The sequence below is a fragment of the Trichomycterus rosablanca genome, unplaced genomic scaffold (assembly GCF_030014385.1).
Source record: "Trichomycterus rosablanca isolate fTriRos1 unplaced genomic scaffold, fTriRos1.hap1 scaffold_139, whole genome shotgun sequence".
Lineage (NCBI taxonomy): Eukaryota > Metazoa > Chordata > Actinopteri > Siluriformes > Trichomycteridae > Trichomycterus > Trichomycterus rosablanca.
In genome coordinates this window covers 8734-80822 of record NW_026946967.1, presented here as the reverse complement: position 1 = coordinate 80822, position 72089 = coordinate 8734, and the positions used below count along the sequence as shown (strand labels likewise).

The following is a 72089-nucleotide window of genomic DNA, read 5'->3' as shown; positions in this document are numbered from 1 at the left end:
AACCTCTAGTTTATGCAAGTGTCATAATTCATTAAGAGTCATAATTAGTGCATCATTTTGTACTTTTTTTAAAGCTTAAATCACTTACTCTCCACCAAAAGCAGGGAAAGAACCATAGTCACAAGCAGGAGCTTCATAATTCTGTAACATATAAAAGGAACAGTGATGTTACTTTCTGCAGACAAAGTTCTTCTGATGTTCCTTATTACTAACTACATGTTTAACATAAAAATAACACAGTTTTCTCAGTACCTATTGCATGACTAATCCAAAAATATATATCTATATATGACAAATAGAGGCATTGTATTTGATTATTCTATCCAAAAAGTGTCCAAGTCCCCAAGCTCTGCACCCTTGTCTACACTAGTCAAAAGCCTGAGAAAATAAATATGTTTTCAGTCTAGACTTAAACATTGAGACTGTGTCCGAATCCCGAACAGAGGCAGGAAGATTATTCCAAAGTTGTGGAGCTTTGTAAGAAAATGCTCTTCCACCAGCCGTGATCTTTTTAATTCTAGGAACTATAAGTAACCCTGCATCTTGTGAGCGAAGTGGGTTGTAGTGATTAATAAGTTCACTCAGATACTGTGGAGCCAGACCATGTAGCGCTTTATAGGTTAGTAAAAGTATTTTGTAATCAATGCGGAATTTAACTGGCAGCCAGTGTAGAGATTATAGAACAGGACTAATATGATCAAATTTTTTAGTTCTAGTTAGCACTGGAGCTGCTGTATTTTGAACTAACTGGAGTTTGTTTATGGATCTACCAGAGCATCCAGTTAGAAGAGCATTACGATAATCCAACCGAGAAGTTATAAACGCATGGATCAGTTTTTCGGTGTCATTAACAGATAGTATATTTCTTATTTTAGAAATATTATGCAAATGATTATTATTATTAAATGATAGAAAGCAACTCTAGTAATATTATTGACGTGTGTATCAAAGGAAAGATCTGAACCTAGTGTGACAGTTTTTTACATCTGGGCTGGGATTAACAGAGAAAGTGTTTAGGTTTAGCACCAGGTTAGACAACTTGTCTCTTGCAGCTTTAGAGCCAACAAGTAAAACCTCTGTTTTATCTGAATTAAGTTATAGAGTGTAAATAATAGCGGTCCCAGTACCGACCCTTGTGGAACACCACACTTTTGTAGTTTCCGAGCATTTATGATTTACATAAACCAATTGAGAGCGGTCAGTCAAATATGATTGAAACCAAGAGAGTGCGAGTCCTTTAACACCTACTGTATTTTCTAGCCTCTCCAGTAAAATGTTATGATCGACCGTATCAAATGCTGCACTAAGATCTAATAGAACAAGAAAAGAGACACATCCATTATCAGAAGACATTAACAACTTGTTAACTACTCTAATTAATGCGGTTTCGGTACTATGCTTGGGTCTAAAACCAGATTGCAATTTTTCATGAATACAATTTTCATTCAAATAAGAACATACAGTAATTGTTTGGAAACGACTTTTTCTAATATCTTAGAGACAAAAGGGAGGTTTGAAATTGGCCTATAATTAGATAAAACATGTGGATCAAGGTTAGGTTTTTTAATCAGAGGTTTAATAACAGCACTTTTAAACAACTTAGGAATGTACCCAAGGCTAAGGGATGCATTGATTAATGTAAGCAGGGGATCTACAATGGCTGGGAGTAAATCTTTAAGTAAACGAGTTGGAACAGGATCGAGTATACACGATGATGACTTTGATGATTTAATCAACGCAGTTAGTTCATTTTGGGAGATTGGATTAAAGTTTCAACATGAACATGAACACTGTTCTACAACTGTTTGACAGTCCAGCCTCTTAGATGCTGTAATTTCTGAACCTGTAGGCCTCTGTATAAATGAAATACTAAACCCCCGAAATATTAACTTGTTGTTATTAGAAAACGAATTGGTTACAGTCTTTAGAGTCAAACAATTTATAAAAATTAGCAGGATTACTGTATTTATTTAAAATGTCATCAAATCATTTTGGTTTGTCCATAATCCTGATGTTGCCTGCAGGTTATACAGAGACCTACAGGTTCAGAAATTACAGCATCTTGGAGGCTGGACTGTCAAACAGTTGTAAAACAGTGTTTATGTTCATGTTGAAACTTTAAGATTCTAGTATAACCCTCTTTGGGTTATAAAGTTAACACTTAAGGTTAACAGAAGCACGTAAGATGGCTGACTCCAGGAACCACCTGTGATTCAACATCAGATGCACACAGAGCAGGATCACATCTAAAAGCCTGCAACTTAAATCTTCTGTCAAGGGTCACCAAGTTAGCAAGATCATTTACTAAAGTGTTTTCAGTTTGAGTGTGTATAGACATAAGATACTTAACAGCAATAATTGATGTTTCAATTTACCAAAGAGCAAAATCTATTTGCACTGCAAACGCATTGTTTTCTTTGACCACCTCCACTAAATAAACAAATGTTGAATCACATCAATCTCTATTTGTAGTAGTACTAAATAATTATGTACTCACGTGTACTGTATATTGTCACAATATATTTACATGTACTGTATATAGATTTACAGTATATTTACTAAATGTGTATGTTCAATTATTGTTTAATTGTGTCTGGTAAAAGGGAACAACCAATATTTCATGGACTGGGAAAGATATGGCCCAGAAGCAAGTTCCCTGTCAGACAAATGTTGAACCAAGATCTGGGGTGCATTTCCCAAAATGTTTGTGATGCTAAGTACTTCGTAACCAGTGTTGCCAACTTAGCGGCTTTATTTAGTGAGTTTTCAGACCCCCCAGCGACTTTTTTTCAAAAAAGTTATTTTTATTGGAGACTTTTTGAGACTTGGACGTGAAAGCACATATCGCTCTGCAGTTACTGTCCTAAACGAGCAGCGGGTGCTCTGTAGATTTATCCTACCCATCGATTTGTCCTACCGAGCATGCGCACACCTGTTTTTGACTCGTTTAGTGGAACGCCTAAGGTTAGTAATGTGTGGTTTTAGTTTTAATTTCTTTAAAAGTTTAAAGTTTAAGTGTATGTAATGCCGTTATTATGTGACTTATTTTGTATTCTCTTTCAGAACTATGCAAGGTGCTCAAATGAGCTATTCTTGATTGAATACAGTTGAATAACTGTTGTTTATCTAATGCTGTGTTAACATTTAATTTAACCACGTTTATACATGCCTTGCATGCATGAAAGAGTTTGTTGCTCTGTGTACTCTACTCCATTCATAAAATAAACTCCTACAGGACCCCAACTTAAAAAGTTATGGACCATTCATATATCTGCAAAACCACAATCATGGTAATGACATGGTAGTGGGTGTTGTCCTGATATGAGTGTAGCAGGTGCCACCGTGCTGTTGGGATCTTTTACCCTGTTAGCACTGTCTGTAGCCACACAATGTTATTTATTTATCAATAGACACTTTCTAATAAGAGAATGCTGTTGGCACTTGTCTTGCCATAGCATTAAGGTCTTTAAAATTCCAACAACACTGCTACATCTAATACACTTATTACAGTACAACACACACTAACATGTTATAACTACAATACCATTTACAAATGATACAATTGTAGAATGGACCAACTGAAGTACGTGCAGATCTTTATTGTACAATTAAACTGTTTTATTTACATTATCAGTATAAAAATGGAATGTTTCTCAGTTTAGAAGTATAATTCAGTATTAGTGATTATTTGTTGCAGAGGTCGGTCTTGCAGCAAACGCTCCCTCTGATAACACATTCAGTCAGAGTGGTGCATTTATTTAAAGCTAGAGAAAGAAAAAGAAAATAATCAGTCATTCTGAATCATAGAACATAATGCTTTAGCATAATGTGAGCTTTTTTAACAGTTACAGTGTATCACGAAGAACAATGTTAAATTAAATTAAATTTGTATGATTTATTATTAAATTTGTATGATTTATTATTTTTGTTTGACTGTGCTGGTGGGCCACAAATAATACAATTTAAGACGCGGACCGTATAAAATCTGACCTGGCCAGACTTAATCCATATACAAGCATGCTTTTAAAGGCCAAAATTTCAGCCAAATAGTTTGGTAGGGTATCAAATAAAAACTCACGTTAAAGCAAAAGTGTCCTCTAAATGTGTTGTGTAGAAGTAAGAAAGTTACTTGATGAAAAGGTACAAGTACTGCGTTAGTTTTTACATTTTGAAGCCAATAGGCTTGAATATGAGCCTGTAGGGGTGTAAGAGTCATAATTAGTTCATCATTATGTACTTTTTTAAAGCTTAAATCACTCACCCTCCACCAAAAGCAGAGAAAGAACCAGAGTCACAAGCAGGAGCTTCATAATTCTGTAACATATAAAAGGAACAGTGATGTTACTTTCTGCAGACAAAGTTCTTCTGATGTTCCTTATTACTAACTACATGTTTAACATAAAAATAACACAGTTTTCTCAGTACCTATTGCATGACTAATCCAAAAATATATATCTATATATGACAAATAGAGGCATTGTATTTGATTATTCTATCCAAAAAGTGTCCAAGTCCCCAAGCTCTGCACCCTTGTCTACACTAGTCAAAAGCCTGAGAAAATAAATATGTTTTCAGTCTAGACTTAAACATTGAGACTGTGTCCGAATCCCGAACAGAGGCAGGAAGATTATTCCAAAGTTGTGGAGCTTTGTAAGAAAATGCTCTTCCACCAGCCGTGATCTTTTTAATTCTAGGAACTATAAGTAACCCTGCATCTTGTGAGCGAAGTGGGTTGTAGTGATTAATAAGTTCACTCAGATACTGTGGAGCCAGACCATGTAGCGCTTTATAGGTTAGTAAAAGTATTTTGTAATCAATGCAGAATTTAACTGGCAGCCAGTGTAGAGATTATAGAACAGGACTAATATGATCAAATTTTTTAGTTCTAGTTAGCACTGGAGCTGCTGTATTTTGAACTAACTGGAGTTTGTTTATGGATCTACCAGAGCATCCAGTTAGAAGAGCATTACGATAATCCAACCGAGAAGTTATAAACGCATGGATCAGTTTTTCGGTGTCATTAACAGATAGTATATTTCTTATTTTAGAAATATTATGCAAATGATTATTATTATTAAATGATAGAAAGCAACTCTAGTAATATTATTGACGTGTGTATCAAAGGAAAGATCTGAACCTAGTGTGACAGTTTTTTACATCTGGGCTGTGATTAACAGAGAAAGTGTTTAGGTTTAGCACCAGGTTAGACAACTTGTCTCTTGCAGCTTTAGAGCCAACAAGTAAAACCTCTGTTTTATCTGAATTAAGTTATAGAGTGTAAATAATAGCGGTCCCAGTACCGACCCTTGTGGAACACCACACTTTTGTAGTTTCTGAGCATTTATGATTTACATAAACCAATTGAGAGCGGTCAGTCAAATATGATTTAAACCAAGAGAGTGCGAGTCCTTTAACACCTACTGTATTTTCTAGCCTCTCCAGTAAAATGTTATGATCGACCGTATCAAATGCTGCACTAAGATCTAATAGAACAAGAAAAGAGACACATCCATTATCAGAAGACATTAACAACTTGTTAACTACTCTAATTAATGCGGTTTCGGTACTATGCTTGGGTCTAAAACCAGATTGCAATTTTTCATGAATACAATTTTCATTCAAATAAGAACATACAGTAATTGTTTGGAAACGACTTTTTCTAATATCTTAGAGACAAAAGGGAGGTTTGAAATTGGCCTATAATTAGATAAAACATGTGGATCAAGGTTAGGTTTTTTAATCAGGGGTTTAATAACAGCACTTTTAAACAACTTAGGTATGTACCCAAGGCTAAGGGATGCATTGATTAATGTAAGCAGGGGATCTACAATGGCTGGGAGTAAATCTTTAAGTAAACGAGTTGGAACAGGATCGAGTATACACGATGATGACTTTGATGATTTAATCAACGCAGTTAGTTCATTTTGGGAGATTGGATTAAAGTTTCAACATGAACATGAACACTGTTCTACAACTGTTTGACAGTCCAGCCTCTTAGATGCTGTAATTTCTGAACCTGTAGGCCTCTGTATAAATGAAATACTAAACCCCCGAAATATTAACTTGTTGTTATTAGAAAACGAATTGGTTACAGTCTTTAGAGTCAAACAATTTATAAAAATTAGCAGGATTACTGTATTTATTTAAAATGTCATCAAATCATTTTGGTTTGTCCATAATCCTGATGTTGCCTGCAGGTTATACAGAGACCTACAGGTTCAGAAATTACAGCATCTTGGAGGCTGGACTGTCAAACAGTTGTGAAACAGTGTTTATGTTCATGTTGAAACTTTAAGATTCTAGTATAACCCTCTTTGGGTTATAAAGTTAACACTTAAGGTTAACAGAAGCACGTAAGATGGCTGACTCCAGGAGCCACCTGTGATTCAACATCAGATGCACACAGAGCAGGATCACATCTAAAAGCCTGCAACTTAAATCTTCTGTCAAGGGTCACCAAGTTAGCAAGATCATTTACTAAAGTGTTTTCAGTTTGAGTGTGTATAGACATAAGATACTTAACAGCAATAATTGATGTTTCAATTTACCAAAGAGCAAAATCTATTTGCACTGCAAACGCATTGTTTTCTTTGACCACCTCCACTAAATAAACAAATGTTGAATCACATCAATCTCTATTTGTAGTAGTACTAAATAATTATGTACTCACGTGTACTGTATATTGTCACAATATATTTACATGTACTGTATATAGATTTACAGTATATTTACTAAATGTGTATGTTCAATTATTGTTTAATTGTGTCTGGTAAAAGGGAACAACCAATATTTCATGGACTGGGAAAGATATGGCCCAGAAGCAAGTTCCCTGTCAGACAAATGTTGAACCAAGATCTGGGGTGCATTTCCCAAAATGTTTGTGATGCTAAGTACTTCGTAACCAGTGTTGCCAACTTAGCGGCTTTATTTAGTGAGTTTTCAGACCCCCCAGCGACTTTTTTTCAAAAAAGTTATTTTTATTGGAGACTTTTTGAGACTTGGACGTGAAAGCACATATCGCTCTGCAGTTACTGTCCTAAACGAGCAGCGGGTGCTCTGTAGATTTATCCTACCCATCGATTTGTCCTACCGAGCATGCGCACACCTGTTTTTGACTCGTTTAGTGGAACGCCTAAGGTTAGTAATGTGTGGTTTTAGTTTTAATTTCTTTAAAAGTTTAAAGTTTAAGTGTATGTAATGCCGTTATTATGTGACTTATTTTGTATTCTCTTTCAGAACTATGCAAGGTGCTCAAATGAGCTATTCTTGATTGAATACAGTTGAATAACTGTTGTTTATCTAATGCTGTGTTAACGTTTAATTTAACCACGTTTATACATGCCTTGCATGCATGAAAGAGTTTGTTGCTCTGTGTACTCTACTCCATTCATAAAATAAACTCCTACAGGACCCCAACTTAAAAAGTTATGGACCATTCATATATCTGCAAAACCACAATCATGGTAATGACATGGTAGTGTGTGTTGTCCTGATATGAGTGTAGCAGGTGCCACCGTGCTGTTGGGATCTTTTACCCTGTTAGCACTGTCTGTAGCCACACAATGTTATTTATTTATCAATAGACACTTTCTAATAAGAGAATGCTGTTGGCACTTGTCTTGCCTTAGCATTAAGGTCTTTAAAATTCCAACAACACTGCTACATCTAATACACTTATTACAGTACAACACACACTAACATGTTATAACTACAATACCATTTACAAATGATACAATTGTAGAATGGACCAACTGAAGTACGTGCAGATCTTTATTGTACAATTAAACTGTTTTATTTACATTATCAGTATAAAAATGGAATGTTTCTCAGTTTAGAAGTATAATTCAGTATTAGTGATTATTTGTTGCAGAGGTCGGTCTTGCAGCAAACGCTCCCTCTGATAACACATTCAGTCAGAGTGGTGCATTTATTTAAAGCTAGAGAAAGAAAAAGAAAATAATCAGTCATTCTGAATCATAGAACATAATGCTTTAGCATAATGTGAGCTTTTTTAACAGTTACAGTGTATCACGAAGAACAATGTTAAATTAAATTAAATTTGTATGATTTATTATTAAATTTGTATGATTTATTATTTTTGTTTGACTGTGCTGGTGGGCCACAAATAATACAATTTAAGACGCGGACCGTATAAAATCTGACCTGGCCAGACTTAATCCATATACAAGCATGCTTTTAAAGGCCAAAATTTCAGCCAAATAGTTTGGTAGGGTATCAAATAAAAACTCACGTTAAAGCAAAAGTGTCCTCTAAATGTGTTGTGTAGAAGTAAGAAAGTTACTTGATGAAAAGGTACAAGTACTGCGTTAGTTTTTACATTTTGAAGCCAATAGGCTTGAATATGAGCCTGTAGGGGTGTAAGAGTCATAATTAGTTCATCATTATGTACTTTTTTAAAGCTTAAATCACTCACCCTCCACCAAAAGCAGAGAAAGAACCAGAGTCACAAGCAGGAGCTTCATAATTCTGTAACATATAAAAGGAACAGTGATGTTACTTTCTGCAGACAAAGTTCTTCTGATGTTCCTTATTACTAACTACATGTTTAACATAAAAATAACACAGTTTTCTCAGTACCTATTGCATGACTAATCCAAAAATATATATCTATATATGACAAATAGAGGCATTGTATTTGATTATTCTATCCAAAAAGTGTCCAAGTCCCCAAGCTCTGCACCCTTGTCTACACTAGTCAAAAGCCTGAGAAAATAAATATGTTTTCAGTCTAGACTTAAACATTGAGACTGTGTCCGAATCCCGAACAGAGGCAGGAAGATTATTCCAAAGTTGTGGAGCTTTGTAAGAAAATGCTCTTCCACCAGCCCTGATCTTTTTAATTCTAGGAACTATAAGTAACCCTGCATCTTGTGAGCGAAGTGGGTTGTAGTGATTAATAAGTTCACTCAGATACTGTGGAGCCAGACCATGTAGCGCTTTATAGGTTAGTAAAAGTATTTTGTAATCAATGCAGAATTTAACTGGCAGCCAGTGTAGAGATTATAGAACAGGACTAATATGATCAAATTTTTTAGTTCTAGTTAGCACTGGAGCTGCTGTATTTTGAACTAACTGGAGTTTGTTTATGGATCTACCAGAGCATCCAGTTAGAAGAGCATTACGATAATCCAACCGAGAAGTTATAAACGCATGGATCAGTTTTTCGGTGTCATTAACAGATAGTATATTTCTTATTTTAGAAATATTATGCAAATGATTATTATTATTAAATGATAGAAAGCAACTCTAGTAATATTATTGACGTGTGTATCAAAGGAAAGATCTGAACCTAGTGTGACAGTTTTTTACATCTGGGCTGTGATTAACAGAGAAAGTGTTTAGGTTTAGCACCAGGTTAGACAACTTGTCTCTTGCAGCTTTAGAGCCAACAAGTAAAACCTCTGTTTTATCTGAATTAAGTTATAGAGTGTAAATAATAGCGGTCCCAGTACCGACCCTTGTGGAACACCACACTTTTGTAGTTTCTGAGCATTTATGATTTACATAAACCAATTGAGAGCGGTCAGTCAAATATGATTTAAACCAAGAGAGTGCGAGTCCTTTAACACCTACTGTATTTTCTAGCCTCTCCAGTAAAATGTTATGATCGACCGTATCAAATGCTGCACTAAGATCTAATAGAACAAGAAAAGAGACACATCCATTATCAGAAGACATTAACAACTTGTTAACTACTCTAATTAATGCGGTTTCGGTACTATGCTTGGGTCTAAAACCAGATTGCAATTTTTCATGAATACAATTTTCATTCAAATAAGAACATACAGTAATTGTTTGGAAACGACTTTTTCTAATATCTTAGAGACAAAAGGGAGGTTTGAAATTGGCCTATAATTAGATAAAACATGTGGATCAAGGTTAGGTTTTTTAATCAGGGGTTTAATAACAGCACTTTTAAACAACTTAGGTATGTACCCAAGGCTAAGGGATGCATTGATTAATGTAAGCAGGGGATCTACAATGGCTGGGAGTAAATCTTTAAGTAAACGAGTTGGAACAGGATCGAGTATACACGATGATGACTTTGATGATTTAATCAACGCAGTTAGTTCATTTTGGGAGATTGGATTAAAGTTTCAACATGAACATGAACACTGTTCTACAACTGTTTGACAGTCCAGCCTCTTAGATGCTGTAATTTCTGAACCTGTAGGCCTCTGTATAAATGAAATACTAAACCCCCGAAATATTAACTTGTTGTTATTAGAAAACGAATTGGTTACAGTCTTTAGAGTCAAACAATTTATAAAAATTAGCAGGATTACTGTATTTATTTAAAATGTCATCAAATCATTTTGGTTTGTCCATAATCCTGATGTTGCCTGCAGGTTATACAGAGACCTACAGGTTCAGAAATTACAGCATCTTGGAGGCTGGACTGTCAAACAGTTGTGAAACAGTGTTTATGTTCATGTTGAAACTTTAAGATTCTAGTATAACCCTCTTTGGGTTATAAAGTTAACACTTAAGGTTAACAGAAGCACGTAAGATGGCTGACTCCAGGAGCCACCTGTGATTCAACATCAGATGCACACAGAGCAGGATCACATCTAAAAGCCTGCAACTTAAATCTTCTGTCAAGGGTCACCAAGTTAGCAAGATCATTTACTAAAGTGTTTTCAGTTTGAGTGTGTATAGACATAAGATACTTAACAGCAATAATTGATGTTTCAATTTACCAAAGAGCAAAATCTATTTGCACTGCAAACGCATTGTTTTCTTTGACCACCTCCACTAAATAAACAAATGTTGAATCACATCAATCTCTATTTGTAGTAGTACTAAATAATTATGTACTCACGTGTACTGTATATTGTCACAATATATTTACATGTACTGTATATAGATTTACAGTATATTTACTAAATGTGTATGTTCAATTATTGTTTAATTGTGTCTGGTAAAAGGGAACAACCAATATTTCATGGACTGGGAAAGATATGGCCCAGAAGCAAGTTCCCTGTCAGACAAATGTTGAACCAAGATCTGGGGTGCATTTCCCAAAATGTTTGTGATGCTAAGTACTTCGTAACCAGTGTTGCCAACTTAGCGGCTTTATTTAGTGAGTTTTCAGACCCCCCAGCGACTTTTTTTCAAAAAAGTTATTTTTATTGGAGACTTTTTGAGACTTGGACGTGAAAGCACATATCGCTCTGCAGTTACTGTCCTAAACGAGCAGCGGGTGCTCTGTAGATTTATCCTACCCATCGATTTGTCCTACCGAGCATGCGCACACCTGTTTTTGACTCGTTTAGTGGAACGCCTAAGGTTAGTAATGTGTGGTTTTAGTTTTAATTTCTTTAAAAGTTTAAAGTTTAAGTGTATGTAATGCTGTTATTATGTGACTTATTTTGTATTCTCTTTCAGAACTATGCAAGGTGCTCAAATGAGCTATTCTTGATTGAATACAGTTGAATAACTGTTGTTTATCTAATGCTGTGTTAACGTTTAATTTAACCACGTTTATACATGCCTTGCATGCATGAAAGAGTTTGTTGCTCTGTGTACTCTACTCCATTCATAAAATAAACTCCTACAGGACCCCAACTTAAAAAGTTATGGACCATTCATATATCTGCAAAACCACAATCATGGTAATGACATGGTAGTGTGTGTTGTCCTGATATGAGTGTAGCAGGTGCCACCGTGCTGTTGGGATCTTTTACCCTGTTAGCACTGTCTGTAGCCACACAATGTTATTTATTTATCAATAGACACTTTCTAATAAGAGAATGCTGTTGGCACTTGTCTTGCCTTAGCATTAAGGTCTTTAAAATTCCAACAACACTGCTACATCTAATACACTTATTACAGTACAACACACACTAACATGTTATAACTACAATACCATTTACAAATGATACAATTGTAGAATGGACCAACTGAAGTACGTGCAGATCTTTATTGTACAATTAAACTGTTTTATTTACATTATCAGTATAAAAATGGAATGTTTCTCAGTTTAGAAGTATAATTCAGTATTAGTGATTATTTGTTGCAGAGGTCGGTCTTGCAGCAAACGCTCCCTCTGATAACACATTCAGTCAGAGTGGTGCATTTATTTAAAGCTAGAGAAAGAAAAAGAAAATAATCAGTCATTCTGAATCATAGAACATAATGCTTTAGCATAATGTGAGCTTTTTTAACAGTTACAGTGTATCACGAAGAACAATGTTAAATTAAATTAAATTTGTATGATTTATTATTAAATTTGTATGATTTATTATTTTTGTTTGACTGTGCTGGTGGGCCACAAATAATACAATTTAAGACGCGGACCGTATAAAATCTGACCTGGCCAGACTTAATCCATATACAAGCATGCTTTTAAAGGCCAAAATTTCAGCCAAATAGTTTGGTAGGGTATCAAATAAAAACTCACGTTAAAGCAAAAGTGTCCTCTAAATGTGTTGTGTAGAAGTAAGAAAGTTACTTGATGAAAAGGTACAAGTACTGCGTTAGTTTTTACATTTTGAAGCCAATAGGCTTGAATATGAGCCTGTAGGGGTGTAAGAGTCATAATTAGTTCATCATTATGTACTTTTTTAAAGCTTAAATCACTCACCCTCCACCAAAAGCAGAGAAAGAACCAGAGTCACAAGCAGGAGCTTCATAATTCTGTAACATATAAAAGGAACAGTGATGTTACTTTCTGCAGACAAAGTTCTTCTGATGTTCCTTATTACTAACTACATGTTTAACATAAAAATAACACAGTTTTCTCAGTACCTATTGCATGACTAATCCAAAAATATATATCTATATATGACAAATAGAGGCATTGTATTTGATTATTCTATCCAAAAAGTGTCCAAGTCCCCAAGCTCTGCACCCTTGTCTACACTAGTCAAAAGCCTGAGAAAATAAATATGTTTTCAGTCTAGACTTAAACATTGAGACTGTGTCCGAATCCCGAACAGAGGCAGGAAGATTATTCCAAAGTTGTGGAGCTTTGTAAGAAAATGCTCTTCCACCAGCCGTGATCTTTTTAATTCTAGGAACTATAAGTAACCCTGCATCTTGTGAGCGAAGTGGGTTGTAGTGATTAATAAGTTCACTCAGATACTGTGGAGCCAGACCATGTAGCGCTTTATAGGTTAGTAAAAGTATTTTGTAATCAATGCGGAATTTAACTGGCAGCCAGTGTAGAGATTATAGAACAGGACTAATATGATCAAATTTTTTAGTTCTAGTTAGCACTGGAGCTGCTGTATTTTGAACTAACTGGAGTTTGTTTATGGATCTACCAGAGCATCCAGTTAGAAGAGCATTACGATAATCCAACCGAGAAGTTATAAACGCATGGATCAGTTTTTCGGTGTCATTAACAGATAGTATATTTCTTATTTTAGAAATATTATGCAAATGATTATTATTATTAAATGATAGAAAGCAACTCTAGTAATATTATTGACGTGTGTATCAAAGGAAAGATCTGAACCTAGTGTGACAGTTTTTTACATCTGGGCTGGGATTAACAGAGAAAGTGTTTAGGTTTAGCACCAGGTTAGACAACTTGTCTCTTGCAGCTTTAGAGCCAACAAGTAAAACCTCTGTTTTATCTGAATTAAGTTATAGAGTGTAAATAATAGCGGTCCCAGTACCGACCCTTGTGGAACACCACACTTTTGTAGTTTCCGAGCATTTATGATTTACATAAACCAATTGAGAGCGGTCAGTCAAATATGATTGAAACCAAGAGAGTGCGAGTCCTTTAACACCTACTGTATTTTCTAGCCTCTCCAGTAAAATGTTATGATCGACCGTATCAAATGCTGCACTAAGATCTAATAGAACAAGAAAAGAGACACATCCATTATCAGAAGACATTAACAACTTGTTAACTACTCTAATTAATGCGGTTTCGGTACTATGCTTGGGTCTAAAACCAGATTGCAATTTTTCATGAATACAATTTTCATTCAAATAAGAACATACAGTAATTGTTTGGAAACGACTTTTCTAATATCTTAGAGACAAAAGGGAGGTTTGAAATTGGCCTATAATTAGATAAAACATGTGGATCAAGGTTAGGTTTTTTAATCAGGGGTTTAATAACAGCACTTTTAAACAACTTAGGTATGTACCCAAGGCTAAGGGATGCATTGATTAATGTAAGCAGGGGATCTACAATGGCTGGGAGTAAATCTTTAAGTAAACGAGTTGGAACAGGATCGAGTATACACGATGATGACTTTGATGATTTAATCAACGCAGTTAGTTCATTTTGGGAGATTGGATTAAAGTTTCAACATGAACATGAACACTGTTCTACAACTGTTTGACAGTCCAGCCTCTTAGATGCTGTAATTTCTGAACCTGTAGGCCTCTGTATAAATGAAATACTAAACCCCCGAAATATTAACTTGTTGTTATTAGAAAACGAATTGGTTACAGTCTTTAGAGTCAAACAATTTATAAAAATTAGCAGGGTTACTGTATTTATTTAAAATGTCATCAAATCATTTTGGTTTGTCCATAATCCTGATGTTGCCTGCAGGTTATACAGAGACCTACAGGTTCAGAAATTACAGCATCTTGGAGGCTGGACTGTCAAACAGTTGTGAAACAGTGTTTATGTTCATGTTGAAACTTTAAGATTCTAGTATAACCCTCTTTGGGTTATAAAGTTAACACTTAAGGTTAACAGAAGCACGTAAGATGGCTGACTCCAGGAACCACCTGTGATTCAACATCAGATGCACACAGAGCAGGATCACATCTAAAAGCCTGCAACTTAAATCTTCTGTCAAGGGTCACCAAGTTAGCAAGATCATTTACTAAAGTGTTTTCAGTTTGAGTGTGTATAGACATAAGATACTTAACAGCAATAATTGATGTTTCAATTTACCAAAGAGCAAAATCTATTTGCACTGCAAACGCATTGTTTCCTTTGACCACCTCCACTAAATAAACAAATGTTGAATCACATCAATCTCTATTTGTAGTAGTACTAAATAATTATGTACTCACGTGTACTGTATATTGTCACAATATATTTACATGTACTGTATATAGATTTACAGTATATTTACTAAATGTGTATGTTCAATTATTGTTTAATTGTGTCTGGTAAAAGGGAACAACCAATATTTCATGGACTGGGAAAGATATGGCCCAGAAGCAAGTTCCCTGTCAGACAAATGTTGAACCAAGATCTGGGGTGCATTTCCCAAAATGTTTGTGATGCTAAGTACTTCGTAACCAGTGTTGCCAACTTAGCGGCTTTATTTAGTGAGTTTTCAGACCCCCCAGCGACTTATCGCTCTGCAGTTACTGTCCTAAACGAGCAGCGGGTGCTCTGTAGATTTATCCTACCCATCGATTTGTCCTACCGAGCATGCGCACACCTGTTTTTGACTCGTTTAGTGGAACGCCTAAGGTTAGTAATGTGTGGTTTTAGTTTTAATTTCTTTAAAAGTTTAAAGTTTAAGTGTATGTAATGCCGTTATTATGTGACTTATTTTGTATTCTCTTTCAGAACTATGCAAGGTGCTCAAATGAGCTATTCTTGATTGAATACAGTTGAATAACTGTTGTTTATCTAATGCTGTGTTAACGTTTAATTTAACCACGTTTATACATGCCTTGCATGCATGAAAGAGTTTGTTGCTCTGTGTACTCTACTCCATTCATAAAATAAACTCCTACAGGACCCCAACTTAAAAAGTTATGGACCATTCATATATCTGCAAAACCACAATCATGGTAATGACATGGTAGTGTGTGTTGTCCTGATATGAGTGTAGCAGGTGCCACCGTGCTGTTGGGATCTTTTACCCTGTTAGCACTGTCTGTAGCCACACAATGTTATTTATTTATCAATAGACACTTTCTAATAAGAGAATGCTGTTGGCACTTGTCTTGCCTTAGCATTAAGGTCTTTAAAATTCCAACAACACTGCTACATCTAATACACTTATTACAGTACAACACACACTAACATGTTATAACTACAATACCATTTACAAATGATACAATTGTAGAATGGACCAACTGAAGTACGTGCAGATCTTTATTGTACAATTAAACTGTTTTATTTACATTATCAGTATAAAAATGGAATGTTTCTCAGTTTAGAAGTATAATTCAGTATTAGTGATTATTTGTTGCAGAGGTCGGTCTTGCAGCAAACGCTCCCTCTGATAACACATTCAGTCAGAGTGGTGCATTTATTTAAAGCTAGAAAAAGAAAAAGAAAATAATCAGTCATTCTGAATCATAGAACATAATGCTTTAGCATAATGCGAGCTTTTTAAACAGTTACGTATATAGCTCATGTCATCATTTTGCAAACTATTTAAAATGTCAAATTTAGAGTAATGCTAGCCATTCATCACTGAGGTCCGGCTTCAAATCCCAGCTGTGCTTTTGGCCGACCAGGCATCTACACAGACATGATAGGCTAGTTTTAGGATTATTGTGCTGAACAGTGTAGCCATTCAGAGGTGCAGTTTTCAGTAAGCTCTCAGTGACAAGCCCAAGATTAGATTAAAATAAAGAGGGTTGCATCAGTAAAAAGCAAAAAAGAGCAATTAGACTGTTGATTTCTCTGGGCTCTGAGGCATCTAAGATGGACCATCACAGAATTTTGAAACAAAAAAAGCGACAACAACGACATCTTAAGAAGTGCAGGAATGGATGTTTATTAATAAATGAAATGAAGTTGAGCAGACAAAACTGCAATAAAATAAAAGTCAAAGTAAATGTAAGAAATTTAGTATTTTTTATTATTTACATTTTTCATGCTGTCCCAACTTTTTCTGATTTGGGGTTGTAGATTAGGAACCTGACCTTTACACACTCTTCTTGTTAATCCACCATCAAACCATATAGTTTAAACAATTTCCTTACAGAAAACTACATATAGTCAACTACAGAGTAAAAGCTATATAAAAATGTCTTAATAATAAAACATACCACGGCCAGTCATGGTATTTACTGCTGTCTTCATGCATATGTTTCCATAAGTGCAAGTTTCAGATGTACATGTGAGGTCATTCACATCACGCTTGACACACTGAAGAGCAGAACCTGTAACAAAGTAAGCACATAAGAAATTGATATAATAAAGCAATAAGCCACGAGAGGCCGTGCATTACTGTGATTTTATAAAGCATAGCAGTAACGCACGGTCTCGAGTGGCTTATTGCTTTTATAAAACGGCGGTCAACATAAAATACAATAAATACAACAATGTTTAATTCATAAATGTATTTATTGTGTATAAACTTACAATAAAGCATTCTTCCGCGACGCAAGGTAGTTCGATTAACAGTGTTGCTAGGCAACATGAGGGCGAACATAACATTATTTTTTTCTTTTCAGTGGCGTATTAATATGGAATGATGTGAGGTGGTCATAGGTGTGCGTTTATCGGGGATTTTACAACGGCTTCGAACGCGGCTCAGCCAATCAGATTTTAGGACCGTAACTATCCGTTTTATAATTGTATAATAATAATTTTATAAATGGATCACATTCAACAGGCAGGTTGTGGCAAGTTAATGGCATTGTGTGGAATATGTTCTACCTTATACAAGCAACAGTGGGTGATGATGTTGAATATGATGATCATCAGCTATGATGAGTGCAATGCAGGGCCTCAGGAACACCTTCCATTGCAAAAATGTAGATCCATATGCAAGCATGCTTTTGAAGGCCAAAATTACAGCCAAAGAGTTAGGTAGGGTATCAAATAAAACCTCAAGTTTAAGTAAAAGTGTTCTCTAATTGTGTTGTGTAGAAGTAAGTTACTTATAAAAAGGAACTCAAGTACTGCATTAGTTTTTACATTTTAAAGTCAATAGGCCGGAATATGAGTCTATAGGTGTGTAAGAGTCATAATTAGTGCATCATTATGTACTTTTTTAAAGCTTAAATCACTCACCCTCCAACAAAAGCAGAGAAAGAACCAGAGTCACAAGCAGGAGCTTCATAATTCTGTAACAGGAAAAGAATGAACAGTGATGTTACTTTCTGCAGTCAAAGTTCCTCAGATGTTCCTCATAATTTACTACATGTTTAACATAAAAATAACACAGTAAACTATTGCATGACTAATCCAAAAATATATATTGTTATATGACAAAGGCATTCTATTTGATTATTCTATGCCAAAAGGACTCTGTTTTTGCAGGGTAAATATGTTTTGTCATACAGCAAAATGTAACATTACACATGTACTGTAAATGTTATATTAAGCTAAATAAGGTTATAATCACAGTTCATCACTGGTGCACCCTACTGGCAAATTTAACCAGCTTGTGTCTATTTACACTCAAACTGAAGTTGATTCAAGCCCTGCATCAGCCAGGTTGCCACTGTTGGGCCCTTGAGCAAGGCCCTTAACCCTCAATTGCTTGCAATGTATTCTGTCTCAATTGTAAGTCGCTTTGGATAAAGGCATCTGCTAAATGCTTAAAATATAAATGTAAATGTAATCAATTAAGGTCTGTGTTCATGACACCACAAACATTAACAGACTATGTAAAATTAGGATTTATTTAATGGTAGCAATGAAACAAAATCAGTGCTAAAAAAGCCATTTTAAAGAAGACTGGATGATTGGGATAGTGTTTTATTAAAAAAAAAATACTTTACAATATTTTGTACCTTGTCTTTTTCTTTGAACAATGTAGAAACTAGGGCCAAACAGAAATGCTTTAATTGTCAACAGAATTCCGTGTGTCTTCACTCTTCACAGCAATTATATTAATAAAATGATTCCAGCTTTACAGCAACTCTTGAGAGAAGGTTTCCCTTGTGAAGAGACATAGAGGGACATAGACGTGGGGGTTTGGAGTGTGGAAGTCGGTCTGGCAGCAGAGGTTAGGGCTCGGTTCCTGCTCAGCAGACCAGAGCATTCTGACCAGAGCAGCAAAATAAAGAAAATAACACAGGATTATCTGTATAAATTAAGTTTATTAATACAGTGCACACATTTTATTACAAAAGCATGCCGTTTAAAAAAAATAGAATTAAATGATCATATCAAACAGACTTAAATATAAAATTTCATGTACCACACATTGTTATGACAATTTTTAATTAATGCTTTTTTTTTTAGAATTTCATAAGTTAGATTTAGCTGCCTACAACCCAGTGTAACCAGTTAAAATTAACTAAATAATTAGTTAAATAATTAACTAACACAAAATTATTCAGTCGTCAAAGCATATTGATGATACATTCACCTCATGACACACTGCTCCTCCCTACATGAAAGTAAATAAGCTGCTTTATAAGTAAAAAGTATTGGTATCGGTATCTGCGATACTGGCCCTGTATTTACTTGGTATCGGATCGATACCAAATTTTGCAGTATCGCACACCACTACTAGCAAGATCCTTCACTAAAGTGTTTTCAGTTTGAGTGTATATAGACACAAGGTGGTTAAAAGTTTTACAGCAATAATTGATGTTTCCATTTACCAAAGAGCAAAACATACTTCGTTCTGGCAATTAAATCCAAATGATTTGCTAGAAAACAGAACTGACCATGAAGCCACACTGTTGTAGGATGTACACAGGAAATGCTAAACAAAATTTTTAATTAATGTTTTTGTAATTTTATAAGTTAGATTTAGCTGCCTACAACCCAGTGTAACCAGTTAAAATCTCTTCTCAGGTGACCTGATGTGGGATTCCGACCCTGATGTTGTTGCTCTAACAGCAGGCACGTGCACAGATAGACCCCTAGTGGTGCTCAAGCACCTGCCCTTTTGCCATGGATGAGAAAAGTGCCCTTTCTGCTGGAGCCCAGTTTTTTTCTACATTCATCAATATTTAAAAATAAAAATGACCCTCTCTGTCATCAATTCCCCCCAAAAGTGCTTTGATATCTGACGGGCATTTATTTGAGTTCTTGTGAGAATTCTGCCCCGATCTGATCCGCGGCGCGCACAAGCTCCCGTCTTGCCCCTTCCTCCTCCTCCTCCGGTTAGCACTCATGCAGTGCTGAGTGCCAGGCCAAACCGCTGCTACACACTTCTCCTCTGACCCGCAGCATCAGACAGACAGGTAATGACAGTGTTTCATACAAAGGGCATCCATGCATAACGCATGGCCTACACGTTTTGTACTCATGAGTCATGAAATACGTGATTTCAAAGCCTCGTCCAGCTGTTTACTGATGTTTGTCATGTTTAATGAAGGGGGAGGGGGACAAACTGCAGCAGACAGACAGACAGACAAAGAATTTAAAGACAGTTTTACTGTTTTACAAATTAGACAAGTTCACTGGTTTTGTTTCATTTAAAATCTTACTTATTTTGATGTGAAAGCCTGAAGAAAAAAAAGCATGAGCACAAACATTGTGCAGGAGAATGTCAAGTAGCTCTCACAGTAAAGTGTTGAAAATAGATACAAACATACAATATTTTATAATTACAGCATCCTGGCCCAAACGCTGAGTAGGAAAAGCCACCTTTAGTCAAGGAGTTATTTTCATGCAAGCATTTATACTTCAACAGTTTACAAATGAGGAATAATTTTGCTAGGTAATTAACATTACAAACTAATATATGTAGAAGGCTAAATATAATGCTCTATGATATAGAACAGCATACAAAAAATTATGAATAAATGGAAAAATTTTATTTAGATGTCTATTTGATTTTATTGGCATAATAATAGGCCCATTGTTAACATTAACTACCCAAAGTGGGTTTCTGATTTGAAATCAAAGGTAGGTCTTAAGTTGAGCTACATGACAGTCTGGTGAGGTATATTTGGTTTAATGTTTCAACTCTGTCAGAAAACAGTAAAATGATGTATACTGTGTTCTCCCCTTTATGGAGATTCAGTAAGTCACTCTTGATTATTATGCACAACATTGATTTATCTCATTTACAAATTTTGCAGCATAATGCCAACAAAAGAAAGGTTACAAAAACAGAGAGAAAAGGAACTACGGGTAGCAGCTCTCTTTTATCCTGGATTAGGCCATCTACCAGTAAAGCAAATGAGGGAGATGTATCAGTATCTTACATTGACTTTTACTATAATTTCATAGCAGACAGTGGGTGTGTTCAAAAACCTAGGGAGCTCTCTACATAAACAGCATTTTACGTAAGGCTGTCCGAAATCCTAGTAAGGTACAGTGGTGTTCAAAAAAATAGCAGTCCAACACCATTAACTTGATAAATCAAAGTTTTTAGTAGAAATGCTATTTCTACATAGCAAAAAATTTACTTGAAAGTGTAGTAGAGTATTGAAAACAAAACAAACCCAACAATTAGGACATGCATGCCGTTCATTCTGAGTAATCGAAGCATTGATTGAAAGGGGGTTGTTCAAAATAATAGCAGTGAGGAGTTCAATTGGTGAAGTCATTCATTCTGCAGAAGAATGGGTGTCAATTTTGGCCCTTATTTAAGGTAGGAGGGTGGCAAATGTTGCACAGGTTGGTCACAGCGCATTTTCTTCTGAAATACTGGGTAAAATGGGTTGTTCCAGACATTGTTCTGATGAACAGCGTACTTTGATTAAAAAGTTGATTTTAGAGGGAAAAAACATACAGAGAAGTGCAGCAAATGATAGGCTGATAAGCTAAAATGATCTCAAATGCCTTAAAGTGACAACCAAAACCTGAAAGACGCAGAAGGAAGCATGGAACTACTGTTTGAATGGATCAAAGAATAGCCAGAATGGCAAAGGTTCAGCCAGTGATCACCTCCAGAAAGATCAAGGAACATCTGAAGTTACCAGTGAGTACAGAAGATGATTAAGTGAAGCCAATTTACCAGCAAGAACTCCTTGCAAAGTCCCGTTGTTAAGAAAAAGACATGTCCTGAATGGGTTAACATTTGCGAAGAACACATTGACTGGTCCAAAGAGAAATGGCTCAACATTTTGTGGACTGGTGAAAGCAAAATTGTTCTTTTTGGGTCAAGTGGCCATAGACAGTATGTCAGATGACCCTCGAGCAATGAATTCGAGCCAAAGTACACTGTGAAGACAGTAAAGCATGGTGGTACAAAACTATGATATGGGGATGTTTCTCATACCATGGTGTTATGTCTATTTATCACATACGAGGGATCACGGATCAGTTTAAATATATCAGAATACTTGAGGAGATCATGTTGCCCTATGTCGAAGAAGAAATGCCCTTAAAATGGGTGTTTTAACATGACAATGACCCAAAACATCTTGGTTACAGACAAACAAGATTGAGGTAATAGAGTGGCCAGCCCAATCCCCTGACTTCAATCCCATAGAGAACTTGTGGGCTGAAATCTGAAACGCGTTTTTTTGAGGCAAAACCCAAAATTGCAGAAGAACTGTGGAATGTAGTCTAATCATCCTGGACTGGAATACGTGTTCAGAGGTGCCAGAAGTTGGTCGACTCCATGCAACACAGATCTCAGAAACAATTGTTATGCCACTAAATATTAGTTCAGTAATTTAAAGTAAAGTGAAACCTCAAACATTTTTTCATGTTATAGATACATTTTTTGAGTTTTTAAAGAACAATGCTGGCACTGCTATTATTTTGAACAGCCTAATATTCATTTTTCTTAACTTTCTGTAAAGGATTAACACAAACTGGTTTGATTTAGAATTAAAAGTGTAGTATTTTCAGTGCATTTGCATTTATGGAAATAAAAGTTATTATAATGATTTTGTGCTTTATTCACTTTTTTAAAATCACTGCTATTTTTTTGAACACTACTGTATCTTAAAATTTCAACGCTATTTTGACTCAAGAACGAGTGAGGATCCGATGCTGCCTTAGCAGTGGAGACAATCCCAGCATTCAAAGAGGCACTTTTCTCATAGAAAAATACGGCGGACGATGCAAAGCAAAGAACGGACTTATTTTCAAACGTTAATAAATTATCATTGATTTTTAATTTGTATAAACATGTACAAGTGTATATATTTGCAAGTTCAGGGACAGTTGAACCATTTTTGGTACACGGAGGGAGATGTAATGACTTATTAGAATCCTCTCTTAGGCAGCTGCTTATGTCGACAGTAAGACAGCAAGGCAGCTCCCCAGGTTTTTGATGCCTTATGAGTCGATGACTTATTAGAATCCCCTCTACTGAGCAGTCGACAGTAAGACAGCAAGGCAGCTCCCCAGGTTTTCGATGCCTTATGAGTCGATGACTTATTAGAATCCCCTCTACTTAGGCAGCTGCCTATGTCGACAGTAAGACAGCAAGGCAGCTCCCCAGGTTTTCGAACACACCCAGTGTAAACCTGAGATATTTCATGTTTTGTTTGGTGAACCTCATTTCATTTGTTAATATCCATCCACTCCTGCATGTCAGGTCTGCAACATATTTTTAAAAAAGTTGGGACAGGGCAATTAGGGCTAGTAATAATATCTATCCCTTTTTATCCTATTTGCTCTTAATCTATTTGTCTTCAACTTTCTCCTGTTGGAATTATGGCACTTAGCATTGTGTTCCATCACATTTCCTATTAATTACATTATTTAATGGTCTAAGAACTGAGGACACTAATTGTTAAATTTTTGCAAGTAGAATTTCTGCTCCATGGTGATCATTGACTGATTCTCTTTTTTATGATGCATTCTGTGACTACAAAGCCAAACTATTGTAGGATATGCAGAATGAGGCCTGGTATGTCTTGCTTAAATAACCACTGACCTCCAGGAAAGGAAAGATGTTGCCTTGATGCCAGGATATATCTCTCTAAAATCCCAATATATGTCCTAGCATCAATTGTACCTTTAAACATTTGCAAGTCACCCATGTTGTGGGAATGAATGCAACACACACCCCAAGTATGTTTGTTTGTTTGTTTTTACTGTTCCTCATTACTTGCCAAGAACCTGACAGTTCCTCATGAGCAAACGAATTAGCCTATAACGACTTTTCTCTTACAGGTTCTGCTGCACCTTGTGCCAACTGTGGCACTTCAAACAAAATGTGTCCTCATGAAACTTGTGGACAAGACCCCAGTATGGCCAATCCCGCCAAACCACAAGCTAAAGGTTTTATGCTTTCTTTTTGTTATTTTTTTTCTTTTGTAATTTTGCCAGACCTTTAAAAAACGACCATAGCAGATGAGCTGCCTAACATTGTTAACTTGAATTATTTATGGGTTTTATTTTCTATCTGGGATGTGGCAATCAGTGTAATATTTAAAAGTGTAAAATGTTAAACATTAGGGATGTAACAATGCATTCTACACACGATGCGATACGATTCACGATACTGGGTTCACAATGTGATTTTTTTCCCAATTTTTTTTAAACAAAATGAAATTGAAGACAAATTATGACAAAGTTTCTTTTTATTATTTCTCTTTAAAAAAATTAAATAAAATACTGTATTTGTGCTTATCTTTTATTTATCTAAATAATGAATGTCCTTTTATTTCTGAAGTAGGTACAAACTATGCCGAACTATGCTTATTGTGTAAAAAAAACTGAAATGAAATTGTAAAACAAATCCATCATGATATAAATACGTGAATGATACAAATAAAGAAAGTGTCCTCACATAAATAAATTTGGCTGGAAAATTTGGTCGGGGACCTGGCAACTTTGTGAAGTGCCGTCAACCAGGCGAGGTGAATAGCGTCAGTGCCCTCTGCTGTTTAAAGTGAATACTGATTAATCTTAAATGAATAACCTATTCTTGTGGTGCATCGTTACATCCCTATTAAACATAATTGAATACTTTTGTTTTTTAATGGATGCATGTGAGCCTGTGTTGACATTAACATTTGTAATTGATTTTATGTCCTCAGCTGCTAATCCAAGGACTGGCCTGAACTTTAACACTTTCCATTAAAATGGGACTCATGCTGCAAGTTCAACCTTTGTTTGTTTGAGTTGTTGCTTTAATATAAATCAAATTTGTGAAATAAAGATGTTCTGAAAGTGAATCACATTGGTGTGGTATTACTGTAAACCCAAATAACAATATTTAATTATTTTATGACAGTGACAATTATGACAATCTTGAATTTTAAGAATTTCTGCTACTTTTTTAAATTAAATTACCAGACACTTTCATGTTTAAAAAGCTTTTTACTTTTTTCATTAGATTATGAGGGGTTTTCTAAAAAATATGACTTTCTGCTGGGTCAAAAACATACTGCCAAGTAGGGAAGAAAAGAATTTTGAAGTTTGAATAACATAACTATATATGTTAAATATATTAAAAATTGTTGATGTGTTGCATTCTTTACACCACTGGGACAAAAGCAGTGATGTACTGCTACTGAAAAAGGAAATACACAAAGCAGATAAATCGATATACTTCAGATACTGTGACATAACAATTTAGTGTGACTCCAGTCAGTGACTCTAATGATCAATTCACATAATGAACTCCAAAAAAATAGACCCTAAAAAGTGTATCTACATGTAAACTGTGTTACAAACCTCTAAGCACATTTTCCTAGTACTACAGGTGCTCAAAAATGTTACCACCTTGTGTAAATCTTGTCCCATTATCCTTTAAACCACACCTGGGAGTTGCACGGCCCCCGGGCCACATCCGGCCAGTAGGGTGTCTCTGACCGGTCTTTTTCTTTATCTTTACTTTTCTTTTTTTTTGTTCTTTCTTTTCTTTACTTTACTTTCTTTTCTTTACTTTACTTTTTTCTTTTTCTTTATCTTTATCGTTACTTTTCTTTCTTTTTTTACTTTAACTTTTGTACTTTCTTTTCTTTTGCAAGAGAGAGAGCGCGAGAAACTTCCGTCCTCTACCCAGGTTATCAGCTGTGTGTGTTTACTCACATGAGACAAAAACCCAGCGATGTCTGATTGCCTCTCTGTCTTTTTATAGGCCTGTGCAGTGTGCACAGGTGTTGTGTATTAGGCCTGATTGCCAGCTCGCTGTTGGCCCCTAGTGGCTGGAGTCTGCCTAGCCCCAAGGCCACCCCTTACATATACAGTGATAATTACACTCGGATATTCAGCAGAACCCTTTTCCATAGCTTCTTACAGTTCTAACTGTAAATCCACTACTGTCTTAATTTGATCTACTCAAATCTAGGCTGTCCTTTAAAGTAGGAACACGTGGAACAAAATGTATTCACACAATAAAATGTATCTGATAAGTGCTTGGAAGACGCAGGAAACAGGAAAGACTGACTATTGGAAACTGTTCATAATAAAAGGTACAGTAAGGAGGTGAGTAATCAAACATTAATATACCTAAACTCAAAAACTAAAAGTAGAACCTAATCTAAAACAAGTCTTCTTTACTAAAAGTATGCAATAAATCACCATAAAATATTTAGCCACAATATTCTAACCTTGCTGTATCAGGCTGCACACAGGCAACGGCAGATTCCTGTTAAAGAAACATTTAAAAGTGTTGGTTGTCCTGCACTGAGCTGCTAAGGCAGCAATAATTATCTTTGTCCCCAAAATCTTTAATGGTAATCACCTCAAATCCTGGATTGTCAATGCCATGCTGGGCATGCTTGTGAAGTACAGGATCTTTAAAGCAACTAAAACAGTGTGGTGTGCTCACTGCAACAGTCTTCGAAACGTTGGAGAAATCAACAAAGTATTTGCCACCCCTGGTTCGCGAAATAACCGGCAGGAAGCTGTATCCCCACTGGATCTCACGCGGGATGAAGGAGGTGCGGACCTGGCAAGACGAGCTGGTGGACTCAGCCATGCCATCCAGGAAGACCACCAGCTCAAAGTCCTGCTTCTGCAGTGTGTCGGCAGCCATCTCCGAAAAGGGGCTTGAACTGTCAATCACATGGTAGAGAGTGAGGGGACTGACAAAGAAGAGGTTGTCCTTGCCTGCATCTACTTGGAATTCAACATTTACTTGGTCCAGGATGACGGGCTCTCCGTCGGGAGGGATGCTAGTCCTCACGAACTTGCCATAAATATGGCTCCTGATAAGCAGCGTCTTCCGGAGGTTGGCAACCCGGATCTGCAGGCAGAGCTTTTCATTTTTCAAACTGATCACTGCAGTGTCGCTAAAGGTAACAGTCTTTGCTCGCTTTTTAGGGAGGGACAATTTGGCCAAAATCAGGCCACACATGAAGCAGTTTATGATGGTACCCATTAGAGATTGGATGATGAGAAGGACTACTGTTTTGGCACAGTTCCCTGTTAAGGCTCGTCCACCATATCCAATTGTTGTTTGCGTTTCTAAAGAGTAAAGAAAGGCGCTTGTGAGACTGTTGATATTTTCTACGCACTTTAAATGGCCATTAGGAGTACCCCCAACGTCAAGGTCTCCATTGCTTTTGGCAATCGAGTACCACAGCAGGCCAAAGATGAACCAGCTTCCCGTAAAAGCAGTGATGAAAAAAAGTATAACAAACCGCCATGGAAATTCAACAAAGGTGGTCCAAAAGTCTTTCAGGTACACTAAATAGTTCTGATACGTAACATTGTCATATTCTATGTTGCAGTGGCCGTCTTTGGTCACGAGCCGCCTCTTGCGAATCCTTCGTTCTGTTAAGTGATCCTGAATCGGCTTCCGGATGAACTTCAACATACCTGAAATGTATTTAACAGATTAGTCAATGGTCAGAGAGGTCAACTAAACAGACCTAATTTAGCTCATTTCATCTCTGTATTTGCAGGTGTATTTCATTTCTGTATAAGTTTTAGAGCCCTTTGAAAATGCCATTGATTAATCTTACAGTGCAAAGGCTGGAAACATTTGAACCCTTTGTACTCACTTATTTTGCAGCAATAACCTCCACCAACTTATATTTTATTTTATACATGCACACTACTTGTCTAAAATAAAATATCAGCATGTTTCTTTAATAAACTATGAGTATAAGTCCGTACTTTATCTAGCCGAATATGTACACCAATCAGCCATAATATTAAAACCACCTCCTTGTTTCTACACATATTGTCCATTTTATCAGCTCCACTTACCATTAAGAAGCACTTTCTAGTCCATCTGTTTCTCTACATACTTTTTAGCCTGCTTTCACCCTGTTCTTCAATGGTCAGGACTCTCCCAGGACCTCAGGATTATTTGGGTGGTGGGATATTCTCAGCACTGCAATGACACTGACATGGTGGTGGTGTGTTAGTGTGTGTTGTGCTGGTATGAGTGGAAAATACACAGCAGCGCTGATGGAGTTTTTAAACACCTCACTGTCCCTGCTGGACAGAGAATAGTCCACCAACCAAAAACATCCAGCCAACAGCGCCCCATGGGCAGCGTGCTGTGACCTCTGATGAAGGCCTAGAAGATGACCAACTCAAACATCAGCAATAGATGAGCGATCGTCTCTGACTTTACATCTACAAGGTGGACCAACTAGGTAGGAGTGTCTAATAGAGTGGACACAGTATTTAAAAACTCCAGCAGCGCTGCTGTGTCTGATCCACTCATACCAGCACAACACACACTAACACACCACCACCATGTCAGTGTCACTGCAGTGCTGGGAATGATCCACCACCCAAATAATACCTGCTCTGTGGCGGTCCCGTGGAGGTCCTGACCATTGAAGAACAGGGTGAAATCAGTCTAAAAAGGTATGTAGAGAAACAGATGGACTACAGTCAGTAATTGTAGAACTTCAAAGTGCTTCTATATGGTAAGCGGAGCTGATAAAATGTACAGTGAGTGTAGAAACAAAGAGGTGGTTTTAATGTTACGGCTGATCAGTGTATATGTAAGCTATACATTAACTATCCATTTGTACTTCCTCTATGAAATTAACAATAAATAAAAGGTTTTTATTTCTAGTTTTCCCCTATTCACTTTTTAATTTGGTACATATTTAGTTCATGCTTGCCCTATTAGCAAGATATAAGAATAAATGAATAAAAATGTAATCTTACCTTCACTCAGACAGAAGTTATCAGCAGATCTTCTCAGACTGGAACTCAGTCTTCATCAGCTCTCATTTAATTATATTACTTCCCAAAATATTAATAGGACTACAGTCAGGTTTCATAAAATTCAGCAGTTTCATTTCCCCTCCAAGCAAACAACCACCGGAGTGTTGATAAAAAATAATCCTCAGTGAAATGCCCTAATCCCAGGCACATGCCACTCATTACACAAAGAAAGTAACAAGTGGTTGATTTTTTTTACACTCATATTCAGCATAAAAGGTTTTAGTTAGTAAGAACATTCAGATAAACGTCTTAACAATATTACACTGCTTTTCATTTCACACATGGTCCCCCAACGGTCAGTGCAACAGTGGAATTTGGGAAAAAGTGTACCCCATCTGAAGAAAAAACCTCCCAACTCCCCACTGCTTGGTTTTAGTAAAGCTTCACATGGGGCCACAAAATGAAAAGCATTTCTTCAAACACAATTCCTTTTATTTCCTGCCCCCATGTTACAACAGCCCTCATGGAATTTACATTATTGTAGTTAACTAACACTTTATGTATCTACACTTCAATACAACAGCTTGAATACTTAGACATTTATATATTAAATAAGCTGAACTATATTCAAAACTTTTAAGTCACCAAGCAGTAATTAAAAACTAACATTAATTATCCTAGCTGCTACCTGATCAGCAGTTAGCACTAATCTCCAATAAATCTTGCTTATTTTTTACGATTATAAACTACATACACAACAGAACCTTTTTTCTAAGGGGAACATGCATTTGTGCTGGAGATACACAGTGTTACCCATTATGCAAAAAGTACATCAGTGTATTTGAGAGAACTGAAACAAATGGTATGCCTATTTCTAAACAATACATTTAAAAGGAGTTTAAGTTTGTGTGCTGAAGTTGGAGACAGTGTTGCTGCTAATCTGGATTGAAGTCCCATGGTGTTGAAACATAAGTGGGTTTAGAAAGTCTGCAGGTAAAGGTCATGGCCAACTTTTGGTATAAGTAGATTCCACACCTGATCAGCTTTTTCATGATATACACTGGATCATGTGGTAAAATCTGACAGAACTTTAAGTACAGTTAAATACACTAGCACACCAGAGTTGGGGTTTCGACTACATCGTATCGAATCTCAGCTCTGCCTTTCCGACTGGGCTGGGCGGCTGCATGAACAACGATTGGCTGTTGTTCAGGGTTAGGGGTAAAAAAAAAAGTCGGATCATAGGTCCTCATAACTGGTGCAACTGCGGCCCGTGCTGGCTGACTGATGGTGCCTGCACAGGGCTGAGGAATAACGCTCATGGGGGTGTGGCCCTCCGTACACAGTGCCCGTCGGTGTATGAACTCGACTCGTGCAGGTGAAAAATGCAGTCTGTACTGACTGTACGTGCCAGAGGGGGCGTATGTCAGTTGAGAGGCGTCCTCAGTCAGCGGTGAAGGGTCGAATCAGTATAGAGGACGCAATCAAGGTAATTGGACACGACTAGATTAGGGGAGAAAACTGGGGGGGATCAGAAATTTCAGAGAACGGACAAAGTCTTTAGTCTGATTTAACTGGCATACTGGAACATTCGTTTTGGACATAATCTCTTCAGAAGAGTTCTCGACTCTCAGTATGAGGCCCAGAAACCACAAAGCTTTGGCTTTACCACAAAATGAATTCACATCATGAAGCCATTCAGACTTTGTATACCTACATTTAAAATGATAAACCACTCAAAGCGTCTTTATTGTACAAAAAATATGTTCTATTAAACACTGCAGGATTTCTGAAATTATGACAATTTATTCATTCATTCATTCATTCACTGTGTTTTGCCACCGCTTTATCCTGGTCTGGGTCATGGTGGGTCTGATTCATTGGGCGAAGGGCAGAAAACACCAGTCCATCACAGGGCAGACACACACTCATACCTAGGGCAGTTAAATAGCTGACCTGACTGCATGTCTTTAGACAAAGGGAGATCATGCAAACCCCAAACAGAAAGGACCCTGCCTGCCTGATTGGGGAATCAAACCCATACCCGCTACCCACTGCACTGTGCCACACAAAATCTACATATTGTTGCATGAATGACTTCTCTGTATAGTCCTCATATTTCCAAAGAACACTGGGGTCAGGATGTTAAAATTTTAATCCTAGTCTGATTTAGAAAAACAAACCCTCACCCTCCACACACACACACACACACACACCCACACACACAGCAGCTAAATCTTTCCTGCTTCTCTGAACTTGGTCAGCAGTGCATCATCTGCCCGTATGGGGAAGGTGAGGGTGCGTTTTTGGTAATACTCAGGTTGGACCTGCAGGTTCTGTATAACATCTGTAAGCAGATGTGCTCTCTCTACTCCACATCCTGGAGCTTCATAATCTAGAGAGGTGAAGTGCACATGGATGTGGTAGTAGGACGGCTGGTAGTGCAGGTACATCCGCAGCTTAGACGAGGGAACATTGTACTTCTTCCCAATGGCTTCCTGTGAAAGTAGTGATGCATTTTAATAAAAAGCAGTTTTAACATTTTCTTCGCTTACTTAACTAGTCTTTCACCATCTACTATTCATAATATTGTGGAAAGATTTGGAAAATCCAGATACATTTTTATCAGAAAGCCTTATTTTTTGCCAAATATGACAATACCCCATATTAATTAAACAGATCACAATTAGTATTGTAACATAATTTAATTGGCTTGCACTGCACATATGGCAAGTTTACTTTTTGACACTATTAATTTATGTCTTGGTAAATATTTGTGTCAGTATTCTTTAGTACTTACCACTCCAGGCACTAAATTACGCTAGCCCACTATCACTGGAATTTAGAATTTAAATATCCAGAGAGACTATCGGATGGCCAGGCATCTACATACAAACATGATTGGCTATGTATGAAAAGGGGGAGATAGCCAAGGGTGGATTGGCCTCCTATCCGGGGTAAGTTACTGCTTTGCACCCAGTGATTCTGGGGAAACTGGATCCACCATGACCCAGACCAAGATAAAGCTGGGGTAAAACATAAAATGAAATGAAATGACTTACCACCCCCTTTTCAAGGATGTTTCTTAATAAAGGAAGATTGTCTGGAGTAAGATCTCTTAAACTCTTCAGGTCCCGCCGATGTACAATGGCAATCAGATATAAATCATCCAGCTGAAAAAGAAGAAGAATTAAATAAACATTTCAAATTATTACATGAAGCAGTAAATCTGTAACTCTGATATTAAATGAATGCTGTATTTGTCCTTATATCTTGATTTAGCTAAGAAAACACATCTTTCTCGTCTGCTCCCGTATTTAGGTTTCGCCACAGCGGATCATTCTAGTCTGCATACCAGATTTAGCACAGTTTTTACACTGGATGCCCTTTCTGACACAATCCTTCTTTTAATATGGGTTCAGGACTGGCACTAAGACCCCACCCCCCTCTCCACGCCTCAGACGTAGCCAATTATGTCTTTGCAGACACCTGACTGGCCGATAGCAATGCTGAGCTTTGAACCCTGGCTCTCATCAGAAGTGGGTTAGTGTATTTTACTTCTGCACCACCTGAGGGTCACAACTTAGAAAATGCTAAAGCATTCACTCACCTGCTTCTGGTCCCATTTAAAATCTGGCAGGAGGACAAAGCCGACATGAGGGTCTGGATCTTCAAACACAATCCTGTCAGCTTCAGCTTTCTTTTCCAGAATGTTGTAAACCCACTGCAGAACAAAAATGCACCTTATGAAGTACAGGTCTAACACATTTACATTTCTGCTCAAATGCAATATGAGCAGTGTAGGGTTCGGGGCCATGTTCGTTGGCCCAACGATAGCAACTTGGCAGTGGTGGGGTTTGAATCAGCAACCTTCTGATCCGTAGTCAGGTATGTTTGTTTATTGGGATTTTAACGTCATGTTTTACACTCTTCGGTTACATTCATGACAGGAACGGTAGTTACTCATTCACTGATGTCAGTAACGCGTTACTCTAATCTGACCACATTTTTCAGTAACAAGTAATCTTACGCGTTACTATTTCCAATCCAGTAATCAGATTAAAGTTACTTATCCAAGTTACTGTGCGTTACTATTTTTGTCATTTTCCTTAGTAAAAAGATATATTTTTGCTTTCTTCTTGTGTCTCGGGGAGTGACGTCTGGCCTATGCGACAATTAAGTCACGTTTTCAGCATGAGGACAACTCACGTGTAATACCACGCAACGACACAAACGTAAACAATGGAGGGAGGAGAGAGATGCGCGTTTTCTAGCTGGAAATACAGGCACTATTTTGAATGTGTCAGCTAAAGATTTTATATTTTATAAAAACAAGTATTTTTTTCAGGAAATAGTTTTTCAGTTCAACTTTAAATGTCAGGAGATACATTGTTACTGTTAAAAACTTCCAATAAAGTGAGTATTGGCAAAACTGGTTGTCATTTTTACGTTGAGGCGGCGGGGGGTGTCGGCAGCTGCTGAATGTAACTAATAAAGTAACTTGTAATCTAACTTACTTAGTTACTTTTAAAATCAAGTAATCAATAAAGTAACTAAGTTACTTTTTAAAGGAGTAATCATTATCATAAATCAGATTACTTTTTCAAGGTAACTATGCCATCACTGTACTCATTACACAAGATTCATCACTTCACAGGTTTAATGTCAAACACAGACAGTTTTGTATCTCCATTTCACCTCACTTGCATGTCTTTGGACTGTGGGAGGAAACTGGAGCACCCGGAGGAAACCCACGCAGACACGGGGAGAACATGCAAACTCCACACAGAAAGGCCTAGACCGCCCCACCTGGGGATCGAACCCAGGACCTTCTTGCTGTGAGGCGACAGTGCTACCCACTAAGCCACCGTGCCGCCCTGTAGTCACTGACCAACAACACAACATGATGCACTACTTTGGAGGAAATGATAGAAGCAGGTGTGATAATGTGAAGAAGACCAACCTGCACACTGAAGCTTTGTTGGGTTATGTGAGGAAGAGTGATGGAACGATAATCATCCTCAGTTTCGTTGATGAGGAAGGTCTCCTGGCGCAGGTATTTCTTCACATGCTTCTCTGTTGCTGGGCAGATCACAGTGGTTTTGATTCCTATCCGCTTGTTAAGTCGTGACGTGTCGACCTTATGAAACGTCACATCCGGGTCCAAGTTGGCTGAGACCCCTCGTATTTTCAATATACCACAGTGCTGTGTCCGAGTCGGAAAAAAACTACCCAACTGTCTTTCTACCGCTTTTCTTGCAATTAGATATCATGAAGTAATATTTTTGTTCATAATTTAATGTAAACTGTCAAATTCTATATTCATTACACGTGTTTCAAGCTGTTTTTAATTTACATGTAATATGTTCATATAATTTACATGTGATATCCTGGATTTTTGATTTTTATAAGCTATAAGCTATACTGATTAAAAGTAAAACCAAAGAGTCAGAAATGTCAGTTTTCATGTAATGAATTAAAAATATGACTGAATAGTCATTAGGAGGTGCATTTTTCAGTACGCTCTCAGTTCCAAGCCCAAGATTAGATACAAATAGGAGGGTTGTGTCAGGAAAAGCAGAATTATTTCATATTTTATTTTTTAGGATTTTAACATCATGTTTTTACAGGGCGGCATGGTGGGTAGCACTGTTGCCTCACAGCAAGAAGGTCCGTGTCCTTTCTGTGTGAAGTTTGTATGTTCTCCCCCTGTCTGCGTGGGTTTCCTCCGGGTGCTCCGGTTTCCTCCCACAGTCCAAAAACATGCAGCCAGGCTAATTGGAGACACTGAATTGTCCTATAGATACCAAGCCTCTAGGATGCATAAACCAGTGCATTGTAGTGCCGGTCCCAAGCCCAGATAAATAGGGAGGGTTGTGTCAGAACAGGCATCCGGCATAAGAACTGTGCCAAATCAATAATGCGGATCACGCCGCTCAGGTGGCGCAGCAGTAAAAACATGCGCTGCAACCAGAGCTGGATTTCGAAAGTGCGTCGTTTCGATTCCAGCTCTGCCTTCAGCCGGTCGAAGGCTGGGTGGCTATATGAACAAAGATTGGCCTGTTGTTTAGGTGGGGGGTGGGATTGGAGACCGGAGGGGTTGGGTCTCTCTCTGTCAGAATGCGATTACGATCTCTGCCGGCTGATTAAGAGGCGCCTACACAAGAGATGAGGGAGGGTGCCCTTAGGGTGTGTCTCTCCGCATGCAGCGCTAGGTGGCGCCAAACTCATCAATGTGTGGATGGCAAAGATGCATCCGGCTGCTGCCAGTGTTTCGGAGGGGATATGGGTTAGCTTCGATCTCCTCTGTCAGGGCAGGGTTCGGCATAGACAGAGAGGAAGCACGATACTAATTGGACAATTGGATGCGCTAAAGGGGGAGAAATTAAAAAAATAATAATAATAATAAAAAATAATAATAATAATAATAATGCGGATCACGGTCCGCCTGCAACCCCTAAACGGGAGCAGCCGAGGAAATAGATAGAACATCATGTTTTTACACCCTTTGGTTACATTCATAAAAGGACAGGTAATTACTGGTTACACAAAATTCATCAGTTCAAGTCTATAATGTCAAACACAGTCATGGACAATTTTGTATGTTAATCATAATAGATCTTAATAGATTCATTGTATTAATAAACTGCGCATATTGTAATCCAGCACATGTGGACAAACAGACTGTACGATCAAACCTCATGTACCTGACATTCAGATTTATAAAATGCTAATCATATTTTATTATTTAATGAAATTGGTTAGATTTAGCTGTTAAAATAATTAAAATCTCTTCTCAGGTGACCTCATGTGGGGTCCCCGCTCCATTGTTGTAAACTGTTGCTCTAGGGGTTAACACTTTTTCTTTTAATTAGAATGAATTCCAAATTAAGAACACATGAAGTACTGAACTGAATTTAACTTATTGATATTAGAAAATGAAATGGTTAACATTGTGCCTAGATAAATTGGGCACCATTCTTGGGCACTTGATTCGTCTTCAGTTATCTGTGCAATATTATATGATAGTTAACCATTTCATTACAGAACGAGATATGTAGTTTTTTGGTAAATATCACCTTATGCTCTTATCAACACACATTCAGGGCTGTTGCTAAGGCATTTGGTCCCTTATTCCAGCAGATGACATGGCACTCCAAACCATCACTGACTGTGGAAACTTTACACTGGACCTCAAGCAACGTGGATTCTGTGCCTCTCCTTCTCTTCCAAAGGTAATGCAAAATTTACTTTCATCAGAGAACATAACTTGGGACCACTCAGCAGTCCTTTTTGTCTTTAGCCCAGGCGAGACGCTTCTGACGCTGTCTCTTGTTCAAGAGTGGCTTGACACAAGGAATGCGACAGCTGAAACCCATGTCTTGCATACGTCTGTGTGTGGTGGTTCTTGAAGGACTGACTCCAGCTGCAGTCCACTCTTTGTGAATCTCCCCCACATTTTTGAATGGGTTTTGTTTCACAATCCTCTCCAGGGTGCGGTTATCCCTATTGCTTGTACACTTTTTCCTACCACATCTTTTCCTTCCCTTCGCCTCTCTATTAATGTGCTTGGACACAGAGCTCTGTGAACAGCCAGCCTCTTTAGCAATGACCTTTTGTGACTTGCCCTCCTTGTGCAAGGTGTCAATGGTCGTCTTTTGGACAACTGTCAAGTCAGCAGTTCCCCATGATTGTGTAGCATACAGAACTAGACTGAGAGACCATTTAAAGGCCTTTGCAGGTGTTTTGAGTTAATTAGCTGATTAGAGTGTGGCACCAGGTGTCTTCAATATTGTACCTTGTCACAATATTCTAATTTTCTGAGATACTGAATTTGGGGTTTTCATTAGTTGTCAGTTATAATCATCAACATTAAAAGAAATAAACATTTGAAATATATCAGTATGCATTTCACAACACAGCTGGTGATAGAGCCGATCTGTAGGACACGAGAGAAAAGTCCGAACTCGCCTCAGCGTAGTCCGGGGAAACCGGTGGCTCTGTCACCAGTCGCACCTTGCTGTCACCGGGTAGAAGCACACCTATAGCACAAGGAACACCCCAAACGCGCCGCAGCGTAGTTCGGGGAATCAGACGGCTTTGTCGTCAGCCGCAGCTGGAAAGAAGCCAATCTGTTTAGCGCAAAGAATACGCCAAACTCGCCGTCGCGACGTTCGGGGAATCAGGTGGCTATGTCACCGATCGCGCCTCAGCACGATCGGGAAGGAGCACACCTGTTTAGCTCAAGGGACACCCCGAAATTGCCGTCGCGCAGTTCGGGGAGCCAGATGGCTAGGTCACCAGCCACACCTTGCTGTGGACTGAAAACAAAAAGTTGACAAACTGAAAAAAACCAAACCAAACGAAACAGAGCTAAAGGCATGACAACCTGTGGCTGCATGGTGCCTGCTTAAATAAGCAGGCACAGCTGCAGGTTGTCAGCCTTAATTAGGAGGCCTCTAATTTAAGGCCTTTGTTCCAGAGGATCTGTAATTCCTGTGACGCCGGGGACCAAGGTAGGTTAACCCCAACGCCACAGGAAACCTTACAAACAGCACTGCTTTTATCTGCGAGTACTAGATTTTCACTGCTTATTTCATGGACTGGGGGTGAGGGGGATATGGCCCAGAAGCTAGTACCCTGTCAAACACATGTTGGACCAAGATCTGATTTGGGAATTCCTCTGCAACCAAGCAAAATCTAAAAGCAAGGCTCTGTAATGGGTCACTGTAATTGCGGCTGTAATTGTTTCCAAAAAGGTTTCTACACAGTATTGAACAAAGGTTCTGAATATTTTTGTGAATAAAAGACTTAATTTTGCAGTGATTTTCAAAAGACTCCAACAGCACAATTAAACTTTGAGTGTAGACTGATGGGTAAAAAAGGTAATTACATCAATTTAAAATCTAATCCACAACTCAGTAAAGTGTGTATTTACCTGCATGTTTTGCATACAAAACACAGATTTTTTTCAGTGCATATTGTATTTATAATTCAAAAATATCCTCACCTTCAATGCATGAGGGTCGACTTTGACTGCAGAGCTTTAACTGATCTTCTGGTCTGAATTCCAATGGTTCATCCTCACCTTTTAAATAATCCAGCTGTGTTATTTTCTGCCTTCCTGACTGCATGTCAGGATGTGCAATGCTGATAAACTCCTACCCAAAAAGACAAAATGCTGTCAATTAATGAAAAGGTGCTTCAACAAAATATTAGATTGGGAGTGTGTGTTATAGGTTACATTAAAGGTGGAAACATTTTGAAATAATTCATCTAGGTTTCATTTTTTACATTACAAAAACTTCATCATAACAGGGATGTGAAAACATTTTATATCCACTGTAAGGACCTTCTCTAAACTGGTGCTGCAAAGTGTATAATTCGCTTTATACAAAATGTATATCAACATTTTTTTTTGTTTAAAATCCCAACAATACTGATACATATAATACACTTATTCTAGTACAACACACACTACCATGTTATAACTACGCTACCATTTACAAATGATACAAATGTAGAATGTACAAAAACACCAGGACCAAGTGAAGTACATTCAGATCTTTATTCTACGATTTTACTGTTTCATTTACATTCTCAGTATGAAAATGTTTAAAAGTATGATTCAGTATTAGTGATTAATTGTTGCAGTAGTTGGTCTAACAGCAGACGTTCCCTTTCCCTTGACAGTAAGCCATAGTGGTGCATCTTCTTGCAACTAGAGAAAGAAAAAGAATAATTGTGAAACATTATTTAAACAAAAAAAATAAAGAAGAGCAATCAGCTGTTGCAAAAAAATGAAAACAGCAATGAAGAAAAGAGTAATGATCATAATACATTAATTTAATTAATATACTGCACACATTGTAAACCAGCACATGTGGTTTTTAAAAAATCACATTAAATGATCACACCAAACAGACTGTAGGATCAAACCTCAGGTAGCTGACATTGTTATCACAGTAATATAAGCTCCAGATTTATAAAATGTAAATTATAACTATTTTTTTTTTATTAAATAGGTTAGATTTAGCTGTTTAGAACTAAATGTAAACAGTTAAAGTCTCCTCTCAGGTGACCTCATGTGGGGTCCATACCTCAATGTTGTGAACTGTTGCTCTAGGGGTTAACACTCTTTTCGTTTAATTAGAATTAATCCCAAACCAAACCAAGAACACATGAAGTACTGAACTCACTCAGATTTAACTTATTGATATTAAAAAATGGATAAGTTAAGTTATCCATGTGCTTGGATAAAGTTAAGGTGTTCAGTTAAGGTCTTCAGTTAAGGTCTTAACATTCTGTGCACAGATATCCTGTCTGTTTATCTGTCAGCCTGTTAAAGATTCCAAATGTTTAAATGTTAATAAATGTATTTTCTTTGTGAAGTGCCTCCATAAATGGTCTATGTAGTTTAGGTCATATTATAATAATAGCAGCAGCAGGTCAAAGTGCTTTACAGGACAGGTCATTCAGTTCTGCAGCAGGGTGATCCAAAATACAGACGTATGTTAACATAATATTAACAAAGTCAAAATTAAAATTTTGCAGCGGCCTAGCCCACATTTTGACATTTGAATTCAATAGACATGCTGTGGAATCACCTAAAATCAGATCCAAGCTAGTCTGCCTGCAGTACAGACCTGTATTTTATTGCATTATGATCTGCAAAATTAAAGAATATTTTGTATAGTTTTGCAGCTGAAGACAAACCAATGTCAAATAGCAAAACTTCCAAAACTGGACTAATTGTTGACTTTAGTCCCAAATGATTACCAAGTCCCAAATCCTTTGGTATGTGGGCATTAAATTACAATAAAAAAAATCTGCATTTCATTATCTGAAACTGATATCTGTATTTGTTTATAAAGGTGATGTCTTCTGATGTCTGAAAACCAGTAGACTGTCTGATTTATAACAGATTTAAAGATTTAGAGCAGAAGTAAAGTTGAGCTAAGTGGAGCTAAAATTCCTCAGAAGCCACGTGAAAGTGTAATATCTCCAATATCCCAACATGACATTGAATTTTATTTTTTATTCATTTTTTAAAGCTACACTTTAGGAGCTGATTGGCTTAATCTGTGTCAGCTGGGACAATGCCTTAAAGCATGTGTATGATTCTGCTCCCTAGACTGTAATTGTTTTTTACTCGAACTAATCAACATCAGTGCCAGTCATGCTTTTAGTTTGGAAAAGTATAACATGTCCTTTTCATAACTAAACATAAACATGAAAAACAAATTAAAACAGTGTTTCATTTTTAAAAAAGTTTTAAGGTCCAAAAGGCACCAAATCCCAGGAATGACCCATGTGTGAACTACTCGACAACTTGATTCTGGTGGCCCGCTCTGTGAAGTTTTACAGTAAAACTGATACATTTACAGTTGAACCATAATAGTTCATAGTTCTGCTGTCACCTTTACAGTTCGACCATGAGCACAACTGTGAACTGTCATGTTATTATGACGCTCGTGGTCATCTCTTCCAGTGTTTAATAATACTGAGTGTGAAGTTGGTAGTTCAACTGTAAACATGATATTGTTGAACTGTGAAATTCAGTTTTGACAGTTTTAGTCAACTTACAGTTATAAAATAACTAATACTCAACTTAAGTGTATATGTGTGTGTGAAAAAATACAAAAATAAAAACAAATATTCAGTATATTTAAAATATTTTAATAAGAAACAGTACAGCACACATGTACACATTTATAATACTTCGAATGATACAAAATTAAATTTGCAACATTTATATTATCGACAGTCAGGGAAGCAAACTCCCCAGGGTAAAAAAACAAAAGTGACCAGACATAAACCCTCATGCATACAGGAAAAATATTACATTATATAATAATTTAGATAGATGACTTTGAAGAGCCATTTATTATGCTTATCCTCTCTGATGCCATGTCAGTCTCTGTCTACGGACACTTTACACATTCTTGCATGCGCACTTGACTTGAGACCGTTTTCTCAACCAACCGTTTCTGCCTCCTCACAGAACTGCATCGGGTGTACTGCACAAAATACAAATTTAGCGTAAGTTTTCAGTTATTTCATTCTCAGACAATGTGTGCTCTTGTGTATTTCTTCAAAGATGAACTTCCTGCCAAAGGTGTTATTGAGTCAGAACTCATTGAAGGGCACAAAAATCTGATGATGGAAGATGTCGACGGTTAAACTGTTGTAGTGAACTGCAAAGTGAGAAAAGGAAAAAAGACGTTTGTCAATCATTGCCATGCTAAATCAATGATGATAAGTCATAAACTTAAAAAGATTTATAAAAATAACAGGAATATCTATATTATCCCTGAAAATTTCTAAAATGAGTGGAAAGTCAAAAATAACCCAGGTCTCAGCCTGATATATCTTTAAATTTATTAATTGGAATGTTAGCCAAACGTTAACATTAGCATCACTATGTTAGCTGACGTTTGTTGATTCTTAATCTGCTTTTTAAATGCTTTGTAATGCTTGCAACATGTTAAGACTGTTGCAATTACTTAGATTGTCGTGCTGTTATAGTGCTGAACTGCACCATAATAAACAAATGCTTTTGATATTTCTTATGAGACAATTCATCTTTGATGTCATATCTATACACGTATCTTTTCACATAAAATTAAATAAGCTTCTACAAAGTATTTAATAAAGAATAAATGTATTTGTGAATAAGCTGTTTAAAGTCATTTTCAAAAGAGTCCAAAAGCACAATTACACTTTGAGGGTAGGTTGATGGGTAAAAAAGATAATTATATCGATACAAAACCTGATCTTCTGGTCTGATTTCCAACGGTTCATTATGATCATTTAAATAATCCTACTACAACCCCTGGCAAAAATTATGGAATCACCACTCTTGGAAGATGTTCTGTCAATTGTTTAATTTTGTAGAAAAAAAAAAATCACAGACATGCCACAAAACTATCATTTTTCAAAATGTCAACCTTCTGGCATTAAGAAACAATAAAAAAAAGAAACAAATATAATAGTTGTGGTCAGTCACAATTGCTTTTTTTAGATCAAGTAGAGGAAAAAAATATGGAATCACTCAAATCTGAGGAAAAAATTATGGAATCACTCTGTAATTTGCAGTTTAAAAACAAAACATCTGCAGCAGATTAGATTTGCTAATTATTCTTCAGTTTAAAAAGAGTGCTTACACCTCGGAGAGCTGTTGCACAAAGCAGATTGTCATGAATCATGGTTCCAACACAAGATATGTCAGTTGAAACAAATGAGAGGATTATAAAACTCCTTCAAGAAGATAAATCATTGTGGAATGTCGCAAAAGATGTTGGTTGTTCCCAGTAAGCTGTGTTTAAAATCTGGACCAAGTACAAACAAAATGGGAAGGTTGTAAAAGGGAAGCATACTGGTAGACCAAGTAAGACATCAAAGCATCAAGACAGAAAACTTAAAGCAATATGTCTTGAAAACAGAAAATGCACAACAAAACAAATGAGAAACAAGTGGCCGGAAAGTGGAGTCAATGTCTGTGACTGAACTGTAAGAAATCACCTAAAAGAAATGGGATTTACATACAGAAAAGCCAAACAAAAGCCATCATTAACACCTAAAAAGAAAAGAACAAGGTTAAAGTAGGCTAAAGAAAAGCAATCGTGGACTGTGGGTGACTGGATAAAAGTGATCTTCAGTGATGAATCGCGAATCTGCATTGGGCAAGGTGATGATGCTGGAACTTTTGTTTGGTGTCTGTCCAATGAAATTTATGAAGATAACTGCCTAAAGAAAACATGTTAATTTCCACAGTTGTTGATGATATGGGCCTGCATGTCGGGTAAAGGCACAGGGGAGATGGTCTTCAATAAATGCCAAAGTCCACATTGAAATTTTGGACGCTTTTCTTATTCCATCAGTTGAAAGGATGTTTGGTGATGATGACTTCATTTTTCAAGATGATAATGCATCTTGCCATAGGGCAAAGGACGTGAAAACTTTCCTTCAAGAAAACATATAATGTCAATGGCATGGCCTGCAAATAGTCCGGATCTCAATCCATTTGAAAATCTCTGGTGGAAATTGAAGAAAATGGTCAATGACAAGGTTCCAACCTGCAAAGCTGATCTGGCAACAGCAAGAGACAGTTGAAGGCAGATTGATGAAGAATACTGTTTGTCATTAGTTAACTCCATGCCTCAGAGAGTTTAAACCATTATAAAAGCCAGAGGTGGTGCAACAAAGTAATAATGGTGCAGTGTTTTCTAATGATTCCATAATTTTTTCCTCAGATTTGAGTTATTCCATATTTTTTTCCTCTACTTGATCTAAAAAAAAGCAATTGTGACTGACCACAACTATTATATTTGTTTCTTTTTTTATTGTTTCTTAATGCCAGAGGGTTGACAGTTTGAGAAATGATAGTTTTGTGGCATGTCTGTGATTTATTTTTTTTCTACAAAATTAAACAATTGAAAGAACATCTTCCAAGAGTGGTGATTCCATAATTTTTGCCAGGGGTTGTATGTTAGTTCCTGCCTTCCTGACTGCATGTCAGGATGTGCAATGCTGATGGACTCCTACCCAGTTAATCAAAATGTCCTTCAACAAAGTATTAGATTAGTAGTGTGTGTATTTATTTTTATCCAACAACCTGCCAAAAAAACGTTTGATTTTAGATTGATATTTAATTGAAAAAAATTGGTTAAGTTTTGAAATGATTTAACTAGGTTTCTTTTTTTACATTACAAAAACTGGGCATTATAACAGGGATGCAAGGACATTTTATATCCACTGTTAGGACATTCTCTAAACTGGTGCTGCAAAGTGTATAATTATCTTTATATGATAGATTTATTACACCTGTTACCATGATTTAATAACTAGAAGGTGTAGCCCAGCACTAATGCCCACAAGCTATATAGGCATAGTTTTTTTTTCTTTACATGAATGTTTAAAAATTATGTTGTTCTTTTTCTATTCTCTGTGTGCAATATTATGTTTAAACACTGTAACATATACTTATTAAAACGTAAAAACACCGTAACATTTTTTAAAGATACATTTTACAAGCTTGAATATTTTAAATTTCTCAGTCACTTTAGCATTAATCTCTTTCAAAAAATTCACTGTCCATTTGATTAGCTTCATCTACTATATGAATTAGATGCGTGTGTGGTTATACAATCGTTTGTTGTTCTGTGTACTCACCATTCCACACATTCCATTCATAAAAGAAACTCCCCCACTGAGTTTATGTTCTGAACCATTCTAATAACTGCAATGACACAAACATGGTAATGACATGATGGTAGTGTGTGTTGTTCTGGTATGTGTGTAGCAGGTGCCGCCGTGCTGTTTGGATCCTTTACCCACTTAGCATTGGCTGTAGCTGTAGCTAGAGCTGTTCTTCCATGCACAATGATATTTTCTCTCTAGTTATTTATCAACAATTTCTGACACTTTCTGATAAGATAATGCTGTTGGCACCTATCTTGCCTTAGCATTAAGGTGTTTAATATCCCAACAACACTGCTACATCTAATTTGCTCATTCTAATACAACACACACTACCATGTTATAACTACGCTACTACCATTTACAAATCTAGAATGTACAAAAACACCAGGACCAAGTGAAGTACATGCAGATCTTTATTCTACGATTCTACTGTTTATTTTACATTTGCAATGTAAAAGCTGAATGTTTCTCAGTTTAAAAGTGTGATTCAGTATTCGTGATTAACTGTTGCAGAGGTTGGTCTGGCAGCAGTTTTTGTTCCAACATTCAGCCATTTTGACGCATGACCTTGAATCTAGAGAAAGAAAAAAAGTCTTTATAAACCATAGATCATATTTTAAAGTCATGTAGCTCATGTCATCATTTAGCAAACCTTTTAAAAAAATATTTTGGGTAGTTTGGTGCACCAGTCTGTCATAGCTGAGATCCGGGTTCAAATCTCAGGGGTGCTTTTGGTCGGCCATGCAGGCAGCTACGTGACTCTTTAAAGGCAAATTTTTAAAGGAAGGGGGGGGGGGGTTATTGCTCTGAACAGCATAGCCATTAGGAGGTGCATTTTTCAGTACACTCTCAGTGCCAAGTCCAAGATTAGATACAAATAGGAGGGTTGTGTCAATTTTTACAGGGCAGCACGGTGGCTAAGTGGGTAGCACTGTCGCCTCACAGCAAGAAGGTTCTGGGTTCAATCCCCAGGTGGGGCGTTCCGGGTCCTTTCTGTGTGAAGTTTGCATGTTCTCCCCCTGTCTGCGTGGGTTTCCTCCGGGTGCTCCGGTTTCCTCCCACAGTCCAAAAACATGCAGCCAGGCTAATTGGAGACACTGAATTGTCCTATAGATACCAAGCCTCTAGGATGCATAAACCAGTGCATTGTAGTGCCGGTCCCAAGCCCAGATAAATAGGGAGGGTTGTGTCAGAACGGGCATCCGGCATAAGAACTGTGCCAAATCAATAATGCGGATCATGATCCTCCTGCAACCCCTAAACGAGAGCAGCCAAGGAAATAAATAGAACATCATGTTTTTACACACTTTGGTTACATTCATGACAGGACAGGTAATTACTGGTTACACAAAATTAATCAGTTCAGGTCTATAATGTCACACAGTTATGGACAATTTTGTATGTTAATCATAATAGATCTTAATAGATTCATTGTATTAATAAACTGCACATATTGTAATCCAGCACATGCGGTCAAACAGACTAGGCGATCAAACCTCATGCACCTGACATTGTTATAACAGTAAAATAAGCTTCAGATTTATGAAATCTGAATTATAATTTTATCATTTAATGAAATTGGTTTGATTTAGCTGTTTAGAACTTACTCATATTAGAAAATGAAATGGTTAACATTGTGCCTAGAATATGGTACATTCAGGCCTATTGCTAAGGCTTTTGGTCCTTTATTCCCACACTTGCATTTTAATGTTTTACTTTAACACTTTCTACATACCAACTTCACACACACACACACTTTTCTAAGCTACATCTTTACATACACACTCACACATCAACACAGGAATCTAAAACCTGGCTCTCACACACTCATCTTGATTATATATACTGTATATTGCCAAAAGTATTCACTCACCCATCAAAATTCAGGTGTTCCAATCACTTCCATGGCCACAGGTGTATAAAACCAAGCACCTAGGCATGCAGACTACTTCTACAAACATTAGTGAAAGGATGGGTCGGTCTCAGGAGCTCAGTGAATTCCAGTGTGGTACCATGATTGGATGCCACCTGTGCAACAAGTCCAGTCGTGAAATTTCCTCACTACTAAATATTCCACAGTCGACTGTCAGTGGTATTATAACAAAGTAGAAGTGATTGGGAACGACAGCAACTCAGCCACAAAGTGTTAGAGCCACGTGAAATGACAGAATGGGGTTACAGCTGAGGCACATAGTCACCAACTTTCTGCACAGTCAGTCGCTACAGACCTCCAAACTTCATGTGGCCTTCAGATGAGCTCAAGAACAGTGTGTAGAGAGCTTCATGGAATGGGTTTACATGGCCGAGCAGCTGCATCCAAGCCTTACATCACCAAGCGCAATGCAAAACGTCGTATGCGACACCACTGGACTCTAGAGCAGTGGAGACGTGTTCTCTGGAGGGAAAATCACGCTTCTTTGTCTGGCAATCTGATGGACGAGTCTGGGTTTAGCGGTTGCCAGGAGAACGGTACTTGTCTGACTGCATTGTGCCAAGTGTAAAGTTTGGTGGAGGGGGGATTATGGTGTGGAGATGTCTTTCAGGAGTTGGGCTCGGCCCCTTAGTTCCAGTAAAAGGAACTCTTAATGCTTCAGCATACCAAGAGACTTTGGACAATTTCATGCTCCCAACTTTGTGGAAACAGTTTGGGGATGGCCCCTTCCTGTTCCAACATGACTGCGCACCAGTGCACAAAGCAAGGTCCATAAAGACATGAATGAGCGAGTTTGGTGTGGAAGAACTTCACTGGCCTGCACAGAGTCCTGACCTCAACCCGATAGAACACCTTTGGGATGAATTAGAGCGGAGACTGCGAGCCAGGCCTTCTTGTCCAACATCAGTGTCTGACCTCACAAATGCGCTTCTGGAACAATGGTCAAAAATTCCCATAAACACACTCCTAAACCCTGTGATAAGCTTTCCCAGCAGAGTTAGCTGTTATAGATGCAAAGGGTGGGCCGACATCATATTAAACCCTATGAATTAAGAATGGAATGTCACTCAAGTTCATATGCGTGTGTGAAGGCAGACAAGCGAATACTTTTGGCAGTATAGTGTATATACATATATACTGTATATTTATATATATATAGTGAGAGAGAGGGGGGGTACATACAACCAGTGGCCATAAACATTGATTGCCTAGTGCATGCGTCTTCTCCACCACTGCAAGTTTGAACAGTCTTTGTACTTTCATAAGCATTGGACTTGTAACATTGAAGAGCAGAACCTGTAACAGAGTTAGCACAAAAGAAATGGATATACTTGTAGTTTTTGTTCAAACCATTAAGTATCAGATTGCAGAGAATTTTGAGAGAATAAATTGATCACATTCACCAGGCAGGAAGTTTATGGCAAGGTTTCAATTTAGAGTACTTAATCCATACAAACATGCTTTTGAAGGTTAAAATTACAGCCAAAAAATTGGGTAGAGAATCAAATAAAACTTCTAGTTAAAGCAAAAGTGTTTTCTAAGTGTGTTATAGAGTATTAACAAAATGTCTTATAGAAAAGGTACTCAAGTACTGCATTAGTTTTTAGCTTTTGAAGCCGATAGGCCCAAATATAAGTCTATTGGGACTTCATTATTAAAGCTTAAATTTAAGCACATTTAAAGCTTAAATCACTTACCTCCCACTAAAAGCAGGGAAAGAACCAGAGTCACAAGCAGGAGCTTCATGATTCTGTAACATGAAAAGAATGAACAGTGATGTTCCTTTTTGCAGACAAAGTTCTGATGTTCCTCATTACTAACTACATGTTTAACATAAAAATAACACAGTTTACTCAGTACCAATTGCATGAACACTTTAAATGTGTGTGTGTGTGTGTATATATATATATTATGGCAAGCCAAAAAGGAAGTATATAGCAAACGCTGATATATATAAGTTGAAACTTGATATATATAAATTGAAACTTGATATATATAAATCGAAACCTGATATACATTAATTGAAACTTGATATATATAAATTGAAACTTGATATATATAAATCGAAACCTGATATATATAAATTGAAACTTGATATATATAAATTGAAACCTGATATATATAAATCGAAACTTTATATATATAAATTGAAACCTGATATATATAAATCAAAACCTGATATATATATAATTTGAAACTTGATATATATAAATTAAAACTTGATATATATAAATCGAAACCTGATATATATCAATCGAAACCTGATATATATAAATCGAAACCTGATATATATAAATTGAAACGCTGATATATATACATTGAAACCTGATATATATAAACTAAAACTTAAGTACCCCCATGCACAATGCAAGCAAAAGGGTTTGTGTAACTTTGGTCATTAATTTTTCACTTCAAATACCAAAATTGAAAAGGTTTCAGTCTTCAGTTTCGTTTCAAATAACAAACAAACACACATTGATAGTAATAACGTGACAACATGATCTGACTGTTGTGATTTTTGTGTATAAAACTAACATGACCACGTTACAACGTCCAGTACAAAAATCGCTTCCCCACATTGTTTATTTTTTTGCAGAGCAAATATGTGCACGTCACAAATACAAACACAAAAGTCAGGACAACAGGACGCGTCGTTATTATGACTTTTTTAATACTTGTGCTTGCTTTACACTGTCTACATAATATTATAAGCATGTAAGCGCGTGCAGGCGCATGCGCGTTTATTTTTGATTGAACTGATATAAATGCTGATTTCGGAAAATTAAAATACAAGTTGTTCACAATGTGTGTTTGTTGTTATTTGAGAACAAACTGAAAACTGAAACCTTTTCAACTGTTTCGAATTATATATCTCAAGTTTCCATTTATATATATATCAGGTTTCAATTGATATATATCAGGTTTCAATTTATATATACAGTATATCTCAAGTTTCAATTTATATTGAAACCTTATATATATATAAGGTTTCAATTTATATATATCAGCATTTGCTTTATATTTCCTGTTTGGTTTGCCCTAATATATATATATATATATATATATATATATATATATATATATATATATATATATATATATATATATATATACTGATCAGCCATAACATTAAAACCACCTCCTTGTTTCTACACTTACTGTACATCTGTCAATGTTATCAGTTCCACTTAACATAAAAAAGCACTTTGTAGTTCTACCTTTACTGACTGTAGTCCATCTGTCTCTCTACATGCTTTGTTAGCCTCCTTTCATGCTGTTCCTCAATGGTCAGGACCACCACAGAGCAGGTATTATTTAGGTGGTGGATCATTCTCAGCACTGCAGTGACACTGACATGCTGGTGGTGTGTTAGTGTTTGTTGTGCTGGTATGAGTGGACAAAACACAGCAGTGCTGCTGGGGTTTTTAAACACCTCACTGTCACTAGCGGAACTAAGAATAGTCAACCAACCAAAAATATCCAGACAACAGCACCACATGGGCAAAGTCCTGTGACCACTGATGAATGTCTAGAAGATGACCAACTCAAACAGCAGCAATAGATGAGCGATCGTCTCTGACTTTATTTACTGAATTTAAAAACTCCAGCAGTGCTGCTGTGTCTGATCCACTCATACCAGCACAACACACACTAACACACCACCACCATGTCAGTGTCACTGCAGTGCTGAGAATGATCCACCACCTAAATAATACTCTGTGGTGGTCCTGTGGGGGTCCTGATCATTGGAAAACAGGGTGAAAACAGGCTAAAAAAGTATGTAGAGAAACAGATGGACTACAGTCAGTAATTGAAGAACTTCAAAATGCTTTTATATGGTAAGTGGAGCTGATAAAATGTACAGTGAGTGTAGAAACAAGGAGGTGGTTTTAATGTTATGGCTGATCAGTGTATATATATATATATATATATATATATATATATATATATATATATATATATATTTATATACAAAATAAATAAATGAAGGCATTCTATTCGATTAATTTATTAAAAAAAAACTCCATGTATCATTCATTATTTAATTAATAATTAATCCACAGTAATTATAAACTAAATATGATTTGGTAAATGCAAGCACATTTCTCTTTCACAATTCCCCCAAATGAACAAATGCTGAAGCAATCACAGTAATCTCTTTTTGTAGTAGTACTAAATAACAGTAATGAATAAAGTGTTTGATTATGTTTGTAAGTCACTTTTAAAAGACTACAAAAGAATGTTTACACTTTGTACACTGATTTATAAAAATGGCAATTATATCCATTCAATATCAATACACAACACAGTAAAGTGTGAAAAAAGACAAAAGGTCTAAAAAACTTTCTAAATCCAGTATATTTAGCTGTATGTTTTGCAAAAAAATTCCAGTTTTTCCAGTACATATTGTATGTATAATGTAAAATATCCTCACCTTCAGAGTTTCACCAGCACTGTATGAGGGTTGACTTTTACTGCAGAGCTTGAACTGAATCTTCTGGTCTGAATCCCACTGGTTCATCACCTTTTAAATAATCCTGCTATGCAAGTTCCCGCCCTCCTGATTAGACAGACAAGCAAACAGACAGACTGACAGATAGATAGATTTAACTTTATTGTCATTGCTTAGTACAAATACAAGGATTTTGTGTTGTGTGATTATTAACAATAATTTGCAGTGTATCATCTTCACTGTATACAATCATGTACTGTAAATATTATTTTAATTAATTCATTAACTAATTAATGTTTAAGATTTAGCTGCCTACAACCCAGTCTAACCAGTTAAAATCTCTTCTCAGGTCACATGATGTGGGATCCCGACTCCAATATTGTGAACAGTTGCTCTAAAGGTTAACACTTTCTTTTTTTCATTACAGTCTTTAGAGGCAAACACTTAATATAAATGTCTTAATAAGAACATACCAGGTTTCAGCAACACATTTATATTTTAAACCAGCACATCTCTGACACTGAAGAGCAGAACCTGTAACAGAGTAGCACATGATATATCTGCAGTTTTTTGTTGAAGCCATTAGGTATCTGAGTACAGAGAATTTTATAAATGGGTTCATGGCACTATCATGACAATATCAATCTGCTTTATATAAGCAGCAGTGGGTGATGTGGGATGAAAAAACCATTAGCTATTAACCCATTTTTTATTTTTATAACATTTTAAAGCTTAAGTAGCTTAACATTTAGATTAAAATTCTATGAATAATCCAAAAGTACTCTAATTGTTCTAATCCAAAAATGATGTGCTATAAAGACTAAAAAGCTGGTGAAACTTTCATCATAAGTGGAAAAACCTAAAATCTGTTTTTTCACTTAACATCAAAAAATTAATCCCAAGTTAGTATAAACTAAAACAGACAATGCGAGCACCTTCCTCTTTTAACATTTCCCAGCAAATAAACAAATTCTAAACAAAGTAATCTTTATTTGTAATTTATTTATAATGTTCTCACTCTACTTTCACTCTACTACTTTATATTAAGTCACAATATACACAATAGTTATTATATCTAATTATTATTTAATTTCGAAATCAGATGCCTGCTTAATAAAATAAAGAACGTATTTGAAAATAAAGAACGTATTTTTAGCCACACGCACTGCTCAGTGTATAAAGTCAATTATGTAAAATAAATTTGTTGGGTAAATTCACAAAGCAAGGTCTATAAAGACAAGGTTTGATAGGGTATGATGGTCTAGAGGAATGCCAGTAACTTGCATAGAGCTCTGAACTCAACCTCATGTGGGGTCCATACCCCAATGTTGTGAACTGTTGCTCTAGGGGTTAATATGCTTTTCCTTTAATTAGAATAAATCCCAAATCAAGAACACATGAAGTACTGAACTCACTCAGATATAACTTATTGATATTATAAAATTAAATGGTTAACATTGTGCCTAGATAAATTGGGCACCATTCACTTGATTTGTCTTCAGCAATGTGTGCAATATTATATGATAGTTAACCATTGGAACATTCCATTACAGAAGCTATGTTGTTTTTTGGTAAATCTCACCCTATCCTCTTATCAACACACATTCAGGGCTGTTGCTAAGGTTTCTGGTCCTTCTGCATTTTTATTTTTTTCACCTTAACAGTCTCTACACAGCAACTTCCAACTTCACACACACTTTTCAAAGCTACATCTTTACGCACACACACACACACACACACACACACACACACACACACACACACACACACACACACACACACACACACACACACACATTCTAGATTAGAAACCTGACCTTCACATACTCTTCTTGTTACTATCCTTGCAGTAAGCCACTTGGAATTAAACCGTAAAACTACAGAGTAAAAGCTATATAAAAGTGTCTTAATAAAAAAACATACCACGGCCAGTCATGGGCATTACTGCTGTCCTCATGCATGTGTTGTTTCCATTAGTGCAAAATTCACCAATACATGTATCCTGATAATAATCACAGTAACATTGAAGAGCAGAACCTGTAGCACATAAGTTATCACATAAAAATTATATATTTGCAGTTTTTGTTAAAGACATTAAATGTCAGATTGCAGAGAGTTTTATAAATGGATCACATTCAACAGACAGGAAGTTCATGGCATAATTTGGGATATATTCTACTTTATACAAGCAACAGTGATGATGTTGAATATAAAGCTATATCGGCTATGATGATGCAGGGATGCAGTGCAATGCAGGGCCTCAAGCACTCCTTCCATTGGAAAAGGTTTCAATTTAGAGTACTTATTCCATATACAAGCATGCTTATGAAGGCCAACATTTCAGCCAAGAATAGATATGGCATCAAATAAAACCTCTAGTTTATGCAAGTGTCATAATTCATTAAGAGTCATAATTAGTGCATCATTTTGTACTTTTTTTAAAGCTTAAATCACTTACTCTCCACCAAAAGCAGGGAAAGAACCATAGTCACAAGCAGGAGCTTCATAATTCTGTAACATATAAAAGGAACAGTGATGTTACTTTCTGCAGACAAAGTTCTTCTGATGTTCCTTATTACTAACTACATGTTTAACATAAAAATAACACAGTTTTCTCAGTACCTATTGCATGACTAATCCAAAAATATATATCTATATATGACAAATAGAGGCATTGTATTTGATTATTCTATCCAAAAAGTGTCCAAGTCCCCAAGCTCTGCACCCTTGTCTACACTAGTCAAAAGCCTGAGAAAATAAATATGTTTTCAGTCTAGACTTAAACATTGAGACTGTGTCCGAATCCCGAACAGAGGCAGGAAGATTATTCCAAAGTTGTGGAGCTTTGTAAGAAAATGCTCTTCCACCAGCCGTGATCTTTTTAATTCTAGGAACTATAAGTAACCCTGCATCTTGTGAGCGAAGTGGGTTGTAGTGATTAATAAGTTCACTCAGATACTGTGGAGCCAGACCATGTAGCGCTTTATAGGTTAGTAAAAGTATTTTGTAATCAATGCGGAATTTAACTGGCAGCCAGTGTAGAGATTATAGAACAGGACTAATATGATCAAATTTTTTAGTTCTAGTTAGCACTGGAGCTGCTGTATTTTGAACTAACTGGAGTTTGTTTATGGATCTACCAGAGCATCCAGTTAGAAGAGCATTACGATAATCCAACCGAGAAGTTATAAACGCATGGATCAGTTTTTCGGTGTCATTAACAGATAGTATATTTCTTATTTTAGAAATATTATGCAAATGATTATTATTATTAAATGATAGAAAGCAACTCTAGTAATATTATTGACGTGTGTATCAAAGGAAAGATCTGAACCTAGTGTGACAGTTTTTTACATCTGGGCTGGGATTAACAGAGAAAGTGTTTAGGTTTAGCACCAGGTTAGACAACTTGTCTCTTGCAGCTTTAGAGCCAACAAGTAAAACCTCTGTTTTATCTGAATTAAGTTATAGAGTGTAAATAATAGCGGTCCCAGTACCGACCCTTGTGGAACACCACACTTTTGTAGTTTCCGAGCATTTATGATTTACATAAACCAATTGAGAGCGGTCAGTCAAATATGATTGAAACCAAGAGAGTGCGAGTCCTTTAACACCTACTGTATTTTCTAGCCTCTCCAGTAAAATGTTATGATCGACCGTATCAAATGCTGCACTAAGATCTAATAGAACAAGAAAAGAGACACATCCATTATCAGAAGACATTAACAACTTGTTAACTACTCTAATTAATGCGGTTTCGGTACTATGCTTGGGTCTAAAACCAGATTGCAATTTTTCATGAATACAATTTTCATTCAAATAAGAACATACAGTAATTGTTTGGAAACGACTTTTTCTAATATCTTAGAGACAAAAGGGAGGTTTGAAATTGGCCTATAATTAGATAAAACATGTGGATCAAGGTTAGGTTTTTTAATCAGAGGTTTAATAACAGCACTTTTAAACAACTTAGGAATGTACCCAAGGCTAAGGGATGCATTGATTAATGTAAGCAGGGGATCTACAATGGCTGGGAGTAAATCTTTAAGTAAACGAGTTGGAACAGGATCGAGTATACACGATGATGACTTTGATGATTTAATCAACGCAGTTAGTTCATTTTGGGAGATTGGATTAAAGTTTCAACATGAACATGAACACTGTTCTACAACTGTTTGACAGTCCAGCCTCTTAGATGCTGTAATTTCTGAACCTGTAGGCCTCTGTATAAATGAAATACTAAACCCCCGAAATATTAACTTGTTGTTATTAGAAAACGAATTGGTTACAGTCTTTAGAGTCAAACAATTTATAAAAATTAGCAGGATTACTGTATTTATTTAAAATGTCATCAAATCATTTTGGTTTGTCCATAATCCTGATGTTGCCTGCAGGTTATACAGAGACCTACAGGTTCAGAAATTACAGCATCTTGGAGGCTGGACTGTCAAACAGTTGTGAAACAGTGTTTATGTTCATGTTGAAACTTTAAGATTCTAGTATAACCCTCTTTGGGTTATAAAGTTAACACTTAAGGTTAACAGAAGCACGTAAGATGGCTGACTCCAGGAACCACCTGTGATTCAACATCAGATGCACACAGAGCAGGATCACATCTAAAAGCCTGCAACTTAAATCTTCTGTCAAGGGTCACCAAGTTAGCAAGATCATTTACTAAAGTGTTTTCAGTTTGAGTGTGTATAGACATAAGATACTTAACAGCAATAATTGATGTTTCAATTTACCAAAGAGCAAAATCTATTTGCACTGCAAACGCATTGTTTTCTTTAACCACCTCCACTAAATAAACAAATGTTGAATCACATCAATCTCTATTTGTAGTAGTACTAAATAATTATGTACTCACGTGTACTGTATATTGTCACAATATATTTACATGTACTGTATATAGATTTACAGTATATTTACTAAATGTGTATGTTCAATTATTGTTTAATTGTGTCTGGTAAAAGGGAACAACCAATATTTCATGGACTGGGAAAGATATGGCCCAGAAGCAAGTTCCCTGTCAGACAAATGTTGAACCAAGATCTGGGGTGCATTTCCCAAAATGTTTGTGATGCTAAGTACTTCGTAACCAGTGTTGCCAACTTAGCGGCTTTATTTAGTGAGTTTTCAGACCCCCCAGCGACTTTTTTTCAAAAAAGTGATTTTTATTGGAGACTTTTTGAGACTTGGACGTGAAAGCACATATCGCTCTGCAGTTACTGTCCTAAACGAGCAGTGGGTGCTCTGTAGATTTATCCTACCCATCGATTTGTCCTACCGAGCATGCGCACACCTGTTTTTGACTCGTTTAGTGGAACGCCTAAGGTTAGTAATGTGTGGTTTTAGTTTTAATTTCTTTAAAAGTTTAAAGTTTAAGTGTATGTAATGCCGTTATTATGTGACTTATTTTGTATTCTCTTTCAGAACTATGCAAGGTGCTCAAATGAGCTATTCTTGATTGAATACAGTTGAATAACTGTTGTTTATCTAATGCTGTGTTAACATTTAATTTAACCACGTTTATACATGCCTTGCATGCACGAAAGAGTTTGTTGCTCTGTGTACTCTACTCCATTCATAAAATAAACTCCTACAGGACCCCAACTTAAAAAGTTATGGACCATTCATATATCTGCAAAACCACAACCATGGTAATGACATGGTAGTGTGTGTTGTCCTGATATGAGTGTAGCAGGTGCCACCGTGCTGTTGGGATCTTTTACCCTGTTAGCACTGTCTGTAGCCACACAATGTTATTTATTTATCAATAGACACTTTCTAATAAGAGAATGCTGTTGGCACTTGTCTTGCCTTAGCATTAAGGTCTTTAAAATTCCAACAACACTGCTAGCTACATCTAATACACTTATTACAGTACAACACACACTAACATGTTATAACTACAATACCATTTACAAATGATACAATTGTAGAATGGACCAACTGAAGTACGTGCAGATCTTTATTGTACAATTAAACTGTTTTATTTACATTATCAGTATAAAAATGGAATGTTTCTCAGTTTAGAAGTATAATTCAGTATTAGTGATTATTTGTTGCAGAGGTCGGTCTTGCAGCAAACGCTCCCTCTGATAACACATTCAGTCAGAGTGGTGCATTTATTTAAAGCTAGAGAAAGAAAAAGAAAATAATCAGTCATTCTGAATCATAGAACATAATGCTTTAGCATAATGTGAGCTTTTTTAACAGTTACAGTGTATCACGAAGAACAATGTTAAATTAAATTAAATTTGTATGATTTATTATTAAATTTGTATGATTTATTATTTTTGTTTGACTGTGCTGGTGGGCCACAAATAATACAATTTAAGACGCGGACCGTATAAAATCTGACCTGGCCAGACTTAATCCATATACAAGCATGCTTTTAAAGGCCAAAATTTCAGCCAAATAGTTTGGTAGGGTATCAAATAAAAACTCACGTTAAAGCAAAAGTGTCCTCTAAATGTGTTGTGTAGAAGTAAGAAAGTTACTTGATGAAAAGGTACAAGTACTGCGTTAGTTTTTACATTTTGAAGCCAATAGGCTTGAATATGAGCCTGTAGGGGTGTAAGAGTCATAATTAGTTCATCATTATGTACTTTTTTAAAGCTTAAATCACTCACCCTCCACCAAAAGCAGAGAAAGAACCAGAGTCACAAGCAGGAGCTTCATAATTCTGTAACATATAAAAGGAACAGTGATGTTACTTTCTGCAGACAAAGTTCTTCTGATGTTCCTTATTACTAACTACATGTTTAACATAAAAATAACACAGTTTTCTCAGTACCTATTGCATGACTAATCCAAAAATATATATCTATATATGACAAATAGAGGCATTGTATTTGATTATTCTATCCAAAAAGTGTCCAAGTCCCCAAGCTCTGCACCCTTGTCTACACTAGTCAAAAGCCTGAGAAAATAAATATGTTTTCAGTCTAGACTTAAACATTGAGACTGTGTCCGAATCCCGAACAGAGGCAGGAAGATTATTCCAAAGTTGTGGAGCTTTGTAAGAAAATGCTCTTCCACCAGCCCTGATCTTTTTAATTCTAGGAACTATAAGTAACCCTGCATCTTGTGGGCGAAGTGGGTTGTAGTGATTAATAAGTTCACTCAGATACTGTGGAGCCAGACCATGTAGCGCTTTATAGGTTAGTAAAAGTATTTTGTAATCAATGCAGAATTTAACTGGCAGCCAGTGTAGAGATTATAGAACAGGACTAATATGATCAAATTTTTTAGTTCTAGTTAGCACTGGAGCTGCTGTATTTTGAACTAACTGGAGTTTGTTTATGGATCTACCAGAGCATCCAGTTAGAAGAGCATTACGATAATCCAACCGAGAAGTTATAAACGCATGGATCAGTTTTTCGGTGTCATTAACAGATAGTATATTTCTTATTTTAGAAATATTATGCAAATGATTATTATTATTAAATGATAGAAAGCAACTCTAGTAATATTATTGACGTGTGTATCAAAGGAAAGATCTGAACCTAGTGTGACAGTTTTTTACATCTGGGCTGGGATTAACAGAGAAAGTGTTTAGGTTTAGCACCAGGTTAGACAACTTGTCTCTTGCAGCTTTAGAGCCAACAAGTAAAACCTCTGTTTTATCTGAATTAAGTTATAGAGTGTAAATAATAGCGGTCCCAGTACCGACCCTTGTGGAACACCACACTTTTGTAGTTTCCGAGCATTTATGATTTACATAAACCAATTGAGAGCGGTCAGTCAAATATGATTGAAACCAAGAGAGTGCGAGTCCTTTAACACCTACTGTATTTTCTAGCCTCTCCAGTAAAATGTTATGATCGACCGTAACAAATGCTGCACTAAGATCTAATAGAACAAGAAAAGAGACACATCCATTATCAGAAGACATTAACAACTTGTTAACTACTCTAATTAATGCGGTTTCGGTACTATGCTTGGGTCTAAAACCAGATTGCAATTTTTCATGAATACAATTTTCATTCAAATAAGAACATACAGTAATTGTTTGGAAACGACTTTTTCTAATATCATAGAGACAAAAGGAAGGTTTGAAATTGGCCTATAATTAGATAAAACATGTGGATCAAGGTTAGGTTTTTTAATCAGGGGTTTAATAACAGCACTTTTAAACAACTTAGGTATGTACCCAAGGCTAAGGGATGCATTGATTAATGTAAGCAGGGGATCTACAATGGCTGGGAGTAAATCTTTAAGTAAACGAGTTGGAACAGGATCGAGTATACACGATGATGACTTTGATGATTTAATCAACGCAGTTAGTTCATTTTGGGAGATTGGATTAAAGTTTCAACATGAACATGAACACTGTTCCACAACTGTTTGACAGTCCAGCCTCTTAGATGCTGTAATTTCTGAACCTGTAGGCCTCTGTATAAATGAAATACTAAACCCCCGAAATATTAACTTGTTGTTATAAGAAAACGTATTGGTTACAGTCTTTAGAGTCAAACAATTTATAAAAATTAGCAGGGTTACTGTATTTATTTAAAATGTCATCAAATCATTTTGGTTTGTCCATAATCCTGATGTTACCTGCAGGTTATACAGAGACCTACAGGTTCAGAAATTACAGCATCTTGGAGGCTGGACTGTCAAACAGTTGTGAAACAGTGTTTATGTTCATGTTGAAACTTTAAGATTCTAGTATAACCCTCTTTGGGTTATAAAGTTAACACTTAAGGTTAACAGAAGCACGTAAGATGGCTGACTCCAGGAACCACCTGTGATTCAACATCAGATGCACACAGAGCAGGATCACATCTAAAAGCCTGCAACTTAAATCTTCTGTCAAGGGTCACCAAGTTAGCAAGATCATTTACTAAAGTGTTTTCAGTTTGAGTGTGTATAGACATAAGATACTTAACAGCAATAATTGATGTTTCAATTTACCAAAGAGCAAAATCTATTTGCACTGCAAACGCATTGTTTCCTTTAACCACCTCCACTAAATAAACAAATGTTGAATCACATCAATCTCTATTTGTAGTAGTACTAAATAATTATGTACTCACGTGTACTGTATATTGTCACAATATATTTACATGTACTGTATATAGATTTACAGTATATTTACTAAATGTGTATGTTCAATTATTGTTTAATTGTGTCTGGTAAAAGGGAACAACCAATATTTCATGGACTGGGAAAGATATGGCCCAGAAGCAAGTTCCCTGTCAGACAAATGTTGAACCAAGATCTGGGGTGCATTTCCCAAAATGTTTGTGATGCTAAGTACTTCGTAACCAGTGTTGCCAACTTAGCGGCTTTATTTAGTGAGTTTTCAGACCCCCCAGCGACTTTTTTTCAAAAAAGTGATTTTTATTGGAGACTTTTTGAGACTTGGACGTGAAAGCACATATCGCTCTGCAGTTACTGTCCTAAACGAGCAGTGGGTGCTCTGTAGATTTATCCTACCCATCGATTTGTCCTACCGAGCATGCGCACACCTGTTTTTGACTCGTTTAGTGGAACGCCTAAGGTTAGTAATGTGTGGTTTTAGTTTTAATTTCTTTAAAAGTTTAAAGTTTAAGTGTATGTAATGCCGTTATTATGTGACTTATTTTGTATTCTCTTTCAGAACTATGCAAGGTGCTCAAATGAGCTATTCTTGATTGAATACAGTTGAATAACTGTTGTTTATCTAATGCTGTGTTAACATTTAATTTAACCACGTTTATACATGCCTTGCATGCACGAAAGAGTTTGTTGCTCTGTGTACTCTACTCCATTCATAAAATAAACTCCTACAGGACCCCAACTTAAAAAGTTATGGACCATTCATATATCTGCAAAACCACAACCATGGTAATGACATGGTAGTGTGTGTTGTCCTGATATGAGTGTAGCAGGTGCCACCGTGCTGTTGGGATCTTTTACCCTGTTAGCACTGTCTGTAGCCACACAATGTTATTTATTTATCAATAGACACTTTCTAATAAGAGAATGCTGTTGGCACTTGTCTTGCCTTAGCATTAAGGTCTTTAAAATTCCAACAACACTGCTAGCTACATCTAATACACTTATTACAGTACAACACACACTAACATGTTATAACTACAATACCATTTACAAATGATACAATTGTAGAATGGACCAACTGAAGTACGTGCAGATCTTTATTGTACAATTAAACTGTTTTATTTACATTATCAGTATAAAAATGGAATGTTTCTCAGTTTAGAAGTATAATTCAGTATTAGTGATTATTTGTTGCAGAGGTCGGTCTTGCAGCAAACGCTCCCTCTGATAACACATTCAGTCAGAGTGGTGCATTTATTTAAAGCTAGAGAAAGAAAAAGAAAATAATCAGTCATTCTGAATCATAGAACATAATGCTTTAGCATAATGTGAGCTTTTTTAACAGTTACAGTGTATCACGAAGAACAATGTTAAATTAAATTAAATTTGTATGATTTATTATTAAATTTGTATGATTTATTATTTTTGTTTGACTGTGCTGGTGGGCCACAAATAATACAATTTAAGACGCGGACCGTATAAAATCTGACCTGGCCAGACTTAATCCATATACAAGCATGCTTTTAAAGGCCAAAATTTCAGCCAAATAGTTTGGTAGGGTATCAAATAAAAACTCACGTTAAAGCAAAAGTGTCCTCTAAATGTGTTGTGTAGAAGTAAGAAAGTTACTTGATGAAAAGGTACAAGTACTGCGTTAGTTTTTACATTTTGAAGCCAATAGGCTTGAATATGAGCCTGTAGGGGTGTAAGAGTCATAATTAGTTCATCATTATGTACTTTTTTAAAGCTTAAATCACTCACCCTCCACCAAAAGCAGAGAAAGAACCAGAGTCACAAGCAGGAGCTTCATAATTCTGTAACATATAAAAGGAACAGTGATGTTACTTTCTGCAGACAAAGTTCTTCTGATGTTCCTTATTACTAACTACATGTTTAACATAAAAATAACACAGTTTTCTCAGTACCTATTGCATGACTAATCCAAAAATATATATCTATATATGACAAATAGAGGCATTGTATTTGATTATTCTATCCAAAAAGTGTCCAAGTCCCCAAGCTCTGCACCCTTGTCTACACTAGTCAAAAGCCTGAGAAAATAAATATGTTTTCAGTCTAGACTTAAACATTGAGACTGTGTCCGAATCCCGAACAGAGGCAGGAAGATTATTCCAAAGTTGTGGAGCTTTGTAAGAAAATGCTCTTCCACCAGCCCTGATCTTTTTAATTCTAGGAACTATAAGTAACCCTGCATCTTGTGGGCGAAGTGGGTTGTAGTGATTAATAAGTTCACTCAGATACTGTGGAGCCAGACCATGTAGCGCTTTATAGGTTAGTAAAAGTATTTTGTAATCAATGCAGAATTTAACTGGCAGCCAGTGTAGAGATTATAGAACAGGACTAATATGATCAAATTTTTTAGTTCTAGTTAGCACTGGAGCTGCTGTATTTTGAACTAACTGGAGTTTGTTTATGGATCTACCAGAGCATCCAGTTAGAAGAGCATTACGATAATCCAACCGAGAAGTTATAAACGCATGGATCAGTTTTTCGGTGTCATTAACAGATAGTATATTTCTTATTTTAGAAATATTATGCAAATGATTATTATTATTAAATGATAGAAAGCAACTCTAGTAATATTATTGACGTGTGTATCAAAGGAAAGATCTGAACCTAGTGTGACAGTTTTTTACATCTGGGCTGGGATTAACAGAGAAAGTGTTTAGGTTTAGCACCAGGTTAGACAACTTGTCTCTTGCAGCTTTAGAGCCAACAAGTAAAACCTCTGTTTTATCTGAATTAAGTTATAGAGTGTAAATAATAGCGGTCCCAGTACCGACCCTTGTGGAACACCACACTTTTGTAGTTTCCGAGCATTTATGATTTACATAAACCAATTGAGAGCGGTCAGTCAAATATGATTGAAACCAAGAGAGTGCGAGTCCTTTAACACCTACTGTATTTTCTAGCCTCTCCAGTAAAATGTTATGATCGACCGTAACAAATGCTGCACTAAGATCTAATAGAACAAGAAAAGAGACACATCCATTATCAGAAGACATTAACAACTTGTTAACTACTCTAATTAATGCGGTTTCGGTACTATGCTTGGGTCTAAAACCAGATTGCAATTTTTCATGAATACAATTTTCATTCAAATAAGAACATACAGTAATTGTTTGGAAACGACTTTTTCTAATATCATAGAGACAAAAGGAAGGTTTGAAATTGGCCTATAATTAGATAAAACATGTGGATCAAGGTTAGGTTTTTTAATCAGGGGTTTAATAACAGCACTTTTAAACAACTTAGGTATGTACCCAAGGCTAAGGGATGCATTGATTAATGTAAGCAGGGGATCTACAATGGCTGGGAGTAAATCTTTAAGTAAACGAGTTGGAACAGGATCGAGTATACACGATGATGACTTTGATGATTTAATCAACGCAGTTAGTTCATTTTGGGAGATTGGATTAAAGTTTCAACATGAACATGAACACTGTTCCACAACTGTTTGACAGTCCAGCCTCTTAGATGCTGTAATTTCTGAACCTGTAGGCCTCTGTATAAATGAAATACTAAACCCCCGAAATATTAACTTGTTGTTATAAGAAAACGTATTGGTTACAGTCTTTAGAGTCAAACAATTTATAAAAATTAGCAGGGTTACTGTATTTATTTAAAATGTCATCAAATCATTTTGGTTTGTCCATAATCCTGATGTTACCTGCAGGTTATACAGAGACCTACAGGTTCAGAAATTACAGCATCTTGGAGGCTGGACTGTCAAACAGTTGTGAAACAGTGTTTATGTTCATGTTGAAACTTTAAGATTCTAGTATAACCCTCTTTGGGTTATAAAGTTAACACTTAAGGTTAACAGAAGCACGTAAGATGGCTGACTCCAGGAACCACCTGTGATTCAACATCAGATGCACACAGAGCAGGATCACATCTAAAAGCCTGCAACTTAAATCTTCTGTCAAGGGTCACCAAGTTAGCAAGATCATTTACTAAAGTGTTTTCAGTTTGAGTGTGTATAGACATAAGATACTTAACAGCAATAATTGATGTTTCAATTTACCAAAGAGCAAAATCTATTTGCACTGCAAACGCATTGTTTCCTTTAACCACCTCCACTAAATAAACAAATGTTGAATCACATCAATCTCTATTTGTAGTAGTACTAAATAATTATGTACTCACGTGTACTGTATATTGTCACAATATATTTACATGTACTGTATATAGATTTACAGTATATTTACTAAATGTGTATGTTCAATTATTGTTTAATTGTGTCTGGTAAAAGGGAACAACCAATATTTCATGGACTGGGAAAGATATGGCCCAGAAGCAAGTTCCCTGTCAGACAAATGTTGAACCAAGATCTGGGGTGCATTTCCCAAAATGTTTGTGATGCTAAGTACTTCGTAACCAGTGTTGCCAACTTAGCGGCTTTATTTAGTGAGTTTTCAGACCCCCCAGCGACTTTTTTTCAAAAAAGTGATTTTTATTGGAGACTTTTTGAGACTTGGACGTGAAAGCACATATCGCTCTGCAGTTACTGTCCTAAACGAGCAGCGGGTGCTCTGTAGATTTATCCTACCCATCGATTTGTCCTACCGAGCATGCGCACACCTGTTTTTGACTCGTTTAGTGGAACGCCTAAGGTTAGTAATGTGTGGTTTTAGTTTTAATTTCTTTAAAAGTTTAAAGTTTAAGTGTATGTAATGCTGTTATTATGTGACTTATTTTGTATTCTCTTTCAGAACTATGCAAGGTGCTCAAATGAGCTATTCTTGATTGAATACAGTTGAATAACTGTTGTTTATCTAATGCTGTGTTAACATTTAATTTAACCACGTTTATACATGCCTTGCATGCATGAAAGAGTTTGTTGCTCTGTGTACTCTACTCCATTCATAAAATAAACTCCTACAGGACCCCAACTTAAAAAGTTATGGACCATTCATATATCTGCAAAACCACAATCATGGTAATGACATGGTAGTGTGTGTTGTCCTGATATGAGTGTAGCAGGTGCCACCGTGCTGTTGGGATCTTTTACCCTGTTAGCACTGTCTGTAGCCACACAATGTTATTTATTTATCAATAGACACTTTCTAATAAGAGAATGCTGTTGGCACTTGTCTTGCCTTAGCATTAAGGTCTTTAAAATTCCAACAACACTGCTACATCTAATACACTTATTACAGTACAACACACTAACATGTTATAACTACAATACCATTTACAAATGATACAATTGTAGAATGGACCAACTGAAGTACGTGCAGATCTTTATTGTACAATTAAACTGTTTTATTTACATTATCAGTATAAAAATGGAATGTTTCTCAGTTTAGAAGTATAATTCAGTATTAGTGATTATTTGTTGCAGAGGTCGGTCTTGCAGCAAACGCTCCCTCTGATAACACATTCAGTCAGAGTGGTGCATTTATTTAAAGCTAGAGAAAGAAAAAGAAAATAATCAGTCATTCTGAATCATAGAACATAATGCTTTAGCATAATGCGAGCTTTTTAAACAGTTATATAGCTCATGTCATCATTTTGCAAACTATTTAAAAAGTCAAATTTAGAGTAATGCTAGCCATTCATCACTGAGGTCCGGCTTCAAATCCCAGCTGTGCTTTTGGCCGACCAGGCATCTACACAGACATGATAGGCTAGTTTTAGGATTATTGTGCTGAACAGTGTAGCCATTCAGAGGTGCAGTTGTCAGTAAGCTCTCAGTGACAAGCCCAAGATTAGATAAAAATAAAGAGGGTTGCATCAGAAAAAAGCAAAGAAGAGCAATTAGACTGCTGACTTCTCTGGGCTCTGAGGCATCTAAGATGGACCATCACACAGAATTTTGAAACAAAAAAAGCGACAACGACGACATCTTAAGAAATGCAGGAATGGATGTTTATTAATAAATGAAATGAAGTTGAGCAGACAAAACATGAAATATCTCAGGTTCATACTGTCTGCAATCAAATAAAAGTCAAAGTAAATGTAAGAAATTTAGTATTTTTTATTATTTACATTTTTCATGCTGTCCCAACTTTTTCTGATTTGGGGTTGTAGATTAGGAACCTGACCTTTACACACTCTTCTTGTTACTCCACCATCAAACCATATAGTTTAAACAATTTCCTTACAGAAAACTACATATAGTCAACTACAGAGTAAAAGCTATATAAAAATGTCTTAATAATAAAACATACCACGGGCAGTCATGGTATTTACTGCTGTCTTCATGCATATGTTTCCATAAGTGCAAGTTTCAGATGTACATGTGAGGTCATTCACATCACGCTTGACACACTGAAGAGCAGAACCTGTAACAAAGTAAGCACATAAGAAATTGATATAATAAAGCAATAAGCCACGATAGGCCGTGCGTTACTGTGATTTTAGCACGGGAATGACTTTTATCCCGTGCTAAAATCATAGCAGTAACGCACGGTCTCGAGTGGCTTATTGCTTTTATAAAACGGCGGTCAACATAAAATACAATAAATACAACAATGTTTAATTCATAAATGTATTTATTGTGTATAAACTTACATTATAAAACGGATAGTTCCGGTCCTAAAATCTGATTGGCTGAGCCGCGTTCGAAGCCGTTGTAAAATCCCAGATAAACGCACACCTAGGACCACCTCACATCATTCCATATTAATACGCCACTGAATAGGAAAAGTTAATGTTATTTTCGCCCTCATGTTGCCTAGCAACACTGTTAATCGAACTATTTTGCGTTGCGGAAGAATGCTTTATTGTAAGTTTATACACAATAAATACATTTATGAATTAAACATTGTTGTATTTATTATATTTCATGTTGACCGCCGTTTTATAAAAGTAATAAGCCACTCGAGACCGTGCATTACTGTTATGATTTTAGCACGGGGAAAGAAGTTTTAGAACAAAAACGTCATCCCCGTGCTAAAATCACAGTAATGCACGGCCTCTCGTGGCTTATTGCTTTAATAAAGCATTCTTCCGCGACGCAAGGTAGTTCGATTAACAGTGTTGCTAGGCAACATGAGGGCGAACATAACATTATTTTTTTTCTTTTCAGTGGCGTATTAATATGGAATGATGTGAGGTGGTCATAGGTGTGCGTTTATCGTGGATTTTACAACAGCTTCGAACGCGGCTCAGCCAATCAGATTTTAGGACCGGAACTATCCGTTTTATAATTGTATAATAATAATTTTATAAATGGATCACATTCAACAGGCAGGTTGTGGCAAGTTAATGGCATTGTGTGGAATATGTTCTACTTTATACAAGCAACAGTGGGTGATGATGTTGAATATGATGATCATCAGCTATGATGAGTGCAATGCAGGGCCTCAGGAACACCTTCCATTGCAAAAATGTAGATCCATATGCAAGCATGCTTTTGAAAGCCAAAATTACAGCCAAAGAGTTAGGTAGGGTATCAAATAAAACTTCAAGTTTAAGTAAAAGTGTTCTCTAATTGTGTTGTGTAGAAGTAAGTTACAGTACTTATAAAAAGGAACTCAAGTACTGCATTAGTTTTTACATTTTAAAGTCAATAGGCCTCAATATGAGTCTATAGGTGTGTAAGAGTCATAATTAGTGCATCATTATGTACTTTTTTAAAGCTTAAATCACTCACCCTCCACCAAAAGCAGAGAAAGAACCAGAGTCACAAGCAGGAGCTTCATAATTCTGTAACAGGAAAAGAATGAACAGTGATGTTACTTTCTGCAGACAAAGTTCCTCAGATGTTCCTCATAACTAACTACATGTTTAACATAAAAATAACACAGTAAACTATTGCATGACTAATCCAAAAATATATATTGTTATATGACAAAGGCATTCTATTTAATTATTCTATGCCAAAAGGACTCTGTTTTTGCAGGGTAAATATGTTTTGTCATACAGCAAAATGTAACATTACACATGTACTGTAAATGTTATTTTAAGCTAAATAAGGTTATAATCACAGTTCATCACTGGTGCACCCTACTGGCAAATTTAACCAGCTTGTGTCTATTTACACTCAAACTGAAGTTGATTCAAGCCCTGCATCAGCCAGGTTGCCACTGTTGGGCCCTTGAGCAAGGCCCTTAACCCTCAATTGCTTGCAATGTATACTGTCTCAATTGTAAGTCGCTTTGGATAAAGGCATCTGCTAAATGCTTAAAATATAAATGTAAATGTTATCAATTAAGGTCTGTGTTCATGACACCACAAACATTAACAGACTATGTAAAATTAGGATTTATTTAATGGTAGCAATGAAACAAAATCAGTGCTAAAAAAAAAGCCATTTTAAAGAAGACTGGATGATTGGGATAGTGTTTTATAAAAAAAAAAAATACTTTACAATATTTTGTACCTTGTCTTTTTCTTTGAACAATGTAGAAACTAGGGCCAAACAGAAATGCTTTAATTGTCAACAGAATTCCGTGTGTCTTCACTCTTTACAGCAATTATATTAATAAAATGATTCCAGCTTTACAGCAACTCTTGAGAGAAGGTTTCCCTTGTGAAGAGACATAGAGGGACATAGACGTGTGGGTTTGGAGTGTGGAAGTCGGTCTGGCAGCAGAGGTTAGGGCTCGGTTCCTGCTCAGCAGACCAGAGCATTCTGACCAGAGCAGCAAAACAAAGAAAATAACACAGGATTATCTGTATAAATTAAGTTTATTAATACAGTGCACACATTTTATTACAAAAGCATGCCGTTTAAAAAAATAGAATTAAATGATCATATCAAACAGATTTATATCAAATTTCATGTACCACACATTGTTATGACAATTTTAATTAATGCTTTTTTTTTTAGAATTTCATAAGTTAGATTTAGCTGCCTACAACCCAGTGTAACCAGTTAAAATTAACTAAATAATTAGTTAAATAATTAAATAACACAAAATTATTCAGTCGTCAAAGCATATTGATGATACATTCACCTCATGACACACTGCTCCTCCCTACATGAAAGTAAATAAGCTGCTTTATAAGTAAAAAGTATTGGTATCGGTATCTGCGATACTGGTCCTGTATTTACTTGGTATCGGATCGATACCAAATTTTGCAGTATCGCACACCACTACTAGCAAGATCCTTCACTAAAGTGTTTTCAGTTTGAGTGTATATAGACACAAGGTGGTTAAAAGTTTTACAGCAATAATTGATGTTTCCATTTACCAAAGAGCAAAACATACTTCGTTCTGGCAATTAAATCCAAATGATTTGCTAGAAAACAGAACTGACCATGAAGCCACACTGTTGTAGGATGTACACAGGAAATGCTAAACAAAATTTTTAATTAATGTTTTTGTAATTTTATAAGTTAGATTTAGCTGCCTACAACCCAGTGTAACCAGTTAAAATCTCTTCTCAGGTGACCTGATGTGGGATTCCGACCCTGATGTTGTTGCTCTAACAGCAGGCACGTGCACAGATAGACCCCTAGTGGTGCTCAAGCACCTGCCCTTTTGCCATGGATGAGAAAAGTGCCCTTTCTGCTGGAGCCCAGTTTTTTTCTACATTCATCAATATTTAAAAATAAAAATGACCCTCTCTGTCATCAATTCCCCCCAAAAGTGCTTTGATATCTGACGGGCATTTATTTGAGTTCTTGTGAGAATTCTGCCCCGATCTGATCCGCGGCGCGCACAAGCTCCCGTCTTGCCCCTTCCTCCTCCTCCTCCGGTTAGCACTCATGCAGTGCTGAGTGCCAGGCCAAACCGCTGCTACACACTTCTCCTCTGACCCGCAGCATCAGACAGACAGGTAATGACAGTGTTTCATACAAAGGGCATCCATGCATAACGCATGGCCTACACGTTTTGTACTCATGAGTCATGAAATACGTGATTTCAAAGCCTCGTCCAGCTGTTTACTGATGTTTGTCATGTTTAATGAAGGGGGAGGGGGACAAACTGCAGCAGACAGACAGACAGACAAAGAATTTAAAGACAGTTTTACTGTTTTACAAATTAGACAAGTTCACTGGTTTTGTTTCATTTAAAATCTTACTTATTTTGATGTGAAAGCCTGAAGAAAAAAAAGCATGAGCACAAACATTGTGCAGGAGAATGTCAAGTAGCTCTCACAGTAAAGTGTTGAAAATAGATACAAACATACAATATTTTATAATTACAGCATCCTGGCCCAAACGCTGAGTAGGAAAAGCCACCTTTAGTCAAGGAGTTATTTTCATGCAAGCATTTATACTTCAACAGTTTACAAATGAGGAATAATTTTGCTAGGTAATTAACATTACAAACTAATATATGTAGAAGGCTAAATATAATGCTCTATGATATAGAACAGCATACAAAAAATTATGAATAAATGGAAAAATTTTATTTAGATGTCTATTTGATTTTATTGGCATAATAATAGGCCCATTGTTAACATTAACTACCCAAAGTGGGTTTCTGATTTGAAATCAAAGGTAGGTCTTAAGTTGAGCTACATGACAGTCTGGTGAGGTATATTTGGTTTAATGTTTCAACTCTGTCAGAAAACAGTAAAATGATGTATACTGTGTTCTCCCCTTTATGGAGATTCAGTAAGTCACTCTTGATTATTATGCACAACATTGATTTATCTCATTTACAAATTTTGCAGCATAATGCCAACAAAAGAAAGGTTACAAAAACAGAGAGAAAAGGAACTACGGGTAGCAGCTCTCTTTTATCCTGGATTAGGCCATCTACCAGTAAAGCAAATGAGGGAGATGTATCAGTATCTTACATTGACTTTTACTATAATTTCATAGCAGACAGTGGGTGTGTTCAAAAACCTAGGGAGCTCTCTACATAAACAGCATTTTACGTAAGGCTGTCCGAAATCCTAGTAAGGTACAGTGGTGTTCAAAAAAATAGCAGTCCAACACCATTAACTTGATAAATCAAAGTTTTTAGTAGAAATGCTATTTCTACATAGCAAAAAATTTACTTGAAAGTGTAGTAGAGTATTGAAAACAAAACAAACCCAACAATTAGGACATGCATGCCGTTCATTCTGAGTAATCGAAGCATTGATTGAAAGGGGGTTGTTCAAAATAATAGCAGTGAGGAGTTCAATTGGTGAAGTCATTCATTCTGCAGAAGAATGGGTGTCAATTTTGGCCCTTATTTAAGGTAGGAGGGTGGCAAATGTTGCACAGGTTGGTCACAGCGCATTTTCTTCTGAAATACTGGGTAAAATGGGTTGTTCCAGACATTGTTCTGATGAACAGCGTACTTTGATTAAAAAGTTGATTTTAGAGGGAAAAAACATACAGAGAAGTGCAGCAAATGATAGGCTGATAAGCTAAAATGATCTCAAATGCCTTAAAGTGACAACCAAAACCTGAAAGACGCAGAAGGAAGCATGGAACTACTGTTTGAATGGATCAAAGAATAGCCAGAATGGCAAAGGTTCAGCCAGTGATCACCTCCAGAAAGATCAAGGAACATCTGAAGTTACCAGTGAGTACAGAAGATGATTAAGTGAAGCCAATTTACCAGCAAGAACTCCTTGCAAAGTCCCGTTGTTAAGAAAAAGACATGTCCTGAATGGGTTAACATTTGCGAAGAACACATTGACTGGTCCAAAGAGAAATGGCTCAACATTTTGTGGACTGGTGAAAGCAAAATTGTTCTTTTTGGGTCAAGTGGCCATAGACAGTATGTCAGATGACCCTCGAGCAATGAATTCGAGCCAAAGTACACTGTGAAGACAGTAAAGCATGGTGGTACAAAACTATGATATGGGGATGTTTCTCATACCATGGTGTTATGTCTATTTATCACATACGAGGGATCACGGATCAGTTTAAATATATCAGAATACTTGAGGAGATCATGTTGCCCTATGTCGAAGAAGAAATGCCCTTAAAATGGGTGTTTTAACATGACAATGACCCAAAACATCTTGGTTACAGACAAACAAGATTGAGGTAATAGAGTGGCCAGCCCAATCCCCTGACTTCAATCCCATAGAGAACTTGTGGGCTGAAATCTGAAACGCGTTTTTTTGAGGCAAAACCCAAAATTGCAGAAGAACTGTGGAATGTAGTCTAATCATCCTGGACTGGAATACGTGTTCAGAGGTGCCAGAAGTTGGTCGACTCCATGCAACACAGATCTCAGAAACAATTGTTATGCCACTAAATATTAGTTCAGTAATTTAAAGTAAAGTGAAACCTCAAACATTTTTTCATGTTATAGATACATTTTTTGAGTTTTTAAAGAACAATGCTGGCACTGCTATTATTTTGAACAGCCTAATATTCATTTTTCTTAACTTTCTGTAAAGGATTAACACAAACTGGTTTGATTTAGAATTAAAAGTGTAGTATTTTCAGTGCATTTGCATTTATGGAAATAAAAGTTATTATAATGATTTTGTGCTTTATTCACTTTTTTAAAATCACTGCTATTTTTTTGAACACTACTGTATCTTAAAATTTCAACGCTATTTTGACTCAAGAACGAGTGAGGATCCGATGCTGCCTTAGCAGTGGAGACAATCCCAGCATTCAAAGAGGCACTTTTCTCATAGAAAAATACGGCGGACGATGCAAAGCAAAGAACGGACTTATTTTCAAACGTTAATAAATTATCATTGATTTTTAATTTGTATAAACATGTACAAGTGTATATATTTGCAAG

At 36.4% G+C, this 72089-nt stretch overlaps 2 protein-coding genes and 3 long non-coding RNA genes across 5 annotated transcripts in view; 2 read left to right on the top strand and 3 right to left on the bottom strand.

The window, feature by feature from the left end:
* The first annotated feature begins 20008 nt into the window (after positions 1–20008).
* On the top strand, positions 20009–24836 carry LOC134305463 (uncharacterized). The gene is made up of 3 exons (XR_010008541.1): positions 20009–20064; positions 23906–24013; positions 24775–24836. It is a non-coding gene; the product is annotated as an uncharacterized LOC134305463 (long non-coding RNA).
* Positions 24837–26253: 1417 nt separating this feature from the next.
* Positions 26254–28878, bottom strand: LOC134305458 (ATP-sensitive inward rectifier potassium channel 1-like). The gene is made up of 2 exons (XM_062990161.1): positions 28820–28878; positions 26254–27505 (listed from the first exon to the last, which is right to left on the bottom strand). The coding sequence occupies exon 2, from the start codon at positions 27501–27503 to the stop codon at positions 26346–26348; it is 1158 nt and encodes a 385-aa protein (XP_062846231.1). The 5' UTR covers positions 27504–27505; positions 28820–28878; the 3' UTR covers positions 26254–26345.
* Positions 28879–31050: 2172 nt separating this feature from the next.
* Positions 31051–37763, bottom strand: LOC134305452 (m7GpppX diphosphatase-like). Its single transcript, XM_062990157.1, has 5 exons — positions 37758–37763; positions 33783–33959; positions 32430–32543; positions 31882–31992; positions 31051–31317 (listed from the first exon to the last, which is right to left on the bottom strand). The coding sequence occupies exons 1-5, from the start codon at positions 37761–37763 to the stop codon at positions 31051–31053; spliced, it is 675 nt and encodes a 224-aa protein (XP_062846227.1).
* A 6660-nt stretch (positions 37764–44423) lies between these two features.
* Positions 44424–50503, bottom strand: LOC134305460 (uncharacterized). Its single transcript, XR_010008538.1, has 4 exons — positions 50392–50503; positions 47654–47706; positions 47139–47252; positions 44424–44597 (listed from the first exon to the last, which is right to left on the bottom strand). It is a non-coding gene; the product is annotated as an uncharacterized LOC134305460 (long non-coding RNA).
* Positions 50504–69160: 18657 nt separating this feature from the next.
* Positions 69161–72089, top strand: part of LOC134305464 (uncharacterized) — a 4828-nt gene continuing 1899 nt past the window's right edge. The window contains exon 1 of the long non-coding RNA XR_010008542.1: positions 69161–69216. This is a non-coding gene — a long non-coding RNA (uncharacterized LOC134305464). The remainder of the gene's footprint in view (positions 69217–72089) is intronic.

Bases quoted from the DNA above. Each gene is read 5' to 3' on its own strand.
- LOC134305458 (XM_062990161.1), bottom strand. From the start codon at position 27,503: ATGTTGAAGTTCATCCGGAAGCCGATTCAGGATCACTTAACAGAACGA.
- LOC134305452 (XM_062990157.1), bottom strand. The intron at 31,993-32,429 runs GTGAGTGAATGC...CTTCTTTTTCAG, and splicing joins TTAAATGGGACCAGAAGCAG to CTGGATGATTTATATCTGAT. The intron at 31,318-31,881 runs GTAAGTCATTTC...CTACTTTCACAG, and splicing joins ACATCCTTGAAAAGGGGGTG to GAAGCCATTGGGAAGAAGTA.